The following is a 70763-nucleotide window of genomic DNA, read 5'->3' as shown; positions in this document are numbered from 1 at the left end:
AGAGGTCAAGGGGATCTGCCGTCAGTTTAATTCCTAGGTATGTCAATGAATCCACCTGCCATTTGAAGGGGAGAGAGGCTTTGAGCTGAGTCACCAGCATTGGAGGAAGAGATATATTCAGTATTTCGGATTTATGAGTATTTATTTTAAAATTACTCAGAGATCCGAACCTCCGCAATTCAGCCATTATGTTGGGTAGACTAATGAGTGGAGAGGTAACGTACAGGAGCAGATCATCTGCGAATAAAGCTAATTTATGGTCCTGTTTGTGAAATGTAACCCCTTTAATTGATATATTGCTCCTCAATGCCACCGCCAGATGTTCCATGGTCAGAATATATAATAATGGGGAAAGGGGGCACCCTTGTCTTGTTCCATTACATATTGTAAAGGAATCTGAGAGGGAGCCATTTATTTTGATTTGTGCTGTGGGCGAAGAGTAGAGTGCTGTAACTCTGTTCATCATGTGCTCTCCCAACCCTATGTTTTTAAGGACCTGAAACATGAAACCCCAGTGCACCCTGTCAAACGCCTTCTCTGCATCTACCGACAGGATGCACATGGGGATCCTGTGACGTCTTGCGCCGTCAATCAGGGAGATGGTCCTCAGGGTGTTGTCCCTGGCTTCTCTTCTGAGCACGAAACCCACCTGGTCTGGATTTACCAGTCTGGGAAGAAGGTCTCGTAACCTATTTGATATCATTTTAGAATAAAGCTTGATATCTAGATTTATGAGCGAGATCGGTCTATAGTTGCAGCAAAGAGATGCGTCCTTCCCTGGTTTTGGTATAACTGTGATGTGGGCCATCAACGCCTGGGGAGGGAACGCACCCCCTGCAGATATATATCTACAGACCGATAGGAACAGAGGATTTAGAAGTTCTGAAAATTGTTTATAGAAACCCGCTGAGAACCCGTCTGGACCTGGGCTTTTCCCTGACTTCAAATCTGAGACTACCGCATTGACCTCCTCCAGGGAGAAGTCCTCTTCCAGCTCCAGTAAGGTATCATTTGAGATGGAAGGGAGATTATGGGATTCCAGGTAAGCTTTAACATCATCTTGAGTCCCATATGTCGCTATGTGTCCCGATTGTCCCCTAATATCATAAAGCGCCTTGTAGTATGTGCGGAAGCCTGCTAAAATGTCCTGGTTGCTATGCAAATGACCATCACTTCCTGGGTCTTTTATGAAAGGGATGTAAGTATTCATGGAGCGGGGATGGAGGGCCCTTGCAAGAAGCTTCCCACTTCTATTTCCCAGTTGATAAAAGCGGCTTTTGAGACGTTCTCTTAAGCCCCTGGATTTCTGGTCTAATACCTCTAGTAATTTATGTCTGGTTGTAGAGAGTTGTGCGTAGGTTGTAGGAGATGAGTCCCGTTTGTGTTTGCTTTCTAGTGAGGCAATCTGGTTAGATAACTGCGTTATTTCAATGGCGCTTTCTTTTTTCAGGCGGGTACCATGTGAGATCAAAATGCCCCTTAATACACATTTCAGTGATTCCCACTGGATTGCAGGAGAAGTGGTATCACATTCATGATCTCTAATAAAGTTATGAATTGACTGGGTAAGGTCCGCTTTGCATAACTGATCCTGTAATAGGTTTTCATTCAGTCGCCAGGTGAAATTTGATTTGACACGAGGCCCTAACTGAATCGATAAGTAAATGGGAGCGTGGTCTGACCATATTATATTACCTATGGTCGCTTCTACTGTCATGTCTAGGAGGGCATGAGAAATGTGGAAGGAGTCAATTCTGCTATAGACAGAATGGACCGAGGAATAGAAGCTGTAATCTTTGGTGTCCGGATGAAGAATCCTCCATATGTCCACCAATCTCAGACCATGCATGTGCTTTTTGATCCTTTGTATGACTGAGGCCGGATAGGACGACTTACCCGAGGACACATCGAGGGCCGGGTTCATTGGTAGATTAAAATCGCCTCCTAATATCACCGGAGAGGAGTCCGCAAAATCTTCCAGAATTTTCCTCCCGTCTGCACAGAATCTGTCCTGCCCCTGGTTAGGAAAGTACATGTTAGCAATAACAAAGATATTGGTTTTCCAAGAAAGCTTTAAGAAAATATATCTTCCCTTGGGGTCGATACAGGAGTCTAACACCTCTGGTATGAAGGACCTATGAAATGCCACGGAAACCCCCTTAGACTTAGCATCAGGATTCGAGCTATGGTGCCAAATCGGGTAGTAAGCCGAGGAACACTTAGGAATTGCATCTGACCTAAAGTGAGTTTCCTGAAGCATCAAGATGGCCACCCGTTGCTTATGACAGGAATATGCTATCTGTTTTCTTTTTTCAGTGACATTCAAACCTTTAACGTTGAAGGAGCAAAACTTGACACTATCCATAATGCAGGTCAGCTGGAAGCATGATGTGGTATCTGGGGGCTGGTCCAGTCAGGTGAGAGGGAAGGATAGAGAAGAAAGAAAGACAGAGAAAAGAAAGAGCAAGGTTTAGGTCAAAGGACCTAAAAGGTGGGTAAGGAACCCTAGTATTAAGTGGTGCAAAATTTCCATGGCAATGGATTGCCATTTGCACTAAGGGGGGTTAGAGGAAGCCAAGAACGGCAGCGAGTCCGTTCCTTACCCCCCGCCTCTAATACAATATGATATATCATTATAAAGCGCACTAACTATATGCTCCCGCTAAAACTTTATCATCTAAAGAAAAGTAAACATCATAACAGGCTATTATTCTAGGCATTGACCCCAATCAGCATTCCCGGTAGGTAAGCAAAGTGTTCAGATCAGGGACAAGATTCTAGTAATTGTAAAAAACAAGAAAATCACATGGGTCTCCCGGGCTTATTTCTCAAAAGGCCCAAATATTCGCCTCTAGACGGTCCAGCCCCACAGGGTCCAGTCAGTAAAGACTAGGGGAAGACACTCCAAACCAGGTCCACCAGGTGGAGGGTCCAAGTGGATGTATAACACAAACAGTTTACTGCTTCCTCCTATGATGTTTAAGTAATACTTGACCCAATGTCAGAACCTCTGATAACACCTGTGAAATAACACAATGCTAGTCTGGAAAGAAGCAATATTAGGTGACAGGAGAAAGACTTTCAACAAATCACAGTAACTTGCAACGATGCCTTTGATGCAGTTTCATGGTAAGGCCCTCCCCTGTGGCTCCAGGGATAATTGGCTATCATGCCGGAAGGGCCCATGAAGGTTATCCCCAGTAGGAAACAGGGGTGCTACACAGGACCGCTACCCTGTCGGATTGCTCTTGTCAGGACCTCTTTGTCTCCCATGGCGACGGACTGGCTGCCATACTGGGGGTTCCACAGGGAGTTGGGGGCCTGAGGGCCAATCCGGCAGTGCTACCATAGGAAGCTCGAAAGTCCCCAAGAACTTAGCCAGATCTCCGAGTTTGCGAAAGATTGCTGATTTCCCATCCTTATGCGCTGTCAGCTGGAAGGGGAAACCCCATCTATATGGAATGTTTCTGTCCTGGAGGTGTTGGAGCAGGGGTTTTAATGCTCTTCGCAGCTGCAGAGTGCGTCTAGCCAGATCCGGTAATATCTGGACCTGGGACCCCTGGTAGTTGATGGATCCTGCCTGCCGCACCGCGGACATGATGGAGTCCTTTACCTTATAAAAGTGGACTCTACATATGTCCCTTGGACGTGAATCTGGAGGGGATTTGGGACCCAGGGCCCTATGTATGCGGTCTAACTCAATCGGCCCAGAGCTTTGTTCTCCCAGAATTTGAGCAAAGAGCTTCTGTGCCATGGCCTCCAGTTCAGGCGTGCCAATACTTTCAGGGATGCCACGGATACGGACATTATTTCGCCGATTGCGGTTCTCTAAGTCCTCTTGCCCTGAAGTGAGCTCATCAATCTTTGCTGAGTGGCTAAGTAATATTTTCCTTTGTAGGGACAACTCAGCAGTGATGGCTTCCCGGGACTTCTCCACTTCCTCTACCCTGTATGTGAATTCAGACTTCAGTGCCTGCAGCTCTTTCTTATAAGTATTCTCAAGCCTGCTAGCAAATCTGTCCAAATCTTTTTTTGTAGGCAAAGCCTTGATAGATTTACTTATCTCATGTAGATTAGGCAGATCTCCCTCATTGTCCTCCTCGCTGGAGAAGTCCTGCTGTGATTTCCCCAGCTCCTGCTGTGTCTGTGTTTGACTTTCCCGGGGCTGTGAGTTTTCCATGAGGGAGGCAGACGCCATCATTGATCTAGTGTTCCTGACGGCTGCTGAGGTGCTCTGGCTGAGGAAACGATCCATGCTGCTCACTGTCTCCTTTATCTCACCTCGGTGTCTGGTGACTTTCCTGGATCTGCCCATAAGCAGGGAGATGTTAATGTGCTCTAATAGAGGCTAATGGGGGAAGTTCAGGACAGAGCTCCCAGCAAGTGCAGCTCACTCGGCCATCAGCAAGCCACGCCCCCTCTAGAACAGTTTTATTAAAATAAGTATATCAATTTAAAAAAAAAAAAAGAGAAATATATTTATAGAGAACATTTATTCCATGCTGTACATGGGAACGGGTCACACCCAAAATACAGATATAAATTACAGTGAATAAACCAATCCTGACAGACGGGTACAGAGGGGAGCGGACCCTGCCCTCAGGGGCTTACAGTCTACAGGGTAAAGGGGAGGAGACAGAAGGTCGGGGATACAAATATATAACACTGACAGACTGGTACAGAGGGGCGCAGACCCTGCTCTCGGGGGCTTACAGTCTACAGGGTAATTAGGGAGGGGGAGACAGTAGGTCGGGGATACAAATATATACTGTAACAATCAACTTTACAAATCAATACGTAGAATAAAGCCATGTTGGACATTGGCAACAATGAAAGAAAAAAAATCTTTTGTATCGGAGTCCCGTGCGTTTTAGGTGTAAAAATTGTATTTCTCCATTTACCATAAAAATCCTCTTGTTGAATACATTGGAGGACACAGGAGGTGTGATGTGCATTAGACCACACTGTTCTCTCAGTCTCTAAGGTGGGACGACGGGGGGCAATTACACCCAGATGCCAGTAGTCACAAACTGTGTTAGAAAAACAAAGGGAGAAGATTAATAGCACACCTCCCACAAAGTGCAACACGGCCCCCTGCCCAGCACGAGCCCCCCACGTGCAGCCTCTCTCCCCCTGCAAGCTCGGCCCCAACGTGCAGCCTCTTTCCCCCTGCAAGCTCCCCCCCAACGTGCAGCCTCTCTCCCCCTGCAAGCTCCCCCCCCCCAACGTGCAGCCTCTCTCCCCCCCAACGTGCAGCCTCTTTCCCCCTGCAAGCTCCCCCCCCAACGTGCAGCCTCTCTCCCCCCCAACGTGCAGCCTCTTTCCCCCTGCAAGCTCCCCCCCAACGTGCAGCCTCTCTCCCCCTGCAAGCTCCACCCCCCCGTGCAGCCTCTTTCCCCCTGCAAGCTCCACCCCCAACGTGCAGCCTCCCCCCCAACGTGCAGCCTCTCTCCCCCCCAACGTGCAGCCTCTCTCTCCCCCCAAAGTGCAGCCTCTCTCCCCCCAAAGTGCAGCCTCCCTCCCCCTGCAAGCTCGGCCCCCACGTGCAGCCTCTTTCCCCCTGCAAGCTCCCCCCCCAACGTGCAGCCTCTTCCCCCCTGAAAGCTCCCCCCCCCAACGTGCAGCCTCTTCCCCCCTGCAAGCTCCCCCCCCCCAACGTGCAGCCTCTCTCCCCCTGCATCCCCCCCCCAACGTGCAGCCTCTCTCCCCCTGCATCCTCCCCCCCCACAACATGCAGCGTCTCTCCCCCTGCAAGCTCCCCCCACCCAACGTGCAGCCCCCTCCCAACGTGCAGCCTCTCTCCCTGTGAGCCCCACCCAACACACACACACACCCCACACACACCCACACACACACACGACGCCCACACACACACACGACGCCCACACACACACACGCACGGCCCCCACACACACACACACGCACGGCCCCCACACACACACACACGCACGGCCCCCACACACACACACGCAAGGCCCCCACACACACACACACGCAAGGCCCCCACACACACACACGCAAGGCCCCCACACACACACACGCAAGGCCCCCACACACACACACACGCAAGGCCCCCACACACACACACGCAAGGCCCCCACACACACACACGCAAGGCCCCCACACACACACACACGCAAGGCCCCCACACACACACACGCAAGGCCCCCCCACACACACGCAAGGCCCCCACACACACACGCAAGGCCCCCACACACACACACGCAATGCCCCCACACACACACACGCAAGGCCTCCACACACACACACACACACACGCAAGGCCCCCACACACACACACACACGCAAGGCCCCCACACACAGACACACACACGCAAGGCCCCCCCCCCACACACACACACGCAAGGCCCCCCCACACACACACACGCAAGGCCCCCCCACACACACACGCAAGGCCCCCACACACACACACGCAAGGCCCCCCCACACACACACACGCAAGGCCCCCCCACACACACACACGCAAGGCCCCCCCACACACACACACGCAAGGCCCCCCCACACACACGCAAGGCCCCCCCACACACACACACGCAAGGCCCCCCCACACACACACACGCAAGGCCCCCCCACACACACGCAAGGCCCCCCCACACACACACACGCAAGGCCCCCCCACACACACACACGCAAGGCCCCCCCACACACACACACACGCAAGGCCCCCCCACACACACACACGCAAGGCCCCCCCACACACACACACGCAAGGCCCCCCCACACACACACACGCAAGGCCCCCCCACACACACACACACGCAAGGCCCCCCCACACACACACACGCAAGGCCCCCCCACACACACACACGCAAGGCCCCCACACTCACACAAGGCCCCCCACACTCACACAAGGCCCCCCTTCGCCCCCTGCCCAGTGCGAGCCCCCACCAAACGTGAAGCGTCGCCCCCTGCCCAGTGCCAGCCCCCCCCCCCCAAACGTGCAGTGTCGCCCCCTGCCAGCCCCCCAAACGTGCAGCGTCACCCAGTGCCAACCCCCCCAGTGCCAGCCCTTCCAAACGTGCAGCGTCGCCCAGTGCCAGCCCCCCCAAACGTGCAGCGTCGCTCACTGCCCAGTGCCAGCCCCCCCAAACGTGCAGCGTCGCCCAGTGCCAGCCCCCCCAAACGTGCAGCGTCGCCCAGTGCCAGCCCCCCCAAACGTGCAGCGTCGCTCACTGCCCAGTGCCAGCCCCCCCCAAACGTGCAGCGTCGCTCACTGCCCAGTGCCAGCCCCCCCAAACGTGCAGCGTCGCTCACTGCCCAGTGCCAGCCCCCCCAAACGTGCAGCGTCGCTCACTGCCCAGTGCCAGCCCCCCCAAACGTGCAGCGTCGCTCACTGCCCAGTGCCAGCCCCCCCAAACGTGCAGCGTCGCTCACTGCCCAGTGCCAGCCCCCCCAAACGTGCAGCGTCGCTCACTGCCCAGTGCCAGCCCCCCCAAACGTGCAGCGTCGCTCACTGCCCAGTGCCAGCCCCCCCAAACGTGCAGCGTCGCTCACTGCCCAGTGCCAGCCCCCCCAAACGTGCAGCGTCGCTCACTGCCCAGTGCCAGCCCCCCCAAACGTGCAGCGTCGCTCACTGCCCAGTGCCAGCCCCCCCAAACGTGCAGCGTCGCTCACTGCCCAGTGCCAGCCCCCCCAAACGTGCAGCGTCGCTCACTGCCCAGTGCCAGCCCCCCCAAACGTGCAGCGTCGCTCACTGCCCAGTGCCAGCCCCCCCAAACGTGCAGCGTCGCTCACTGCCCAGTGCCAGCCCCCCCAAACGTGCAGCGTCGCTCACTGCCCAGTGCCAGCCCCCCCAAACGTGCAGCGTCGCTCACTGCCCAGTGCCAGCCCCCCCAAACGTGCAGCGTCGCTCACTGCCCAGTGCCAGCCCCCCCAAACGTGCAGCGTCGCTCACTGCCCAGTGCCAGCCCCCCCAAACGTGCAGCGTCGCTCACTGCCCAGTGCCAGCCCCCCCAAACGTGCAGCGTCGCTCACTGCCCAGTGCCAGCCCCCCCAAACGTGCAGCGTCGCTCACTGCCCAGTGCCAGCCCCCCCAAACGTGCAGCGTCGCTCACTGCCCAGTGCCAGCCCCCCCAAACGTGCAGCGTCGCTCACTGCCCAGTGCCAGCCCCCCCAAACGTGCAGCGTCGCTCACTGCCCAGTGCCAGCCCCCCCAAACGTGCAGCGTCGCTCACTGCCCAGTGCCAGCCCCCCCAAACGTGCAGCGTCGCTCACTGCCCAGTGCCAGCCCCCCCAAACGTGCAGCGTCGCTCACTGCCCAGTGCCAGCCCCCCCAAACGTGCAGCGTCGCTCACTGCCCAGTGCCAGCCCCCCCAAACGTGCAGCGTCGCTCACTGCCCAGTGCCAGCCCCCCCAAACGTGCAGCGTCGCTCACTGCCCAGTGCCAGCCCCCCCAAACGTGCAGCGTCGCTCACTGCCCAGTGCCAGCCCCCCCAAACGTGCAGCGTCGCTCACTGCCCAGTGCCAGCCCCCCCAAACGTGCAGCGTCGCTCACTGCCCAGTGCCAGCCCCCCCAAACGTGCAGCGTCGCTCACTGCCCAGTGCCAGCCCCCCCAAACGTGCAGCGTCGCTCACTGCCCAGTGCCAGCCCCCCCAAACGTGCAGCGTCGCTCACTGCCCAGTGCCAGCCCCCCCAAACGTGCAGCGTCGCTCACTGCCCAGTGCCAGCCCCCCCAAACGTGCAGCGTCGCTCACTGCCCAGTGCCAGCCCCCCCAAACGTGCAGCGTCGCTCACTGCCCAGTGCCAGCCCCCCCAAACGTGCAGCGTCGCTCACTGCCCAGTGCCAGCCCCCCCAAACGTGCAGCGTCGCTCACTGCCCAGTGCCAGCCCCCCCAAACGTGCAGCGTCGCTCACTGCCCAGTGCCAGCCCCCCCAAACGTGCAGCGTCGCTCACTGCCCAGTGCCAGCCCCCCCAAACGTGCAGCGTCGCTCACTGCCCAGTGCCAGCCCCCCCAAACGTGCAGCGTCGCTCACTGCCCAGTGCCAGCCCCCCCAAACGTGCAGCGTCGCTCACTGCCCAGTGCCAGCCCCCCCAAACGTGCAGCGTCGCTCACTGCCCAGTGCCAGCCCCCCCAAACGTGCAGCGTCGCTCACTGCCCAGTGCCAGCCCCCCCAAACGTGCAGCGTCGCTCACTGCCCAGTGCCAGCCCCCCCAAACGTGCAGCGTCGCTCACTGCCCAGTGCCAGCCCCCCCAAACGTGCAGCGTCGCTCACTGCCCAGTGCCAGCCCCCCCAAACGTGCAGCGTCGCTCACTGCCCAGTGCCAGCCCCCCCAAACGTGCAGCGTCGCTCACTGCCCAGTGCCAGCCCCCCCAAACGTGCAGCGTCGCTCACTGCCCAGTGCCAGCCCCCCCAAACGTGCAGCGTCGCTCACTGCCCAGTGCCAGCCCCCCCAAACGTGCAGCGTCGCTCACTGCCCAGTGCCAGCCCCCCCAAACGTGCAGCGTCGCTCACTGCCCAGTGCCAGCCCCCCCAAACGTGCAGCGTCGCTCACTGCCCAGTGCCAGCCCCCCCAAACGTGCAGCGTCGCTCACTGCCCAGTGCCAGCCCCCCCAAACGTGCAGCGTCGCTCACTGCCCAGTGCCAGCCCCCCCAAACGTGCAGCGTCGCTCACTGCCCAGTGCCAGCCCCCCCAAACGTGCAGCATCGCTCACTGCCCAGTGCCAACCCCCCCCCAAACGTGCAGCATCGCTCACTGCCCAGTGCCAGCCCCCCCAAACGTGCAGCGTCACCCCCTGGCCAGTGCGAGTCCCCCAAACATGCAGCGTCGCCCCCTGCAAGCCCCCCCCAAACATGCAGCGTCCCCCCCTGGCCAGTGCGAGTCCCCCAAACATGCAGTGTCGCCCCCTGCAAGTCCCCCCCCCCAACGTGCAGCGTCGCCCCCTGGCCAGTGCAAGCCCCCCAAACATGCAGTGTCGCCCCCTGCAAACCCCCCCCCCAACATGCAGCGTCGCCCCCTGGCCAGTGCGAGTCCCCCAAACATGCAGTGTCGCCCCCTGCAAGCCCCCCCCCAAAACGTGCAGCATCGCCCCCTGCAAGCCCCCCCCAAACGTGCAGCGTCGCTCACTACCCAGTTCCAGCCCCCCCAAACGTGAAGCTTCACCCCCTGTCCAGTGCGAGTCCACCCCAAACATGCAGTCGCTCCGTGGCAAGTGCGAGCCGCCCTAAACGTTCCACATTGCCTCCTGCAAGCCCCCCAAACATGCAGCGTCGCCTCCTGCCTAGAATAACCCCCACATTCCTTATGAAACCTCCACAGCATCACCCCCTGCCCGGTGTAACCCCCCTTCATAAGACACTTACCTTATGGAAGCCTCCACAGCACGGTGCTGCAGCTTCAGTACATGCCCTGAGATATACACGAGCTGCAGCCCCCAGTGGTGACAGGAGACACTGCTCTGTGCCCCCAACATCCAGGCTGAGACCCCAGAGCTATAACTAATGAGGAAAAGCTGAATATTCCCCACCTCAGGGTCAGGATCCGTCCGCTCTGCACAGAGGAGCCCAAGCACTGCCGCTTCCCGCCCACAGATCTGCACGGCACTGAGGAGGCCCCGCCCCTTCCGGTGACATCATGATTTCATGAAATCACTCCTCCCCCTCAAAAAATCAACTCCGATCTAGCCTCTACCCACATGTATACTGTGCGGCTGTTTCGCTAGATACGGGGGTTGGGAAGCACCAAGCGAACAGCAAAAAGTAAGGTAAGGAAAATCCTGTGTCTAGGGAAGGGGAAGATGGTGACCCCTGACCAAACCTACCGCTGGTCCCTGGGTCCTCACCACCATAGATAGGTTCCTCACTTTTGCGCCGAGCTGGATACCTGACCCTAGCTATAACTACTGCGGGGCCCTAAATAGGGAATGGGTGGCATGATCTCTTCATCAACCCCACTAAAGACACAAGGAGGACACAGGGAAATGCATGAACTACTTATCTACAGGTGACACAGGTAGAAGATCAACTGCTATACCACAGAGGAGTACAAGCCTCCTGCTTGCAACCAAGGCTTGAATGAGCTAAAAATATCACCAGCATCAGTCCAAGGAAGTATCTGGTATTTCAGCACCCAGATAATGCTCATGATCAGGTGTAAGATGAGCTCCTGCTGGGTCCAAAAGGGGGAGAGAGAAATCCAGCAGGAAATGAATACTGACAGCAGGAGCAATGGAAAGTCAGGGAGCATTCTGCACAGCCAGATGCTGTGACCTTCTATAGCCAGAAACCACATAACTGTCACCCATGACAGCGGCTCTGCAGGTGGAGGTGTGTGGAAATTCCCCATTATTGGTCACAGGCGGCATTAACCCCTTCAGCGCTGAGACTTTCTTGGTGTTTTTCTCTTGCTGATTTCTATGAATCATGAAGCTTTTGTTCTTTTGTCTCTGATAGATTCAGTCGACCCAACTATGAGATTGTATAGAAAATAGTTCAAAAAATGTGAGAGAGGAATATAATGCTTCAAAGGATTTTATTTTACTTGTGCATAGACAAAAAAAGTCCAACGTTTTAACCATCAATTTTGTTTTTTGTCCAGGACAAGAGGATCTAATGTAATAAAAACATAACAGATTCTTTTAGATGATGTACAGTCACTAACATACATTATAAAGCTTTATACAAACATCACTAATGAAAAGAATGCATCAAACTGACGCTATAAGACAATAAAGGAGCAATAATGCGATGATTGCACAAATACATGAAAAGAGCTGAATGATTGAGTTTATACAATTTATGAATTAATATTAATTATTCTCATTTAAATGGAACAAATACAAGACTGGTCAGAATGATGCCAAGATTCCGAAATATAATAAATAGTGTCCACACAGCTAAGAAAAAAAGTGACAAAAGGTTCCTCAAGCTCCAAACTGTGGCTTCTCGCTGGGGATATGAGGATACGAGGATATGGGGATATGAGGATATGAGGATATGGGGTGAACAGCCTAAGATGAGTAAGCAGGAAAATAACATACAAATGTAAGAGTACAATATAAAAGACACAGTGATACACTTATATTGGGGTACACATCAGAGACCTCCGGAGTACAGAATAGAAGGGATATACCGGGGGGCGTGTCCGGAACTCCATGAGGCAAGACGCCTGAGTCCTGAGCTCCTTCACCCGGGACTATAAATAGCACTTTTACATAAGCCCGGAGGATCCGAAATGGGGAAGAAGAAGCCCCCAAAGATGTCTAAAGACCCTGGGACCCCAGCTGCATTCACCCTGGACTCCTACCTAACGAGGGAGCCGCCCGGCGAGCAGGAGCAGGAGGAGGCCCGAGCCGGGGAGGCGATTCGGCATCTCTCCCCTCGCCCGACAGCAGCTGCGGAGGAGACCGCACAGGGACTGCCGGTACGTGCTGCAGGGGGCAGAGGGAATGAGGAGCGGGGACCCGCGAGCGCCGGCGAGATGGAGGCTTCCCTTGCGGTCAAGATGGCGGCGGTGGAGAAGACGCGCGGGGACTCACCTGTGGCCCAGCAGGAGTGTGGAGGCGGCGAGCTGGAGAACCCGGAGTACTCCCGATCTCCCAGGCCAGGTGAGCGACAGCCGCTCTCCCTAGAAGCGAGCCCCGGGAATCAAGTGAGGACGGCGGTGATGATGCCGCCCCTCCCCCCTCTGGAGGTGCTGGAGCGTAGCGGAGGCTGGAGCCCTGCGGCCCACGTGGACACCACACTGAGAACAGTGAGTGGCACAGAGTGGGACGTAGGGGAGCAGGGGCTGGAGAGCAGAAGCTGTGGGGGAATGGAGGACATGACAGGAGGCAGCGGGGAGGCTTTGGGGGGCACTTATGAGGCCCTGCAGAGTGCCGGATTCCCGGGCCCCCATGGGACAGTGATACAGTGCCGGGGCAGTGACTCCCTGTCTTCTCCACTGGAACCACCAATGCTACATAATGAGACCCTCACCCCTGGGCCCCAGAGACCCCACAACTTAATAAAGGGCCCAGGACTTCGGAGCCCCGAGTCCCCCTCCGATCCTCCAGGTGTAGATGACACCAGGCAGAGGGCCCCGGAGAGGGCAGGGGCCAGCCTTTCCATCACGCAACCTATGAGCCTACCTGCTGAATGGTGGGAGCATGTCCAACAGCTCCCTACCAAGAAGGATTTTCAAACACTCATTTCTGAGGTTAAACATGCCTGTAGATCTGAAATAGCGGCAGTCCGGCAGGATGTCATCTCCTTTTCTAAAAGAATAAACCAGCTGGAAAACGACCATACGGAAGCTAGAACAGTCATCCGTCACCTCCAGTCCCAAACCTCCTCTCAGGCTGACGTCATAAGAGAGCTACAGCGTCATATTGAGGATCTGGATAACAGAGGCAGACGCCATAATATAAGAGTCAGAGGCGTACCCGAGTCCCAAGCAAAGGAGGACGTCATAACAATTTTGCAGACTATATTCAACTCACTTCTGCAGCAACCTCCTGACCACCCAATTCCCATAGATAGAGCGCATAGGGCCTTACGCCCTAAAAATCTGAAAGGGAATCCAAGGGATATTATCTGCCATATCACTGACTTTCAACTTAAAGAAGAATTAATGTTTAAAGCACGACCACCAAAACAAGTGATGTACCGAGGTACCAAAATCCAGTTATTCCAAGATCTCTCGTGGTTAACACCCCAGCAGAGGAAGGCCCTTCGCCCACTACTGTCGTCTTTGAAGGATAACAACATTCTCTACAGATGGGGGTTTCCGTTTAGCCTCACTGCACGGCGAGGATAGACGCAGGCCTGCCTTCGGGCCCCCGCTGATCTTGAGCCTTTCTGCCGGGCCTTTGACCTCCCTGTTCCAGATTTACCAGATTGGAGTATGCCCCAGCAGATGCCGCCACTTCCTCAGACCTGGCAACCGGCTACTACGTCGCGCAAACGGCGCCCCAAGAGTTCGAGGGAAGAAGAACCTACTTGATCAAGCTCTCACGTGAACTTATGGTTACCTGTAGAAGTTACTTTGTCCTAATGGGTCTACCTATTTAGTTCCCCATATCTTTGTGATTTCTCCGTTTTAGAAAATCCCGGGGGGGGGGGGGGGGGGGGTTGGTTGGGGCCAGTGTGTCAGATTTGTGGAGTTTTGCCACCTACCCACTGGCAGAGTCGTACTAAATTTTTTCGCACTCTAGTTTATAGTGCAGGTTATATCCAGTGTAATACTCTCTACTCTGAGTAAATATAAGTCGGCTCTGGTATTGGGATAGTGGGCGGTTAGTTTCGACTGCCGTATACTTATCTCATAACTGAAAATTCCTATTTTATAGTTGAACATAGTTATGTTTGAGTTTGTTATTTTAGGTCTTGGTAAGATCCACAGTTATGCAACTTATCAAAATATATCTGCTATATCACAGAGGGGTTCAGGGGGATTGTCTGCCACGCACACTAAACGAAAGTCTCAGATATTAGCCTCCACACGAGCACACCTAGAGGTCACGGGATGGCGAAGATAATGAGCCTTAATGTTAAGGGGTTGAATTCTGATGTGAAGAGGAGGCTGGTCCTCCAGGAAATGCGGAAGTCAAGGGCGGCAGTAGTGTTCCTGCAAGAAACACACTTTACAAACAAAGGGTCTTTTAGCTTTGCCCGCCATTGGTTTCCTCAATCCTTTTCAGCCACAAACTCAAGGAAGAAAGCAGGGGTGGCCATATTGATTTCCCACACTTGCCCATTTCAAGTGAGTAAGTGTGAGGCAGATCCGTTGGGTCGTTATCTGATTGTCAAGGGAACTCTGAACGGGAAACGGCTAATCCTCTGTAACCTATATGCTCCTAACGTCAATCAGCTTAAATTTGTTTCATCTGTCTTGGCGCGTCTCTCAGCAGATCGAGGGGCCATACACATTATAGGAGGGGATTTTAATATGGTATTTTCGGAGAACGCTGATAAATTACATGCACCCTCACATACCGTAAGTCAACAGAGATCATCACAATTGTCTGTTGGTTTCCGCAGGCTGATCCGTAAACACCAATTGTATGACCTCTGGAAAATAGACAACCCAACAGCAAGACAATACACCTTCTTCTCACACCCACATAATTCACATAGTCGGATAGACTATTTCTTTGGCAATATCCCCACACTTAGAGCACTTCAGCAGGCACAGATTAGTAGCATCACCTGGTCGGACCATGCTCCCGTATCGATATTTCTGAACCTGACGACTGCCCCCCTAAAGAGAACCCACTGGAGACTTAATGAATCTTTATTAACTAACATTTCCTCTCGAGAATCCCTCCGACAGGCCATACAGAATTATTTTACGGAAAACTCTCAGTCACCTCCATCCTTCCCGCTGATATGGGAAGCCTACAAGGCAGTCATTAGGGGGGAGTGCATAGCCCTCTCCTCTAGGATCAAAAAGGATTCTCAACAGCTCTATCGCCAATATGAAAAGGATTTACGTTCAGCAGAGGAACAGCTCTGTACCCGTCCCTCTAAGATTCGCTTGAAAAAAGTGATAGACTTGAGATCTAAATTAAAAGAGATTACGCAGGGTCACGTAGAAAAACTCCTCCGGTACTCCCGCCAGAAATATTACGAATATGGGAACAAACCGCACACGTTGTTAGCCAGAAAGCTTAGAGACCAAACGATAACTACTGCCCCTTGCGCGATAAAAGACACTTCGGGTACCCCTCAATATGACCCCACAAAAATGGCCCAATTGTTTCAAGCTTATTACACATCATTATACTCTATCCCCTCGCCATTTCCAATGTCCCAACCAGACAGAGCAAAAATAGTGAATGATTACTTGGCCACCTGTCACCTCCCAAAGTTGTCCGAAGAGGCGGTGGAGGAACTCAATCGGAACATATCCCCAGATGAGATACAACAAGTGATCAAAGACCTGCCAGGTCATAAAGCCCCGGGTCCCGATGGGTTCACTTACCTATACTATAAGACTTTTGTAGAGGAGTTGTCTCCTCATCTAACACACCTCTTCAATCTGTTCATGGAGGGCGTAGACATTCCAAATACATTCCTACATTCCTATATAACTATTATACCCAAAGCCGGTAAGGACCCGATGGAATGTGCGAGTTACCACCCGATTAGCCTCTTAAATTCGGACCTCAAGATATTCACTAAACTTTTAGCTGAACGTCTAAATAATTGGCTCCCGTACTTGGTCCATAAAGACTGTACCGTCAGGCGGGAGATAACACACGTAGGATCCTGGACTTGGTGGAGGTGGTGAACAGGGAGGGAGTGGAGGCTCTGCTTCTAAGCTTGGACGCAGAGAAGGCCTTTGACAGGCTGGACTGGTCCTTCATGTTTTCTGTGTTGGGCCATTTCGGACTGTCGGGGCCATTTGTCTCGGCATTAAGAGGCTTATACTCATGCCCGGCGGCGACAATTCGCCTTCCTCATGCTCACTCAGAATCCCTCCCTATCAGAAATGGAACGAGGCAGGGATGCCCACTGTCCCCTCTTTTATACGTTCTTAGCATTGAACCGCTGGCAGCTCAAATTCGGTTTAACCCAGATATTATGGGGGTCAAGGTTCGGGAAAAATCCTTTAAGGTGGCTTTATTTGCGGACGATGTTTTGTTGTCCCTAACTAACCCTGTTGTCTCCCTGCCAAACCTGCATGCAGTCTTAGCCCAGTATGCTAGGTTCTCGGGATATAAACTTAATTCAGATAAAACGGAGGCATTACCCATTAACATCCCGGAAGTTAAAGTGCGGTCCCTAAAGCAAAACTTTAAGTATTCCTGGCGCTCGGACTCCCTGCAATACTTAGGTGTTAAAATAACCCCCAGCTACAAAACAATATACCAGACAAATTTCCCACCCTTGATTCGAGACGTTGAAAATAGCCTAAAGAAATGGTCATCCCTGCAGATCTCTTTTTTGGGCAAAATAGCAGCAATAAAAATGTCAATAATCCCGAAATTTCTGTACCTATTTGAAAAACTTCCGGTACGAGTCCCTATGGGGGTGTTGAAAAGAGTCCAGTCAATGTTAATGCAATTTATTTGGCACTCGGGGAGGCACCGCATCCCAGACTCAGTCCTGTGCGCACTGCGTTCAAGAGGGGGTCTGTCGTGCCCGAGTGTAATACTCTATTATTATGCCTCTCATTTACGTACACTGGCCTCTTGGACAACCCTGCCAGCATATAATAAATGGACGGAGATTGAGATGCTCTGGATGGCACCTTTCCACCCAAGCTCTCTAATCTGGGACCGCCCTAGTGAAACTCATTCGAGAGACCTTTTAGGCCCAATGGCATTTATAAGAGAGCTGTGGCGGCAGTGCAGGATAAAGTTCCAACTGGCAACGCAGTCTTCTCTACTGACTCCCTTCCTGTTCACTCCACACTTGACAGAGGGCATGAGCCCGGGGGTGGTGGGGCAATGGGCAAAGGCGGGCCTGTACTGTTTCCGTGATATTGTTAACCCGGTCACCTTAAAACTAAAGCCATTCTCAGACCTACGACACCAGTACAAATTACCTCTCGGCCTCCATTTCTCATACCAACAGATAGCGCATTTCTTCTCGACCATCAGAGGGCAGATGGCGTCAAGTCGTCCCTCAACTTTTGAGGCCCTCTGCTCGGGGCGCACTTCAACTAAGGGTTTGATTTCAGCCATCTACAACATATTGTCAAGAGGGAACTCCTCAGAGATAGTGAAGCACACATATATGAAGAGATGGGAGGGCTGGATCGGTCGATCTATATCAGAAGCACTCTGGTCGGTGATATGGACTAGGACATTTCGGTCCTCAGTCAGCACTCTCTATAAGGAGAACCAAGTCAAAGTCCTTATGACATGGTATCACACTCCAGAGCTTCTGCATAAGTTCAACCGCTCATATCCAGATGAATGTTGGAGATGTGGACTTGGGGGAGCTTCTTTATATCATATATTTTGGACATGCCCAGCTATCAGTGGTTTCTGGGAGGAGGTGGAGTCCTGATGGGTAGATTAGTAGGTAGAAATCTGAGTAGGGATCCGGTGGTATATTTACTAAACGCTCTCCCTTCGTCTTTAAGCAAGTCTGAATTAAAGCTTCTCCTACATATTCTCACCGCTGCCAAATGTCTAATATCACTATTCTGGAAGAGGGTAGCACCGCCGTCAATCTCGGATCTTTATGCTAGGATAAAAGATGTGAGAAATATGGAGAGGTTGACGGCCCAGCTCCACAATACAATGGACGGATTTATAAAGACATGGTCTCTGTGGGATGATTTTGGGAATACGTTCCAGATTTGAAGCCCGAATAAGTGGGGTTGATTTCTTTCTCCTTTTCAGGGCCGAAGTGTGCGGGGGGATACCCCCCCTTTTTTCTACCTGACATTACATCTGTGTGTTGCATAATGTATCTAACAGCATACCTGGGAAATGTTTCCTTTACATGTCTATCTGTTTCTGTAAAACTTGTTTAAAATTTTTTGTCAAAAATAAAAGTTGACTAAAAGAAGGTATATACCTTTTGCACTTGTGTAGAAAAAATAAGGACATAATCGTGTTACAGTTTGGGGTTCTGTTGTGCCTCGAACCGGCCTAGTCCCGTCATTGATTCCCACATTGGGGGTCGGTTAACTCTGCAGCGCCACCTGGCTGTCACTTGAGGCGTCAGGTGGCTAGAGTTTTATACCATCCTGAGCCTAAGTGCTCATGGAGCCACACTGAGCATGTGCGTGATGTAATTGATAACAAGGCGGCCACTGATTGGTCATCAGTGACATCAGCGATGAAGTGGCAGCCGCTGATTGGTCATCAAGACTTCAGCAATGACGTGGAAGCCCCTGTATGGCTGCAGCCGACGCCATTAACACATGCCATGTGGCTTGGGCCAGGGTGGCGGCTATAAAAGGTGTGTAGCTCCGCCCATCGGGGCGCGAGCGTCATTTTGTATGCTGACAGCGAAGGCTGCTTTCCCTGCTGTCAGGAGTGAGTGGGTTCCAGCGCCAATGTAAGTCTGCAGTGCCTGTGGCAGACTCTTGTATATGTGCAGTGTGATTCTGACTTTAGGGCAGGCGCCGGTACCAGGTACTCATATCTGCGTACAAACTGTGTCTCGGCACAGTGAGGGATTAGAGTCCTTCCAGACAAGACGTGCCCCCTACGCACACTCCCTGTCTGCAGTGGCAGACTTGTGTGTATGTGTGTGCCAGCTTTAGGTACCCAGTGACGCTAACTGGGTGACCTTCACGGTCTGACGTGCCCCTGTACACATGTGACCGGCCCCGTGTTTATGTTCCAGGTTGCCAGTGACGCTAACTGGGTGACCTTCACGGCCTGACGTGCCCCTGTACACATGTGACCGGCCCCGTGTTTATGTTCCAGGTTGCCAGTGACGCTAACTGGGTGACCTTCACGGTCTGACGTGCCCCTGCACGCACGTGACCGGCCCCGTGTTTATGTTCCAGGTTGCCAGTGAAACTAACTGGGTAGCCTTCACGGTCTGACGTGCCCCTGCACGCACATGACCGGCCCCGTGTTTATGTTCCAGGTTGCCAGTGAAACTAACTGGGTGACCTTCACGGTCTGACGTGCCCCTGTACACATGTGACCAGCCCCGTGTTTATGTTCCAGGTTGCCAGTGATGCTAACTGGGTTACCTTTCGGTTTCGACATGTTCCTACACATGTAAGGGGTGGGCAGACCCCTTACAAAGAGGTTACAGTTATCCCGGAATGTTAATGTCATTTAATAAAAATGTTTTATTGATTATACACTGTGCTTAGTAGGTGGTTCCCCTAGTGGCCGGGTGGGACGGCTGTCACCACAGAAACAGAGCAGAAAGGGGAGGGAGGAGAAAAGTTGTTAGAAAAAGGTGGGGGCCAGGGAGAGGAGTTGTGTCTGGGACAGGAGAGAAGAAACAGCCAGGGGCAGAGTGTGGAGCTGAGTGGGCAGAAAGAAAGAAAGAAAGAAGGGAGCTGGAAGAACAGGGAAGCCGGAGAGAAAAGGAGCGGGCGGAACCTCATAGTGCGAAGCAGTCCCGGTGTGGGTCCGGGCTGTGGGTAGCCATAAGTGGGAGCCAGGTGAAGTAGAGTAGCCGGGCACATCCCCACTGGAGGAGACGTCAGGGCAGGCTTTCCCCAGCTAAGAAAAGAACGTGAAGTCATCTGTAACTGCCGGTTTTTGGAAAGAGTTGTGAAATAAAGAATGTCTTTTATTTGCATTGAACCATGCCTGGAGAGTGTTTATACGTCGGACGACATCTGCACCACCACACTCTGCCCCACCAAGACATCTCCCGTCCCGATAGTGACGGCGGAGCCAGGGGTAAGCCTGACAGAAGGGGCCACGACTACAAGCCCAGAGGCGCCCCTGACACCCCGTTACATGTGGCGTAGTCGGCAGGATGCGAATTCCATGCCTGGGACCCAAGAAGCCGGAGATCAAGTGGTGCCTAGGGCACAGGATCCGGATCATTGGAGAAGATTCCCAGTCCCATGGTGGGAAGAAGAAACAGTGCCTGCAGCGTTGGACCGGGCACAAAATGGCGGCAAGATGGCCGTCGTCTTCGAGGACGTAGAAAGCGCGGGAAGAATTGGCGCCAAAAGAAGAGCCTGGGGCTGGCCGGTGCCGAAAAAGAAGTTCGGAGTACTCCGCCCAAAGAGGGGAGGTGCTGGTCCCAGGGCGAAAAAGAAGAAGATATGTGAAGTGGGCGGTGTTTTGACGAAAAAGAAGAACCGCCGCGGAGGGGTCGATCTGATGTGTGAGACTGGGGGTGGAGTATACCCAAGAGCGGGAAAAGTAGGCCCGCCTCCACTTCCTCCAGCATCTCCACTGACCCCGTCGCCATTATCAGAGACGCTGACTGAAGACGAGATGGAGAACTCGAGAAAACAGCATGCTACAGGGGGCGCGCTGGTAGAAATCAGCCGGGGGAGAGGACGGCCGAAGCAGACTGCGGCCGCAGAAGGACTTACCCTTACTCTACCGGCTGTGCCAGGAGGACCGGAGCGGCCCACGAAAGTAACCTGGGTCACTACCTGGGATGCCGCGACCGGTGAGACCTCGACCGAAGTCCGAGCCACCTACAAGGCACAGCTGCCGTCGGGAGACAGACCCCTGGGTACCCCATACCCGTGCCCGGAGATACCCCCGCCAGCCGCGGTGGGATCTTCAACCCACGTACCAGTTCCGGCCCCGGAAGAACCATACGCCCGGGAGCTAGAAAAGGACGAGTGGGGTTTCTTTTGGGACCCAGTGCAGCCGTCGCCTCAGCTTCAACGGAAGTCTCCATCACCAGAACCTGACCCGGTACAGGAGAGGTTGCTGCCCGAGACCGTGGCCCGCGAAATGATGGCTGGTCCCCGGAGCGAGGCATTCGAATGGCAGCGTGCCTATCACCCTGAGTGAACTGTCGAGACCGGGAAAAGAGTGGACCTGTTTATGTTGAATACCGGCATTGTTCAGAGCCGGAAAAGTTTTCCTGTTTGCAACCGGTTCAAGATGCTAAGCCCGGAAGGAGCCTGATGCTGGACTGAGCCAGAGGTTCCCTCCGTGTGGTTACAAGAAACTTTGTTAGTTTGTGCTTCTGCCGTCTAAGACCGGGAGTGCTGCAAAAGCCTCCGGGCAGAAAATCTACAAAGACCGGGAGTGCTTACTGTAAGCCTCCGGGCACGTTACCGACTAAGACCGGGAGCTCCCAGGAGGGACTCCGGGCGCTGGACTGGTGTGCCCCTTGCGGGTGCCCTAAGGTGAACATGTTTGACGTTTTATTAAAATGACTTTGTTTGTTTTAAATGGGGTTTTAGATTTATGCCTTGCCGGGAGGCTTAGGCTTAAAGAGGGGAGGTATGTAAGGGGTGGGCAGACCCCTTACAAAGAGGTTACAGTTATCCCGGAATGTTAATGTCATTTAATAAAAATGTTTTATTGATTATACACTGTGCTTAGTAGGTGGTTCCCCTAGTGGCCGGGTGGGACGGCTGTCACCACAGAAACAGAGCAGAAAGGGGAGGGAGGAGAAAAGTTGTTAGAAAAAGGTGGGGGCCAGGGAGAGGAGTTGTGTCTGGGACAGGAGAGAAGAAACAGCCAGGGGCAGAGTGTGGAGCTGAGTGGGCAGAAAGAAAGAAAGAAAGAAGGGAGCTGGAAGAACAGGGAAGCCGGAGAGAAAAGGAGCGGGCGGAACCTCATAGTGCGAAGCAGTCCCGGTGTGGGTCCGGGCTGTGGGTAGCCATAAGTGGGAGCCAGGTGAAGTAGAGTAGCCGGGCACATCCCCACTGGAGGAGACGTCAGGGCAGGCTTTCCCCAGCTAAGAAAAGAACGTGAAGTCATCTGTAACTGCCGGTTTTTGGAAAGAGTTGTGAAATAAAGAATGTCTTTTATTTGCATCGAACCATGCCTGGAGAGTGTTTATACGTCGGACGACATCTGCACCACCACACTCTGCCCCACCAAGACATCTCCCGTCCCGATAGTGACGGCGGAGCCAGGGGTAAGCCTGACAGAAGGGGCCACGACTACAAGCCCAGAGGCGCCCCTGACACCCCGTTACACACACGTGACCGTTCTCATCTGCGTTTTCCTTTGGTTTAGACGTGTCCTTACACACGTGACCAAACATCTCCTTCGTTTCTGTCTTTGTCTCCTGAGTTGCTGTACTCCGTTCTTTTGTCCTTAGTGGCTTTAACACCTGCCTGGCGGACGTGGGGCGACGATTGATATTCTATTATTTTTTATTTCAATCGTCCCCTGCGTAACAAATCGTTCTTAAAGGAAGTGTTTTTTGTGGCTTTCTTTTTTCAGCAGCGATATGGCATAAGAGCAATATCTGAGGAAATAGACAAAGTATATAGTGTTATTATCAATATATAATGGATTGAAGCATAATTGATATAAGCTGCATCCACAGGACCTATTCCAGGGTAAAGCCTGTGACCGGCTGCAGGTAACTAATCTGCTGTGTGAAGGCAGATTTCTCCCGGCTCCACAAGTGACCTTCAGAGAAACCAATGTAAATTCAAGAAAAATTGAGGGGTGCGCACTAGTGACCTGAATGACGTGGGGAGAAAATAGTGACTTATTGGAATCAGAGTAACAGTGGGCATATTTCTGAAGTGCTGTGCATATGCAGAAAATGAGATTAGTGACAACGATTTCTAGATCTCTGGCTCTATAAAGCACCTAGGAGTCATAGTGTTAAAAGGAAAAGAATTAGTCATGGGAATAAGCTTAATGTCATGTAATATACCCGATTACTGCAGGGGGATACTACATAAGACTCTACTATCAGAGGTTATTGTAATCTAATATATGCCATACTGAGATATAAGGCTGGATTAAGAAAGGTGCAACCTGTGTATTATTTAGGATGATCCAGTATCTGAGAGTAGCTGCAGTAGTGGCTATATACATTGTATGTAAATAATGCCCCTGTGGCCAAGATCCAATTGTGTGAAACTGACCTCTCGTATGAGTACATACCTTCAGTGGTGATTCAGGGAGTGATTCTAGTGGAGGGGAGTGTAGCCGTGCCGGCGGTGACCTGCCTTTATATATGATTCTCTGAGCTGCGTCCATTATTCATTTCCTGGACATGGAACGCACGCCGCGCATGCACCGCACACACCACTGAGTGGCGCATGCGCGAAGAAAGGGCATGAAAACTAAGCGGTGTTCACAGTGCGCTGGATGCGCATGCGCAGTGGTAATTTCTTTATTTCTTGTGTCAACAGAATACAGGAGATGTGCTGGATGATGGAATACAGGAGATGTTCTGGATGATGGAATACAGGAGATGTGCTGGATGATGGAATACAGGAGATGTGCTGGATGATGGAATACAGGAGATGTGCTGGATGATGGAATACAGGAGATGTGCTGGATGATGGAATACAGGAGATGTGCTGGATGATGGAATACAGGAGATGTGCTGGATGATGGAATACAGGAGATGTGCTGGATGATGGAATACAGGAGATGTGCTGGATGATGGAATACAGGAGATGCGCTGGATGATGGAATACAGGAGATGCGCTGGATGATGGAATACAGGAGATGCGCTGGATGATGGAATAAAGGAGATGTGCTGGATGATGGAATACGGGAGATGTGCTGGATGATGGAATACGGGAGATGTGCTGGATGATGGAATACGGGAGATGTGCTGGATGATGGAATACGGGAGGTGTGCTGGATGATGGAATACGGGAGGTGTGCTGGATGATGGAATACGGGAGGTGTGCTGGATGATGGAATACGGGAGATGTGCTGGATGATGGAATACGGGAGATGTGCTGGATGATGGAATACGGGAGATGTGCTGGATGATGGAATACGGGAGATGTGCTGGATGATGGAATACGGGAGATGTGCTGGATGATGGAATACGGGAGATGTGCTGGATGATGGAATACGGGAGATGTGCTGGATGATGGAATACGGGAGATGTGCTGGATGAAGGAATACGGGAGATGTGCTGGATGATGGAATACGGGAGATGTGCTGGATGATGGAATACGGGAGATGTGCTGGATGATGGAATACGGGAGATGTGCTGGATGATGGAATACGGGAGATGCGCTGGATGATGGAATACGGGAGATGCGCTGGATGATGGAATACAGGAGATGTGCTGGATGATGGAATACAGGAGATGCGCTGGATGATGGAATACAGGAGATGCGCTGGATGATGGAATACAGGAGATGTGCTGGATGATGGAATACAGGAGATGTGCTGGATGACGGAATACAGGAGATGTGCTGGATGACGGAATACAGGAGATGTGCTGGATGATGGAATACAGGAGATGTGCTGGATGACGGAATACAGGAGATGTGCTGGATGACGGAATACAGGAGATGTCCTGGATGACGGAATACAGGAGATGTGCTGGATGACGGAATACAGGAGATGTGCTGGATGACGGAATACAGGAGATGTGCTGGATGACGGAATACAGGAGATGTGCTGGATGACGGAATACAGGAGATGTGCTGGATGACGGAATACAGGAGATGTGCTGGATGATGGAATACAGGAGATGTGCTGGATGATGGAATACAGGAGATGCGCTGGATGATGGAATACAGGAGATGCGCTGGATGACGGAATACAGGAGATGCGCTGGATGACGGAATACAGGAGATGCGCTGGATGATGGAATACAGGAGATGTGCTGGATGATGGAATACAGGAGATGAGCTGGATGATGGAATACAGGAGATGAGCTGGATGATGGAATACAGGAGATGCGCTGGATGATGGAATACAGGAGATGCGCTGGATGATGGAATACAGGAGATGCGCTGGATGATGGAATACAGGAGATGCGCTGGATGATGGAATACAGGAGATGCGCTGGATGATGGAATACAGGAGATGCGCTGGATGATGGAATACAGGAGATGCGCTGGATGATGGAATACAGGAGATGTGCTGGATGATGGAATACAGGAGATGTGCTGGATGATGGAATACAGGAGATGTGCTGGATGATGGAATACAGGAGATGTGCTGGATGATGGAATACAGGAGATGTGCTGGATGATGGAATACAGGAGATGTCCTGGATGACGGAATACAGGAGATGTGCTGGATGATGGAATACAGGAGATGTGCTGGATGATGGAATACAGGAGATGTGCTGGATGATGGAATACAGGAGATGTGCTGGATGATGGAATACAGGAGATGTGCTGGATGATGGAATACAGGAGATGTGCTGGATGATGGAATACAGGAGATGAGCTGGATGATGGAATACAGGAGATGAGCTGGATGATGGAATACAGGAGATGCGCTGGATGATGGAATACAGGAGATGCGCTGGATGATGGAATACAGGAGATGCGCTGGATGATGGAATACAGGAGATGTGCTGGATGATGGAATACAGGAGATGCGCTGGATGATGGAATACAGGAGATGCGCTGGATGATGCAATACAGGAGATGTGCTGGATGATGGAATACAGGAGATGTGCTGGATGATGGAATACAGGAGATGTGCTGGATGATGGAATACAGGAGATGAGCTGGATGATAGAATACAGGAGATGAGCTGGATGATAGAATACAGGAGATGTGCTGGATGATGGAATACAGGAGATGTGCTGGATGATGGAATACAGGAGATGTGCTGGATGATGGAATACAGGAGATGTGCTGGATGATGGAATACAGGAGATGTGCTGGATGATGGAATACAGGAGATGTGCTGGATGATGGAATACGGGAGATGTGCTGGATGATGGAATACGGGAGATGTGCTGGATGATGGAATACGGGAGATGTGCTGGATGATGGAATACGGGAGATGCGCTGGATGATGGAATACGGGAGATGCGCTGGATGATGGAATACGGGAGATGCGCTGGATGATGGAATACAGGAGATGTGCTGGATGATGGAATACAGGAGTTGTGCTGGATGATGGAATACAGGAGTTGTGCTGGATGATGGAATACAGGAGTTGTGCTGGATGATGGAATACAGGAGATGTGCTGGATGATGGAATACAGGAGATGTGCTGGATGATGGAATACAGGAGATGTGCTGGATGATGGAATACAGGAGATGTGCTGGATGATGGAATACAGGAGATGTGCTGGATGATGGAATACAGGAGATGCGCTGGATGATGGAATACAGGAGATGTGCTGGATGATGGAATACAGGAGATGTGCTGGATGATGGAATACAGGAGATGCGCTGGATGACGGAATACAGGAGATGCGCTGGATGACGGAATACAGGAGATGCGCTGGATGACGGAATACAGGAGATGCGCTGGATGACGGAATACAGGAGATGCGCTGGATGATGGAATACAGGAGATGCGCTGGATGACGGAATACAGGAGATGCGCTGGATGATGGAATACAGGAGATGTGCTGGATGATGGAATACAGGAGATGTGCTGGATGATGGAATACAGGAGATGTGCTGGATGATGGAATACAGGAGATGTGCTGGATGATGGAATACAGGAGATGCGCTGGATGATAAGGTGCCGTAGTGATAGTGACAGGCTAATCGTGCTTATAGAGGGGGCCTGATTCAGGTGACAAGGGGAGCCTGGAAGGAGAAAAGGGAGAACATTTATAATACAAGTCTATTTACTTAAGTGACAAAACACGTGTTAATAGATATTTAGATCTATACATACAAAGGAACCTCATCCACGGCCATATAGAATATATAGTAATATAGGAATATAAGTCAGTATATTATTAGGTTACTCAATCAGTTGAAATAATATGTAAATAACATGCTCAACATTGATATGATAGTAAAACAGATCTGTAAGGATAAATGCCCTTTATAATCTCTACATCAGTGAACAAAACGGCATATGAGAAAATAATTAAGTGAAAACCTCATATTCTCTATTAAGACCCCTTGGTTCCAGGGTCTTAAGTGTGTGTATCCAATATGCCTCCTCCTCTTTGAGGATACGTACCCTGTTGCCACCCCTTCTCATCGGGGGCACATGTTCGATCACCTGATATTTGAGTTGTGCGATCGTATGGCCGTGTGTTATGCAATGATGAGGTACGGGAAGAAGAGTTGTTTGCATCTGATGGATGATTTGTGTTTGCTAATTCTGTCTCGGATATGTTGGGTTGTTTCCCCAACATATCCGAGACCACAAGGACATTTAATCAGGTAAACTACGAATGAAGAATCACATGTGAAAAACCCGTGAATAGGGAATACACGACCTGAAAAAGGATGGGTAAATGTATCGCCCCTAGTGAGATTATTGCATTGTATACAGTGATGACAAGGAAAATTACCTTTCCTAGGAATGCCTAGGAAGGTTTGACGAGGAGCAGTCTTTTGAGGGCCTATGTCGGTTCTAACTAGACTGTCCTTAAGATTTTTGGGTCTCTTGTTGCAAAATAGTGGGGGCTCTGAGAATTCACGTATTATCGGATAAGCCGTTTTTAGGAGTGGCCAATGTTTGAAAATGATATTTTTTTTCAAAGGTGAAAAGGGATGATATGTATTTATACAGGGTATTCCAGATGAATTTTGTATGGTGTGTGGCCTTTGAGTCATTTTTATGTTAGCAATATCTTCGGGATAACCTCTTGCTATGAATTTTTTGGCTCATTTCAGTAGCTCTAACATTCCGTTGTATACAATCAGATACGATTCTTTCTACGCTCTTGTGTTGAGAGATCGGTAACCCATGTTTAGTGTGTTTTGGATGGCAGCTTGTATAATGAAGTAGGTTATTTCTGTCTGTGGGTTTCACATACAAATCTGTTTTTAATCTTCCATCGTTAGAGAGAATTACCAGGGTATCAAGAAAATTGATATTGTCAGAGTCCAAGTGGTTAGTGAATGTGAGACCAGGTCTATATGTATTAATTTCTTGATGAAACTTAATTAAAGAGTCCATATCCCCCCGCCAAATAGTGAAGATATCATCTATGTACCTTTTTCAGGTAATAGCATGCTTAATCCACAGAGGGTGATTATAAATGTGATTTTCCTCAAAGCATGCCATGTAAATATTGGCATAAGGGGGCGCTAAATTTGACCCCATCGCAGTGCCCCAGTAGAAAAAACTGGTCTTGAAAAAGAAAAATATTATTCTCGAGGACCAGTTGGAGAAGGTCCTTACAGAAAGTTCCTACGAAGTACTCAAAACTCTATGTCTTTCAAGAAACCAATCAACCGCTACCAGACCATCATGATGTTCTATAAAGACTATTTACATCAAGTGTAACTAAAAGACTGCCCGGTGGAATTGACTCAAACTGATGTAGATAAAAAATCAGAAGTGTCCTTCAAATATGATGTTATCTTTGGGACAAGCGGTGTTAAAATCTTCTTTACTGTGATGGCCAGGGGAGAAAGGACAGACTCAGTTGAAGCCACTATGGAACGACCCGGAGGTTGTTGAAGATTTTTGTGAATTTTCGGGCGGGTATAAATTACTGGTGTACTGGGATGTGTTTTAATGAGGTACTCCGCCAATTTAGCATCTATTGTTTTATTGTCTAAATATGAATCTGCATGTTCTTAATGAGTGACTGTATATGGGATGTAGGATCTCTTGAAATAGGTAAGTATGTATTTCTGTCTTCTAGTTGGCCATGTAACTCTTCAATATAATAGACTCTGTCCATTACCACTATTGCCCCTCCTTTGTCAGCAGGTTTTATGATGATTTTATGATTATTCTTAAGGCTTTGAATCGCCCTGTTTTTTTCCGCCGAACTATTATGTCTGACCTTAAATTTGCACCTTCTACTGATTTTAACGTGTTGTCAATGTCATTAGTTACCAGAGAAATGTAGGTTTCTACTGGATGATATATCTTGGGGGGGGTTGAATGAACTCGGAATTCTGAGATTTAACTGTCTCAATTGCAATGTGTTACCTTGCTCTATTTCAGTTGTGTGAGTCTGAGTCCCACTTTCAGTCCCAAAATGTACCTTAAGCCTTAAAGGGGTGGTTCACCCATTTTTTTTATTTCTGTCGAAGTTCTACTTACAATTCTAGGTATTTTCTCCATTGGCTTGTATTTCCATTTCTGGCACTGAGCGGCGCTATGCTGCACGCTCAGTGCCTGTCACATGACCCCCTGGAGCTGTGGCCGCCGGCATCCTCTGACGTCCCGGCATTTCCGGGGCTCTCAAACAAGACGGGTACGTCACAGGATGCCGGCGCCACTCAGATTGAGTGACAGGGCTGTGGGCGGTGACTACCGCACGTCACAGCTCAGCAACGAGGGGAGGATCCGGAGGACGTCAGTGTGGAGCCGGCATCCTGCAGATGGTGAGACACGGGGCGCCAGTGTGCAGTGCAGGGGGGGTGTTCTTCAGCTGAATCCCCCCCCTGCACGTAAGGTATGTGATCACACTGTCCACCCGCCCCGCTCTGCTGCGATGTCAGGAGAGCGGCCGGTGTCGGGCAGTGTGATCATCTGCTCCTCCCAGCAGCAAGGACACTGACAGGCATGTCACCGCTGTGCTCTGCCATCTGTCCTGCTGCATGGGACCAACTGTCTGCACTCTGTCACCTGCACCACAAGTCACAGAGTGGAGACAGTGGTGACAGAGCACCTCTGCCCCCCCCCTCTTCTTTCCCCACTCTCTTCTCCCCCCCTCTCTCTCTCTTCTCCCCCCCCTCCCTCTCTCCCCCCCTCCCTCTCTCTCCCCCCTCTCTCTCTTCTCCCCCCCTCCCTCTCTCCCCCCTCCCTCTCTTCTCCCCCCCCTCTCTCTCTTCTCCCCCCCTCTCTCTCTTCTCTCTCCCCCCTCTCTCTCTTCTCCCCCCCCTCTCTCTCTTCTCCCCCACTCTCTCTCTCTTCTCCCCCCCTCTCTCTCTCTTCTCCCCCCCCCCTCCCTCTCTTCCCCCTCCCCTCCCTCTCTTCTCCCCCCCTCTCTCCCCCCCTCCCTCTCTCCCCCCCTCTCTCTCTTCTCCCCCCTCTCTCTCTCTTCTCCCCCCTCTCTCTCTCTTTCTCCCCCCCTCTCTCTCTCTTCTCCCGCCCCTCTCTCTCTTCTTCTCCCCCCCTCTCTCTCTCTCTCCCCCCCTCTCTCTCTTCTCCCCCCCTCTCTCTTCTCCCCCCCTCTCTCTTCTCCCCCCCTCCCTCTCTCCCTCTCTCCCCCCCCTCCCTCTCTCTCCCCCCCCCTCTCTCTCCCCCCCCTCCCTCTCTCTCCCCCCCCCTCCCTCTCTCCCCCCGCTCCCTCTCTCTCCTCCCCCTCTCTCTCTCCCCCCCTCTCTCTCTTCTCCCCCTCTCTCTCTTCTCCCCCTCTCTCTCTTCTCCCCCCCTCTCTCTCTTCTCCCCCCCCCTCTCTCTCTCTTCTCCCCCCCCTCTCTCTCTTCTCCCCCCTCTCTCTCTTCTCCCCCCCCTCTCTCTCTTCTCTCCCCCCCTCTCTCTCTTCTCTCCCCCCCTCTCTCTCTTCTCTCCCCCCCTCTCTCTCTTCTCCCTCACTCGCTCTCTTCTCCCCCCCCCGCTCGCTCTCTTTTCCTCGCTCTCTCCTGGCATGGTCAGTACAGAAATCTCTCCATTGTGGAGGGTGAGAGGGAGTAATAAACATGGAGTCCCTACTGTGTCTGTGTATTTATTTCTAATAAAGTATTTTTCTCTGTGTGATGTCTTTTTTTTTTTTTTTAAACCCTTTGTTGGAGATTCTTAATGGCCAGGTTAAACTTGGCCTGACATTAAGAATCTCGGGCTTTATACCAGCTGGTAAAACATAGCTGGTATTAACCCCTTATTACCCAGCGTGCCACCTGCCACCAGGGCCACTGGAGGAGTTCGATACAGCGCCTGAAGATGGCGCTTCTATGAAAGCGCCATTTTCTGGGGCAGCTGTGGACTGCAATTCGCAGTGGGGGGCCCAGAAAGTTTGGGCACCCTGCACTGTGGATTCCAATCCCCAGCTGCCTAGTTGTACCTGGCTGGACTCAAAAATTTGGTGAAGCCCACATCATTTTATTTTTTTTTTTAATTATTTCATGAAATTCATGAAAAAAAGGGCTTCTCTATATTTTTGGTTCCCAGCCGGGTACAACTAGGCAGCTGGGGGTTGGGGGCAGCCCGTAGCTGCCTGCTGTACCTGGCTAGCATACAAAAATATGGCGAAGCCCACGTCATTTTCTTAAAAACGTTTTCAGGGAAAAACCTTTATAAAAAAAAAAAATGCTTCCCTGCATTTCTATTGCCAGTGAAAGTAACACCAAGCAGCGGGGGCTAGCAGCCAGTAGCTGCTTTGGTTACCCTTAGCAATAGAAAATGCAGCGGGAGCCCACAAAAAGTGATTTTTTTTTGTTTTTTTATTTTTAATGAATTTTTTTAAAAAAAAAATCGGCATGGGCTTCGCCCATCGAGCACCAGAGCATTTTACTGCTCAATTCATCCCAAGTAATCAGATGACTCCAGTGTCGGCCGATTACTTGTTCTGTGTCCCCCTGCATCCATCGCAGCGTGTACGGGCTGTGAGGTCAGCGGAGTGGAGACAGTGACATGCTCTGCTCTGACACATAGTGTGCTGCATGTCACTATCTTTCACCACTCTGGGACTTGTTGTGCAGGTGACCGGATGATACATGTCACTAACTGCCCCACTCTGAGACTTGTTCAGGTGAGAGTGTATACAGTTGGAACAATGCAGCAGAAGTCACAGAGTGGAGCAAGTTAGTGACATGTATCATCCGGTCACCTGCACAACAAGTCCCAGAGTGGATACAGTGACATGCAGCACACTATGTGTCAGAGCAGAACATGTCACCAACTTGCTCTGCTCTGTCACCTGCGGTGCTGCATGTCACGTTTTTGCCGCGATTTGGTGCCTTTTTTGCTGCGTTTTTGCTCACTGCGTTTTTAATCAGTGCACAATGCCATTAAAGATTGTTGATGAAAAAAAAAAAAAAGGGTCTGATGTCATTTCCTTCTTCAAAATGTTCATTGTATGCAGGAGAGCAGACAGCAGCTGCAGAACTACAAGGCTCAGCATCCTCCATTCACTAGTGTATGCAGGAGAGCAGACAGCAGCTGCAGAACTACAAGGCTCAGCATCCTCCATCCAGGGCTGTATGCAGTTTTTTACCCAAAAAGAAAAAAAAATGACATGGGCTTCGCCATATTTTTGTATGCTAGCCGGGTACAGCAGGCAGGTACGGGCTGCCCCCAAACCCCAGCTGCCTATTTGTACCCGGCTGGGAACCAAAAATATAGAGAAGCCCTTTTTTTTTTTTAATTATTTCATGAATTTCATGAAATAATTTTAAAAAAAAAATGACGTAAGCTTCGCCTAATTTTAGTGTCCAGCCGGGTACAACTAGGCAGCTGGGGATTGGAATCCACAGTGAAGGATGCCCAAGCTTTCTGGGCACCCCCACTGCGAATTGCAGTCCGCAGCCACCCCAGAAAATGGCGCTTTCATAGAAGCGCCATCTTCTGGCGCTGTATCCAACTCTTCCAGCTGCCCTGATGCCGGGTGGCTAGCTAGGTAATAATGGAGTTATGGCTAGCTGTATATTATCAGCTGGCCCTAAGCCCGAAATTCATGGTGTCACGCCAATATTAGACATGGCCACCATGAATTTCTAGTAATGATAAAAAAAAAAACACGACACACAGAAAAATATTTTTATTAGAAATAAAACACAACACAATTAGTGACTCCATCTTTATTGAAATAAACCCCCCTCCGCAGTAATCCTGGGTTAGGGTCCCGCGCCGTCCAATCTGGATCCAATATCATCTGATCGGTTTGCTGGAAGGCAAAGCTATCAGATGATGTGTCAGGTTAAACTACGTGAATCACATCACACTTCAGCTGATTGTATAAAAGCCGATTATACAATCAGCTGATGCATCAGTGCAAAAAAAAATAAATAAATACATACTCACTTATGTGCTGATTACCGGCAGCTCCTGCAGCGGAGTCTGATCCTGGCCCATCACTGCAGGAGCGGCCGGTAATCAGCTGATGAAGTCCCCTGACGGCAGGATCAGCTGATAGCCGGCCGGGCGCGAAAAAGCCGGCGACAGCACGAGAATCGATCAGCTGATGCGTCAGGTGACTGCATCAGGTGATCCACCGCCAGGTCCTGCAAGCTTCGTACGTGCCCCGGGGAGACTGCACACAGCCAGAGCGGCGCTACCGAGACAGGGGCTGGAAGCAGGCATGGCACCGGGACCCTGCAGACAGGTGAGTATGACATACACACACACATACACACTCACACACACACTGTATATATACGCACACACACTGTATATACACACACACACTGTATATACGCGCACACACACACTGTATATACGCGCACACACACTTTCTTCCCCTGGCTGTGTAGAGCTGTTGCTGTCTCAGTATGATTGATCTCAGTGCATCCACTGGGAAGAGGCAGGGAGAAGGGTTTGGGTTGGAGCAGAGTGGGTGTATTAGACACAATGGGTGTGTTAGATAAGCCAGACACCGCCCTAGAGCCACAAAGAATTCTGGGACTTGTAGGAACTGAACACAGGAAGTCAGAGGAGAGATTAACCCCATCAGAGCTGGAGCCAGCAATGAGCATGTGCTGCTAGTGCACAATAAAAGGTAATTTTGCTGAAAAAACATAATAGATGTGTTGAGGGGCACATATTAGCAAGATTTATCAGAAAAAAAAAAATCAGTTTTGGTAACTGGACAACTTTTTTAACAATCTAAAAAATCTTCTCATCTCTTGATCAAGCTGAAATGTATTAAAAGCTGGAGTTGGACAAAAAGATAACCCTTTCTGAAGAACCTGTGACTCAATGAATGACAAATTGTGAGATAATATATTTTACACTAAATTTGTCGTACCTGTGAGTGTGTATGTGGTATGTCGATGTTCCTGTGCCTCCTCTTGCTATGCCTCGTTTTCCTCGTTTTTGTCTTGGTCCTAAAAAACGAGTTTGGCGAGTAGTGTACTGGTCACCTTCTGAACTGGATGAAGAAGGATAACGACTGTAAGTTGTAGATTGTCTTGGAGCCTCGTCGGAGAACCACCATTGATACACCTGATCTTTGGAATAATCTTCCTGGTCCCGAACAAATTTAGATCTCTTTTTCTCCTGTAGGGTTTTTCTAAATTCTGTAATGGTTTCTTTAGGGGTACTTCTCACAATAGCGAGATCGCTGCTGAGTCACGGCTTTTGTGACGCAGCAGTGACCTCATTAGCGATCTCGCTGTGTGTGACACTGAGCAGCGATCTGGCCCCTGCTGTGAAATCGCTGCTCGATACACACAGTGCTGGTTCATTTTTTAGACGTTGCTCTCCCGCTGTGAAGCACACATCGCTGTGTGCGACAGCGAGAGAGCAAAGATCTGAATGTGCAGGGAGCAGGGAGCCGGCGTCTGGCAGCCTGCGGTAAGCTTGTAACCAAGGTAAATATCGGGTAACCAGGGGAAGCCCTTTCCTTGGTTACCCGATATTTAACTTAGTTACTAGCGTCCGCCGCTCTCACGCTGCCAGTGCCGGCTCCCTGCTCCCTGCACATGTAGCCGGAGTACATATCAGGTAATTAACCCGATGTGTACTCTGGCTAGGAGTGCAGGGAGCCAGCGCTAAGCGGTGTGCGCTGGTAACCAAGGTATATATCGGGTAACAAGCGCTTGGTTACCCGATGTTTACCGTGGTTACCAGTGTCCGCAGCTTCCAGACGCCGGCTCCCTGCAAGCGCAGCATCGCTTCCACGTCGCTGCTGGCTGGGGACTGGTTGCTGGTGAGATCTGCCTGATTGACAGCTCACCAGCGACCATGTAGCGACGCAGCAGCGATCCTGACCAGGTCAGATCGCTGGTGGGATCGCTGCTGCGTTGCTAAAGCGTGACGGTACCTTTAGTCTTAGATTTAATCTTCTCCCATTCGGTGTTAGGGATAGTGTTTGTTAACTGCTCTTTTATGGAATGGAATTAAGACCCAATGTTTCAATTTCTTTTTGTAAATATTCAATGGTTAAAATAATGATGTTCATTGAACATTTGTTGATGATGCTCTCAAACTTCGAACAGTATTCTGGATTGTCCGAAAACAAAGTGAGTCTCAAGGGTTCTCTCAATCCCCTGGGAATCCTTTGTACTCTATGGTATTCGGCCAGAGTGGCGCAATGAAGTTCCAGTGCTGTCTGTCTCCTCAGTTCCTTCTCGTAATCCCGAGAGCGTACCTCCTCAGTGGGAACTGATAAAAATGCATTTGGAATGTTGACCTTGGATAATATATTCGTTACTTCTTTGGCATTATCTGAAAAGGTAGTAAAAGACACGAGGATTGTCAAATAATGAGACAAAGGAGCTCAGGGAAAAAATATATACCGTAATCAAAATACAGGATAAACCTGGCTTCACTGTGAGAAAAAAAGGTGCACGGAAAAATAGAACTAATTGTATAGAAAATAGTTCTGGCACACTTCAATAAAATGCGAGAGAGGAATATAATGCTTCAAAGTATTTTATTTTACTTGTGCATAGGCAAAAAAAAATAAATCATCGGTGTGTACCCAAATATAAGTGTAGCACTGTTTCTTTTATATTGTACTCTTACATTTTTACATTTTTATTTTATTTTTCTGCTTACTCATCTTAGGCTGTTCACCCCATATCCTCATATCCTCATATACCCATCGAGAAGCCACAGTTTGTAGATTGAGAAACCTTTTGTCACTCATTTTTTTTCTTAGCTGTGTGGACACTATTTATTATATTTCGGAATCTTGGCATAATTTTGACCAGTCTGGCATTTGTTCCATTTAAATGAGAATAATTAATATTAATTCATAAATTGTATAAACTCAATCATTCAACTTTTTTCATGTATTTGTGCAAATCATCACATTATTGTTCCTTTATTGTCTTATAGCGTCAGTTTGATGCATTCTTTACATTAGTGATGTTTTGTATAAAGCTTTGTAATGTATGTTATTGACTGTTCATCATCTAAAAGAATCTGTTATGTTTTTGTTACATTAGATCCTCTTGTCCTTGACAAAAAACAAAATTGATGGTCGAAACGTTGGACATTTTTTTTGCCTATGCACAAGTAAAATAAAATACTTTGAAGCATTATATTGCTCTCTTGCATTTTTTGAAGTGTGCCGGAACTATTTTCTATACAATTAGTTGTAATTGTAATTAGTCGGCCCCTTTCTGCCCTCTGTCCTCGGCCCCTTTCTGCCCTCGGCCCTTAGCCCCTTTCTGCCCTTGGGCCCTCTCTGCTCTTGGTCCTCGGCCCCTCTCTGCCCTCTGTCCTCAGCCCCTCTCTGCCCTCTGTCCTCAGCCCCTCTCTGCCCTCAGTTCTCGGCCCCTTTCTGCCCTCAGTTCTCGGCTCTATTCTGCCCTCGGTCCTCGGCTCTATTCTGCCCTCGGTCCTCGGCTCCTTTCTGCCCTCGGCTCCTTTCGGTCCTCGGTTCCTTTCTGCCCTCGGTCCTCGGCTCCTTTCTGCCCTCGGTCCTTGGCCCCTTTCTGTCCCCACACAATATAATATTTCCCCAGAATGTTCTCATTATATGTTTCCCCTTATTATCTCCAGTAATTGTATTATTACAGCGGATTCTCTATGATGTTACATCGTCATCTTCTCCCCATTCAGGTCCCTACAATATCGGATCCTCTCAGTGGAGATCTTCTATATAAGAGAATTCTCCTGATTGCCCCGTGAAGGATGGATATGGACAGGGACAAGATGGCGGAGAGGATATTACACCTCATCCTAGAGATCCTCTTCCGGCTTACTGGAGAGGTGAGAGATTCTGATGAGGTCACATTACATCATTCTTATCTATGGGAATAACAGATGGACAGAACTGGAGAGGTGAGGACTCTGGAAATGTCTGGAGTGAGATTTATTACTGTGTCTCTCCATAACCAGGATTACACAGTAGTGAAGAAGACCTCTAGTGAGCGCTGTCAGGCCCCTGTGTCTGAGGGATGGGGAAGACCCCTGAGCCCAATCACGGGGCCTCCACCTCACCCCCCGATACATGAGGACATCAATGACCAGAAGATCCTAGAACTCACCTACAAGATGATTGAGCTGCTGACTGGAGAGGTGACACTGCTGGGAATGCTGGGACATTATTATACAGTAACGCTATGAAGGGATCGGGGGTGACGGTATCATTGTATGTGTCAGGTTCCTATAAGGTGTCAGGACGTCACCGTCTATTTCTCCATGGAGGAGTGGGAGTATTTAGGAGGACACAAAGATCTGTACAAGGACGTCATGATGGAGGTTCCCCAGCCCCTCACATCACCAGGTAATAGACAGGACTAAATACACACGGCCTATAATTATCTGTATGTAAGGAATGAATTCAGTCCCTGTATGTGTCTCCTCCAGCTCTATCCAGTAAGAGGACAACACCAGAGAGATGTCCCCGTCCTCTTCTCCCACAGGACTGTAAACAAGAAGATCCCGATGTTCCTCAGGATCCTCAGGTAGATGGAGAGAAGGGGCCATGAAATCTCCCTATGATGTGTAGACGGCTGTGAAGGTCTTGTGCTCAGTCTTGTTTTATCCTCCAGTATTATATGTGTTATACTTGTGTAATGAGAGCGGTGGAGATGGCAGGATTAGGAGAGATTAGACCTTTGATGATTCCTTTTAGTCCTCGTTCACACTACTTTATTTTCAGTGCTGTCCATAAAATAACACAACGTCTCGCCCTCAGACCATTGTTATTGGATGTGGCAGTGCAGATGAGGATTTTCTTTCTCACTGACTGAATCTGCGTGTGAGAATAATCCCAGCATCCTCTAGTGCCTTCTGTAAATCGGAGGAGACTCATCCATTCAGGTCTATGTCTGCACAAACCATCAGATTCCCACCAGCTCCACCATACAGCAGACATTGTGTTACGGGTACATTGCAGTTCTGTAATGGAGGAAGCTGTAAATGGTTTTGTAAATTATTAATAGCGGCTGTAAATACCGGATTGTATATGGACGACAAATAAGAAAAGACTTGCCCTAGTTTTCTGGATGAAGCTGTGATGATTCTTTATCCGGCCGTGTGATCCCGGCATTAGAGGCCGTTACATCCCGGGAAGAGAGGATTTATCTAGAAAGTGTAAAATCTTTCCCTTCTCTGAATATTTCTGCCTCCGGTCACATCCTGTCTGCCGGTATAACGGGCTCCGCACCACAAAACTTACATCCAACTCATCAATTCTGTTGGGTTTTGTCTAAGTCACTTTTTTTTTGTCTTCTCTTTATTAATTTTTTGTTTCAAATTCTTCAAAATGGTGCAAGAAAAACTATTCACACCCGGTGAACTTTTCCACATTTTTTCACATTACAGCCATAAAAAACGGATTTTATTGGGGTTTTATGTGATAAAAACACAAAATATCCAACATTTGTGAAGTACAGTTAGGTCCAGAAATATTTGGACAGTGACACAATTTTCGCGAGTTGGGCTCTGCATGCCACCACATTGGATTTGAAATGAAATCTCTACAACAGAATTCAAGTGCAGATTGTAACGTTTAATTTGAAGGTTTGAACAAAAATATCTGATAGAAATTGTAGGAATTGTCACATTTCTTTACAAACACTCCACATTTTAGGAGGTCAAAAGTAATTGGACAAATAAACCAAACCCAAACAAAATATTTTTATTTTCAATATTTTGTTGCGAATCCTTTGGAGGCAATCACTGCCTTAAGTCTGGAACCCATGGACATCACCAAACGCTGGGTTTCCTCCTTCTTAATGCTTTGCCAGGCCTTTACAGCCGCAGCCTTCAGGTCTTGCTTGTTTGTGGGTCTTTCCGTCTTAAGTCTGGATTTGAGCAAGTGAAATGCATGCTCAATTGGGTTAAGATCTGGTGATTGACTTGGCCATTGCAGAATGTTCCACTTTTTTGCACTCATGAACTCCTGGGTAGCTTTGGCTGTATGCTTGGGGTCATTGTCCATCTGTACTATGAAGCGCCGTCCGATCAACTTTGCGGCATTTGGCTGAATCTGGGCTGAAAGTATATCCCGGTACACTTCAGAATTCATCCAGCTACTCTTGTCTGCTGTTATGTCATCAATAAACACAAGTGACCCAGTGCCATTGAAAGCCATGTATGCTCATGCCATCATGTTGCCTCCACCATGTTTTACAGAGGATGTGGTGTGCCTTGGATCATGTGCCGTTCCCTTTCTTCTTCAAACTTTTTTCTTCCCATCATTCTGGTATAGGTTGATCTTTGTCTCATCTGTCCATAGAATACTTTTCCAGAACTGAGCTGGCTTCATGAGGTGTTTTTCAGCAAATGTAACTCTGGCCTGTCTATTTTTGGAATTGATGAATGGTTTGCATCTAGATGTGAACCCTTTGTATTTACTTTCATGGAGTCTTCTCTTTACTGTTGACTTAGAGACAGATACACCTACTTCACTGAGAGTGTTCTGGACTTCAGTTGATGTTGTGAACGGGTTCTTCTTCACCAAAGAAAGTATGCGGCGATCATCCACCACTGTTGTCATCCGTGGACGCCCAGGCCTTTTTGAGTTCCCAAGCTCACCAGTCAATTCCTTTTTTCTCAGAATGTACCCGACTATTGATTTTGCTACTCCAAGCATGTCTGCTATCTCTCTGATGGATTTTTTCTTTTTTTTCAGCCTCAGGATGTTCTGCTTCACCTCAATTGAGAGTTCCTTAGACCGCATGTTGTCTGGTCACAGCAACAGCTTCCAAATGCAAAACCACACACCTGTAATCAACCCCAGACCTTTTAACTACTTCATTGATTACAGGTTAACGAGGGAGACGCCTTCAGAGTTAATTGCAGCCCTTAGAGTCCCTTGTCCAATTACTTTTGGTCCCTTGAAAAAGAGGAGGCTATGCATTACAGAGCTATGATTCCTAAACCCTTTCTCCGATTTGGATGTGAAAACTCTCATATTGCAGCTGGGAGTGTGCACTTTCAGCCCATATTATATATATAATTGTATTTCTGAACTTGTTTTTGTAAACAGCTAAAATAACAAAACTTGTGTCACTGTCCAAATATTTCTGGACCTAACTGTATAAAGGAAATTTTACATGAATTTCTAAATATGTTAAAAAATTTAACTCTGAAAATTGGGATGTGCATTAGTATTCAGCCCCCTGAGTGAATACTTTGCTGGACCTCCTTTCACTGGAATTACTGTTGCCAGTCTCTTGGGGGACGTGTCTACCTGCTTTACACATCTAGAGGTGACATTATTGCCCCTTCTACTTTATAAAACAGCTCTATCTCAGGTAAGTTGGATGAAGACGTCTGTGAAGCAATTTTCAATTCTTATTCTTTTGCTTTTAAAAAATATCCATTATTCTATAAAGACCAATTTTGTGGAGTGTGTGACTTATAGTTGTCCTGTGGACAGAGTCTCCCCTTGAGCTCTGGATCTCTCCTGCTTTTCCTCTGACCATAGGCCTCTTGGCTGCTTCTCTATAATTACTGCTCTTTTTGCTTGGAATCTCAGTTTAAGTGAACGGCCATGTCTTTGTCGTTTTGCAGTTGTGCTATATCTGACAACTAAGCATCTGGAGATTTGTGTGAGGGGTGAACTGTTCTTAATTAGGGCAGACCCTTTGTTTCTTTGATTGCCAAATCAAGAGACGTTAGCCATTGTTTAATGTCAGACTAACCGGAGCCCTATTGCCTGTTAAATATGGATTGCCTCAGCCTCTTTGACTATGTCAATTAGAGGAATATTATGCAGTTGAATTGAACTGAACCAATGAGAGAACAGCCATCTCCCACCAATCCTGTAAGATACAATACTCTGAAATGAGAACTGAGTGATATAAAAAGAGCTTTGCTCCTGTTTCCACATTCATTATGCAGGACTTCAGCCTAAAATCCACATTTTTAACTAGAAGATCACAGATCTGCTACACTGCTCAATGCTGAGACCACAAGTGTGCCTGGAGAACCCAGGTGAGGACAATTCAGTAACCTAGCTACATATCTTGCTGTGCGGAGTCATCTTTCTAAGCTTGCCGCTATCTCCTCTCAGCGGGTGCTCATCAAAAGCGAGGTGCTGCTGACTGGGATAGTTAGCCCAGGAAGCCCCGAAGTCACAAAGATTCTAATCCCTCGCGAGCCAACAGATGGGAGAGACTCTGTTGCTTGTACCATCTTGCGTTCTTGCTGGAAATGTACAATATGATTTTTCCTGTTGCTGAACCAGTAATGTCCTCCCAAGGTGTGGTTCCCTCACCCTGTGTTGTCTGAGTAGTGTTCTGCCCACAAGGAACGAGTACAGGCGTTCAGTGAGATGAGCCCTGGTCCGAGCAGTCTTTCTGAAGACAGCCAGGCCAGCGGACGACCGTAGCCACTGACCCTCATGTCTCCACATTATACTCCTGCTATTTTTTGATGATGGATTGAATAGTACTTAGTGAGATGTTCAGAGCTTTGGCTATTTTTTTTTTTATAACTGAACCCTGCTTTACTCTTCTCCACAATTTTATTCCTGATCTGTCTGGTGGGTTCCTTGGTTTTCAAGATGCTGTTTGATCCCTAATGTTCTGAAATAAAACTCGTGAAATCTTCACAAAACAGCTGTAGTTATACTGAGAATAAATGATACAGGTGACTCAATTTACTAATTATGTGACTTCTGGAGGCAATTGGTCACTCAGGGACATCATACTACAAGGGGCTTAATACAAATACACGTCACAACGTACAGATTTATAGTTTTAAATATTTAAAAAAACATCTATCATTTCCTTTACACTTCACAAATACTTGTTACTTAATGCTGGTATATCACATAAAATCACAATAAAATACATTTATGTTTGTGGGTGCAACGTAAAAATAAGCGGAAACGTTCTGGGGGTATGAATACCTATACAAGGGGCAAAATTCCTCCATGACTAAAAATATCAGACTAGTTCCCTGGATCGATGTCCCATCACAAAATCTAGTACTGACAACCTGCAATAATATACTTTTTACGGAAGGCATCCAAGCCCACCTTGAATTTTTGTAGTCTATCAAGAATTATCACATCATGTGCCAGAGAGTTCCATATTCTCACTGCTCCTACAGTAGAGAATCCCCATCTGTGATTATGATTGAACCTCCTTGTCATCATTGCAGGCCTCAGTTGTAAAAAGCTCATTAGAAATATCTCAGTAATTCCCCTGATATACTTGTACATTGTGTGAGGCAGTGACAGGGGTAATATTTGAAGACTGCTATGTGTCCCCCAGAATGTGTCTGGAAACCCTCTGAGTTTGCTATAGCTATTACTGGGAGTATAGCACAAAGGGTAACAGGGAGACAGATCCCTCCTCCCAGTCCAGGTTTTGTAGCAATCCTCATGTCCAGCATTTTCATTTAAACTCATGCAGAGCACATCAGGGTGTGTCTCAGTTGAGAGCCAGGCTTGGTGAAGCTAACACATGCGGTGTGAGCTAGGCTGGCTCTGTGTGGAGTGAACACAGGCCAAGAGTGTCAGCCTAGGAGAACCTTATACAGATCCCTGCGGTTATCGGGGTCCTAAGGTAACAAGACTTTTTGATGCAAAGAATTTGTCTATATGCACCGGCTGTGATCCGGAAGAGACTTTGACTGTGGGAAATTGAATCTATTTATGCTGCAACAATAAATAGACTGTTGGTGTGAACACGCTGCTGCCTCACTGCCTCACGTTTTTGCCCAAACAACACTGCTACCTCACAATTGTAATAAAATCGCCTCATAGCCTTTGTGTTTCTAAAATAAATAACCCCAAGCTTGCTAACCTATGCTCCTATTGCAGACCTTCCATTCCTGTAATGGTCGCTCTTCTCTGCACCCGCTCTAGTTCAGTTATGTCCTCCTCATTCACTGGAGCCCAAAAATGTGAGAATTTTGTAAGTGTGGCCGCACTAGTGACTTGTTTAGAGGCAAAACTGTTCTTGTCCGGAGCATCTGTGCCTCGTTCACTGCATACTATTATTTTATCTGCCTTGGCAGCAGCTTCCTGGCCCTGATTGGTTTTCTCGTCCTCCCGCACACCCACGTCTTTTTCAGGGTCACTTTTCCACAGTAACTATTTAAAAAAATTGTCTTTTAACAATCAGCCGAAATAATCTGGAAATCTAAACGCCTGCAAACAGAGAAAGAACAAAAACCCAACAGATTAATATTATAAAATAGTCACGTGCCATACATGTGGAAGAGAAGCCACTTCGTAATATTATTGGATCGAGGTTCTTCATTCGGTTAGTGCAGCCCCAAAACCAGGAATTGTCTTCTTCTTCATGTCATACATGTTAGCGTTATTTCTGCAGCCAGTGATCGGATATAAAATCTCTAGTAATTATATTACTGTACAGGATTCTTATTATGTTACATCATCATCTTCTCCCCATTCAGGTCCCTACAATATCGGATCTTCTCAGTGGAGATCCTCTATATAAGAGAATTCTCCTGATTGCCCCATCAAAGATGGATATGGACAGGGACAAGATGGCGGAGAGGATATTACCCCTCACCCTAGAGATCCTCTTCCGGCTTACTGGAGAGGTGAGAGATTCTGATGATGTCACATTACATCATTCTTATCTATGGGAATAACAGATGGACAGAACTGGAGAGGTGAGGACTCTGGAAATGTCTGGAGTGAGATTTATTACTAAGAAGATAAGGGAGAGTCCAGCTCACCAAGGACTGACCTGCTGTTTGCAATCAGGGATCCTGCGCAAGGAATGAGGCTCGGTAACCATCCAATTGAAAATAGAAAAAGAAGTTTCCAGCGCCAGGAATAGATTAAAAATCCTTTTTTATTGAAAATAAGGTAATAAAAATCCAGCAGATACCATAATAGATGTCAGAAAGATGGCAGAACAACGCGTTTCGACGCTTCAGGTCTTAGTCATGTTCCTAAGACCTGAACAAGACTAAGACCTGAAGCGTCGAAACGCGTTGTTCTGCCATCTTTCTGACATCTATTATGGTATCTGCTGGATTTTTATTACCTTATTTTCAATAAAAAAGGATTTTTAATCTATTCCTGGCGCTGGAAACTTCTTTTTCTATTTTGAGATTTATTACTGTGTCTCTTCATAACCAGGATTACACAGTAGGGAAGAAGACCTCTAGTGAGCGCTGTCAGGCCCCTGTGTCTGAGGGATGGGGAAGACTCCTGAGCCCAATCACGGGGCCTCCACCTCACCACCTGATACATGAGGACATCAATGACCAGAAGATCCTAGAACTCACCTACAAGATGATTGAGCTGCTGACTGGAGAGGTGACACTGCTGGGAATGCTGGGACATTATACAGTAACGCTATGAAGGGATCGGGGGATGACGGTATCATTGTATGTGTCAGGTTCCTATAAGGTGTCAGGACGTCACCGTCTATTTCTCCATGGAGGAGTGGGAGTATTTAGGAGGACACAAAGATCTGTACAAGGACGTCATGATGGAGGTTCCCCAGCCCCTCACATCACCAGGTAATAGACAGGACTAAATACACACGGCCTATAATTATCTGTATGTAAGGAATGAATTCAGTCCCTGTATGTGTCTCCTCCAGTTCTATCCAGTAAGAGGACAACACCAGAGAGATGTCCCCGTCCTCTTCTCCCACAGGACTGTAAACAAGAAGACCCCGAAGTTTCTCAGGATCATCAGGTAGATGGAGATAAGGTGCCATGAAATCTCCCTATGATGTGTAGACGGCTGTGAAGGTCTTGTGCTCAGTCTTGTTTTATCCTCCAGTATTATATGTGTTATACTTGTGTAATGAGAGCGGTGGAGATGGCAGGATTAGAGCTGATCATAGATGGGACTTCTCCATCTGTCTGTGACTTTTACAATATTTGTTTCAGGGGGAAGATCTGCCCCATATTAATACTACAGAGACATATGTGAGGGGTGATGAGTGGAGTAAAGAGGAGATTCCTACAGATAACCGCCCAGGTGAGTAGTGACCACTAAATGCAGAGAAGTCACAGATTCTTCTCAGTCCCTGGCTGTGGCTGCTTTATCGGTGGTGTAGTTCGGCCATATCACAATCAAGTGATCCCTATTCTACCACTAAACCAATGCATTGAATGTGTCTCAATTACTATGGGCATTGGAGTCCTTCTGTTGGAGTTAGGGGTCGTGTGCTCACAGCTGCCCAGATCTGTAAACTAGAAATCTAAATAACAGCGTACGTAGAATGTGCGGACAAGTTAGAAAATCACTTGTAGAATGATATTATGATGGGCTGTAGGAGATATCGGAGGGTGATGATGCTGTTTCTTCCCTAGAATCCTGCCATTACTGTACTATTGTAGATGCTTCCTTCTCGCTATGCACTAATCCCTTCATCCCACAGATTCCCCTTTTAATGATGACATGACACCCGCTTGGATAATTTGGCCAAATCGGCCTTTATTATACAAACATGACATTAAATAAATATCTTTCTCTAAAGCGAGGAGGGTTCTTGGAGCTCCAAAACCTGGCGGACGTTCCCATAAAATTGATAAACCATCCGGAGTTGTCCCCAGCCGCAAACGACCACAAGCTCGGGGACACCATGACTGGAAAACCATTTCCCTAACACCGACTCCCAGGGGACCCCACCCTGGAGAGCCCCAAAGTCTGCCAGGTAATTACCATTCCAAATAAAAGAAGGGGGGTTACCATCCACCTGATGTACAACCCCCCACCACCATTTTACCACCAACTCCAAGAACCCCACCTCACTACCGCAACATGACAGAAAATAAATAAAATACCTGGCCGAAATGACGCCGACACATTACTAAAATATACAAAACTTTCTCCTGATGAAAACCCACACACCCAGCATAACACAGGGCGGGAGGGCGGGACCTTTTCTGCTGGCTTCACATGCTGTTCTGATAGTACCCACCCCTTCTACTGATTCTATATTCCCAACTGACCACCCCTAGCACTTAAACCCAGCCCCCTAAACTTCTGACCCCCCACAGCCCGCGCTTTCTTTCCCTGCAACCAGAGTTAACCCCTCGTTGCCCTTCAAAGTCAGTCATGAGTCACTTTGCCCATGGCTCCGCTGTGGGCTCCGTTCAGCCTTGACTGTACTATTGTAGATGCTTCCTTCTCGCTATGCACTAATCCCTTCATCCCACAGATTCCCCTTTTAATGATGACATGACACCCGCTTGGATAATTTGGCCAAATCGGCCTTTATTATACAAACATGACATTAAATAAATATCTTTCTCTAAAGCGAGGAGGGTTCTTGGAGCTCCAAAACCTGGCGGACGTTCCCATAAAATTGATAAACCATCCGGAGTTGTCCCCAGCCGCAAACGACCACAAGCTCGGGGACACCATGACCGGAAAACCATTTCCCTAACACCGACTCCCAGGGGACCCCACCCTGGAGAGCCCCAAAGTCTGCCAGGTAATTACCATTCCAAATAAAAGAAGGGGGGTTACCATCCACCTGATGTACAACCCCCCACCACCATTTTACCACCAACTCCAAGAACCCCACCTCACTACCGCCACCACGAGCATTACCTGAGACCTCATAATGCGAGTCACCCCACCAACAAAGCACTCGCTCCACCTTCCTGAACACCTGCTAACCACAGGTGCATCCACCGCGCCAACCTGTCCGTTCCAAGCCAAGAAACTCCCCACTTCCCTATCCACCTTAATTTCAGTCCTGTCGATCCCCTCTATCGACCGAACCACCAGTAAGGTTTTGTAGGCACAATATCCGACCGCATCATCTTCACCTCTCGGGGAGGCGGAGCATAGCTGCAGTAAACCTTGCCAAATAACTCCAAGTTAATCCCCCATAGGGGGATATCCCCACATCATTTTCACCCGTGTGCAACACCAGCACATCAGGGGCAGGATCCAACCTTAAAATGGTGAAAATCCAGTGTTACCGTAGACCACTCATACCTGGAACCAGATCCAAAGCACTAGAACGTGATCTCTCAACCAACCCAGCTGGCACTCATCCCTCCCCTCATCTGCCATCAGCCCCCCCCGAATTCAGGGCAGTGAACCAATTATCCAACCAGTGGTGCACCGCCTAGTAGAACGTAGAAAAAACGGGGGGGGAACATTTTTCCTTTTTTTTTTTTTTTTTTTTTAAATTATACTTTTGCAGGAAGTCCCCCACTTTTCCACCTTGGTTGAGGCCCAAGGCCACCAATGGGTCTGAACGATCACCCCCCCAACAAAAATAAATACCCCCTGCAACACTCTACCGACCGCCTTATCAACCTCTTTACTGCTCACAACCTGACCCCCCCATTTTTTAATATTTATTTAAGATGTATTCAGTTTGACCATTCCAACCAAACATTCCATGGGGTAGGTTAACCCCACAACAACCTGACTCAACATGCCACCTCCACTTGACGATGTAGCCACCAATTCCCCTAATTCCCCAAAGAGCAACTAAGAACAACTAGCCGAAAACCACTTCACCTCAAATGGGGGAATTACTCCCTGGTCTTGGCAGTGCCCACTGTTCCAAGCAATTAACCAGTCCAGTTACATAGTTACATAGTTACTTAGGTTGAAAAAAGACCTAGGTCCATCTAGTTCAACCTTCCTCCACCAGTTAAAGGACTCATCCCGCAAATCCCTCAAAAATTGCACTAAACAGTTTAATGACATCAACCAGACATTGAAACTTACAACCAGTATTGGTCCTGAGCCATAAATTATTAACCTCAGACCTTCCTTCAGCCGACACCCTACGTAACGAACACAGCAGTGCCCCTACCAAATCCTCCTCAGACTCCCCCGTGCCGAATTCCTGACTCCGATCCCCCGTTGCCTCACCAATCCGCCTCATATGCTAACCTAGTACCCCCAGCAAAGGATACTGTAATGCATAATAAGCCTAGTGCCCAAATACCACCTCACAAAGCTCCTCCGGCCACTTGCAGCTGGTGGACTCTGCCTCTAGTGCCAGGCACCAAAAGCTATCCCACTATCATTGAAAAAGAGCATTAACGCTAATTTCCAAACACCTGGTGCCTGCGCTGCCACTATCTTTGTACTTCTTTGTACTAAAGCAAAAAAGGCGCCGTAACCCAAAATGCCTCCATAGCCCTATTAACGGAGGAGAAACACCAAAAATTAGTTGCCAAAACAGCTGTTGACGCAACGAAAACTGATGTTTTTATTGCTGAAGTAGACCCCCCAATTGGAACTAGCCACTACCAAGAAAAACTCGAACAAAATCCGATTTTTGGTAAAATACTGCCTCCACCCAAGATTGTGGCTCTATGTCCATCCCCCATTTGCCCTGCTGAAAGCTCTGTCAACTAACCCAACCTGCCGCTACAGTAAAAGTTCACAATCAAAATAGACCACAAGCTTCAAAACCCTAACGACCATCCATTATAACTACCAAGGAAAATATATCCTGGCCCCCACTGCCAGGTCGTTGAAGAATTCCTCCAGCAACCGTATACAAAGCGTGGGGGCCTTGCCCCCGCCATAGCCACCTTCTCACTACCCGAAAAAATTCCGGCTATGGGCACATGCAAAAGCAAATTAAAGCATGCCCAGCAACATCCAAAGGTCTGCCACTGCATTTGATTTTTCTTATTTATTTATTTATTTTTTTTTTTTTAAATATATAACCCGCTTTGCGCACTTCAGTGAGGAAAGACACACTTCCTTGTCCCGTAACCTGTACTCAATCCCCCCCTGCTCTCCATCCTCCTAGAATCAATGGAGATTCCCAAGATGTTCAGACAATTGCCAGGGCCCTTCTTCCTCTCCTGGCAAACAGCTGAACTATCCATGCCCTAGCCCTTAGCAAAGATGGCAAAAAATGGGGAGCTGACCGCCCCATGTACAGAAAGTTGTTGTCTTATTTTTTTTTTTTTTTTTTATTTATTTTTTTTTTTTTTTGAGGTAAGACATCATCAGCAACCCAGCCATACTGCAACCCCCCATTCTAGAAATGAACCAAACCCTTCCAATAGGCACAAGAAAATAGGGCAAACCATAAGTAAACACCAGATCACAAAATATGAACCATCCCCAAAACAACCTAACAAAATGCATGCTGTCAGGACGCCCTGGCAACGAATGGCATGTCAGAAACGATAACTCACAAGTGACCCGGAATTTATTCGGCTCCTTCTTCTGCACTACCCCTAACACAGAAAAACCACCAGAACCAGAAATGGCAGAGATAAAACTGAACCGCCCAATACCTGCACGATACCTCGCACCAAAATTATTATTATATTTTATATACATTTATTATTATTATTATTATTATGATTCTAGAACCCACCGCAGCCTGAACCCTGGTATCTCAACGAGCCGTAAGGCCCCATCACAACACAAGGACAAATCCCCGGCAGATCCGCGGCCACAGCGAAACCCCGGACACACCGCTCCATCTGTACACAGCCACAAATCTGGCACTGATTGTCCGCAACTTCACCGTGACCACCGATCCGCCGCAGATCCATCCCCGCGCGCGACAAGACCCCCAAGGATTCATGCAGTGTCACCCATCCTTCCACTGCCTGAACTGCCCATCATTCCAACACCGGGTGTGATCGCCACAAAACCAATGAACCTTCCTTGTAGCAGAACACCCCTGAACAATTCTCAGGCCCCCCCCCCCTTTTTTTTTTTTTTTTTTTTTTTTTTGTGTGTGTGTGTGCCTGGATGCTTGCAGAATGGCAAACACCTGAAGCCAGTTAACAAAATCGAAAGTTTAACCACTCACCCTTCTCTATCTGCCCTGACACCGCGACCCCCACCACAAGATGTGGCCTAACTTGATGACCAACCGGCGACCTGCCTCAATGCCCGACCCCCAAAACGGAAACGGGGGACCCCATTGACCCGACCTTTGCCTCCTCCACGCGTTCCGGCAACTCCTTGCCAAACCCTAACATGCTGCAGACCCTACTAACTGACCCCACAGAGGCCCCCCAACATGCTAAAACTAAGACCGCCGCCATTCCCCCTGGGCCTAATAAAACACCTACCCAGGAAAATCGCACTAGATGAACACACAGAACATATAATTAAACTCACCAGGCTGCGTGGGGGCATGGGACCCACCAGCCGGAACACCCGATTCCAGCCGATGACTCTCCTCAGGATGTTGAGGCACTCAAGCCGCTTAAGCAGCTTGCTTAGGGAGACCCCAGCAAGCCGCCGCGCTCAAACCTAGCGGAACCACCAGGGAGCAGACTACCTGTTGAACGATCTCCCAGGACGTGGATCATCCCCTCCTAGATGACGACCTCTTCCTCGACACGGACCTCATCCGCGAAGACAAGCCCCTCCGTGCTGCGGACCTCCAACATAAAGGTGACCTCCACTGTGATGACGACAGCCTCCTCCTCAATGCTGACCTCCTTCCAGATGCCGATCCCTGCGCCGACCTCCTTACCAATAACCATTACCGAGCTGAAAATGACCTCCACATTGACCTCCAGCCAGATGATGACCTCCGCACTGACCCCCACACTGAAAACGACCTCCACGCTGACCTCCAGCCAGATGATGACCTCCGCGCTGACCCCCTCACTGAAAACAACCTCCATGCTGACCGCCAGCCATATGATGACCTCCGTGCTGACCACCTCACTGAAAACAACCTCCCTGCTGCCCGCCAGCCAGATGATGACCTCCGCGCTGACCACCTCACTGAAAACAACCTCCATGCTGACCGCCAGCCAGATGATGACCTCCGCGCTGACCTCTGTCCCCGATGTCGACCTCTGCGCTGACCTCTGTCCCCGATGACGACCTCCGCGCTGACCTCTGTCCCCGATGACGACCTCCGCGCTGACCTCTGTCCCCGATGACGACCTCCGCGCTGACCTCTGTCCCCGATGACGACCTCCACGCCGACCTCTGTCCCCGATGACTACCTCCGCGCCGACCTCTGTCCCCGATGACTACCTCCACGCCGACCTCTGTCCCCGATGACGACCTCCGCGCTGACCCCTGTCTCCGATGACGACCTCCGCGCTGACCCCTGTCTCCGATGACGACCTCCGCGCTGACCCCTGTCCCCGATGACGACCTCTGCGCTGACCTCTGTCCCCGATGACGACCTCTGCGCTGCCCTCTGCCCCGATGACCTCTGTCTCTGAGTGTTTCTCCGGATGTCCAGTTGCTGCCACCACAAGCAGTCCCCCCACAGGTATATCACTGGGAAGGACCGCCGCCATCTTGTTGAAGCCCTGATCACTAGAGGCTTGAGGCAGAGCCTCGGTCACATGATACACCGAGGCCCCGCCCACCTCCGCAGGTCCCGGCTGCCTTGTAAGATTCCTCCCCTGTTCCATCTAGAAGCACAGGATGGAGAGATGGACAGGGAGGGTCCCCGGGGAGGGGGCTCTTGCGGCACCACTGAGACCTCAGGAGCTGCTCCTGGTGGCAGACTGTCAGGCACACTCGCCCTGCGTGCCCACTGGGGAAGTGGATCTTCTGCAGCATCCCCCACAGCCGAACCTCCCAATATCTCCAGCACCTGTGCTCTGATGCAGCTCCATCCACGCTGCTGGCAGCCCCCTGCAGCTGCTCCAGAAGTTTTAAATCACCATGATTACAGTCACAGCAGGAGACGAGGTGAAGGGGGCTCAGCACCTTTTCTGCTGGCTTCACATGCTGTTCTGATAGTACCCACCCCTTCTACTGATTCTATATTCCCAACTGACCACCCCTAGCACTTAAACCCAGCCCCCTAAACTTCTGACCCCCCACAGCCCGCGCTTTCTTTCCCTGCAACCAGAGTTAACCCCTCGTTGCCCTTCAAAGTCAGTCATGAGTCACTTTGCCCATGGCTCCGCTGTGGGCTCCGTTCAGCCTTCATATAAGATGAATCTTCCTGCTCTGTATTTTGTGCCGCTGAATGTGATCATTTGGTCCCTACAACACCAGGTCCAGTCTTTTTGATCAAACTTTGCTTTTATGATGGAGAACATTAAATGTCCAGTGAGATCCAAGTGTGAAATTCTCTACAATAGTTTCCCTTTATTTTGACTTCAATTTTCTTTAAAACTGACTAACTTCAACAGAATTGCAATAAACTGCAAAAAAAAGATCCTTCCCCGGCTGCCGTGATCTATCCCTCAGCTGTGCGTGGCTGATGGCTCTAATCTACAGATAAGAGCCACCGAGCCGCATTCTCTAAAGGTCCAGTCACACTAAGCAACTTACCAGCGATCCCAACAACGATAGGGATCGCTGGTAAGTTGCTAGGAGGTTGCTGGTGAGATGTCACACTGCGACGCTCCAGCGATCCCACCAGCAACCTGACCTGGCAGGGATCGCTGGAGCGTCGCTACACAAGTTGCTGGTGAGCTCACCAGCAACCAGTGACCAGCCCCCAGCGCCGCGTGGAAGATGCTGCGCTTGGTAACTAAGGTAAATATCGGGTAACCAACCCGATATTTACCTTGGTTACCACCGCACGGAGCTACACGTGCAGAGAGCAGGGAGCAGCGCACACTGAGCGCTGGCTCCTTGCTCTCCTAGTTACAGCACACATCGGGTTAATTACCCGATGTGTGCTGCAGCTAAATGTGCACAGAGCAGGGAGCAGCGCACAATGCTTAGCGCTGGCTCCTTGCTCTCCTAGTTACAGCACACATCGGGTTAATTAACCCGATGTGTGCTGCAGCTAAATGTGCACAGAGCAAGGAGCAGCGCACAATGCTTAGCGCTGGCTCCTTGCTCTCCTAGTTACAGCACACATCGGGTTAATTAACCCGATGTGTGCTGCAGCTACATGTGCACAGAGCAGGAGCCGACACTGACAGTGAGAGCGGAGGAGGCTGGTAACAAAGGTAAATATCGGGTAACCAAGGACAGGGCTTCTTGGTTACCCGATGTTTACATTGGTTACCAGCCTCCGCAGAAGCCGGCTCCTGCTGCCTGCACATTTAGTTGTTGCTGTCTCGCTGTCACACACAGCGATCTGTGCTTCACAGCGGGACAGCAACAACTAAAAAATGGCCCAGGACATTCAGCAACAACCAACGACCTCACAGCAGGGGCCAGGTTGTTGCTGGATGTCACACACAGCAAGTTGTTCGTTAGCAACGATGTTGCTAGCGATGTTGCTTAGTGTGACGGGGCCTTAATTACCCAGAGATGTGTCACCGCTCGTTACTAATTATTTTATTGATGAAGACTTATGAGTTTGATCATTTCAGTAGATTTATTATTGTCTATACTCAGTTATTCACTACAGTAGTTAGCGCCCAAAACAATCTGATTTCACCACCTCCCGCACCCAGTTTTTCCGTTCCTAACGAGGTGATCACTTTGGAGCCTTTTTTTATTCCACTGATTCTGAGATATTTTTTCTGTGACACATTGTACTTTATGTTTCTGGCAATTTTAGGTTGTAATTTTCAAACTTTAAAGTTTTATGCTCTTAAGATAGAAACCACACAAAATAGTTACATAACATTTGCCTTATTTTTTTCTTAGGGCGGCAGCATTTTTCAAACTTTCCCTTAATTTTTTTCAACATCCTTTTATTTTTTAGATGCTAGGAGGCTTAAAAGTTTAGAAACAAGTGTTTATATGTTCAATTAAATTGACAAAACATTTTCCAGGTCGTTCCTCATGACAGCACCATAGGAGGTTGCTCCTTATATCCTCTATAGGGACAGGAAACACACAATAGGTTAAAAGCCTCTCCCACTCTCACCCTTTCAGTGTTTTTCCTGTCCCTGTACAGGGCAGATGCAGGAGGTAGTGCAGCAGCGGGAGGCACCTACTTGGAGACGGACTCGGGAGGATCGGTGGGTTCACCTTTCTCCTTCCTCCTGTTAAGTGGTCTGAGGCCTACACCTCTTCCAGGGAGGTCCCTAAGCCTGCCCCACTAGAGTGGGACAATGCTCCTGGCGCCAGCTGCTTCCTTCGCATGAGGGCTGTTGGCGTCCTGCCATGATGGACGTGACTGCGCTTCTGGTCATGCGCAGTGCGTGCCTTGCACTCCAGAACACACTTCGGGTGCTGTCATGATGGACTCCTTGAAATACAATTACCAGTAGGTGTAATTCCTGTTTTTGGATAACAATTCACTTTTAAAATTACTTTCAGGGTCCTAGACTTTAGAAAATTGCTCTCTTCATAGTATCAAACACCACATTCAGGAATTAACACAAAGTGGAATAAAGAAAAAATGTAGTTTTTTCAATATAATTTTGGTTTAATCACAATTTTTTCATTTTCACAAAGAGTAACAGGAAACAAGAAGAACTTACTAATTATTTTCCAATTTCTCCTGAATCTGACAATACCCTATATTCGGCTGTACTGGGCACATGACATGGTTCGGCTATTCTGGGCACATGACCGAGATCAGAAAGGAAAGAGTCCATTTTTTTTTTTTTAACGCATATCTTGCAGTCAAAAACTAGTTTACAGGTAGAAAGTTACGGGGGGAGTGTTTGTGGTCACCTGGCAGCTCAACACATGGCAACCATGAACAGACTTGGGACTATCTACTCGGCTTTCCAGATCCCAGGGACTGCTTTGAACATCACTCTTTAACTCCTATTCATGGATCTGGACTTACACAGGGACCCGTAGTCTGGGGCCACAGAGTTAGCGGCTGTTCAGGTGCGAGATGGCAAGAAAAATAGTCAGGTAGCCGGGTCAGAACCAGGAGACAGAGAAAATAGAAAATCAAGAGTAGTCAGTAAACAGGTCAGGAAGAAAACAGGAAACAGAGGATGTGAGCACAGAGGCCTGAACCAGAGGAGAACAAGGCTGTATCTGGCAGCTTCCAGCAATATACTTCCACCTTTAGTAGGGTGTGGTTCTTTCCAATTGGCTGAAGCAGAGAGCTGATTACCTCAGCTGGACTGCACACACACCCATACTGCCAGACTGGACTGTACTACACATGCCAGCCACCCTAATCATAGTGACCGGACAGAGCTTGCACCGCCTGTAGCTTCAGGTTCTAACATCTCCATCATCAGCTCCACTGGCAGAATGAGTAAGGCCGTGCCTGGTGACAGAAGCTGATGTCACTGGAGCAGATCCCAGAGGAGATGTGACACAGCATTGGCATAAGCCATAATGTGACAGGACTCCATTTTGGAAATTTTAGCCCTCAGTGAATTTCTCCATAGTTGTAGTGACTATTTGACTGCACAGGCATTTTCCAAGAATTAGCGCGCAGTGGATGTTGGAGAATGAAAATTGCAATACAGTATATCACAAAAGTGAGTACACCCCTCATATTTTCGTAAATATTTTATTATATATTTTCATGGGACAACACTGAAGGTATGACAATGATAAAATGTACAGTAGTCAGTGTACAGCTTGTATAAGAGTGTAAATATGGTGTGTCCTTTAAATAACTCAACACACAGCCATTAATGTCAAAACTGCTGGCAACAAACATGAGTACAGTGGAACCTTGGTTTACGAGAACAATCCATTCTGGGACTGTGCTTGTAAACCAAGTTACTCATCTAGCAAAGCAAAATTTCCCATAGGAAATAATGCAAGTTCAGACAATTCATTCCACAACTTGTTCAATGTCTCATCCTGGTCCCCTATTGTGCCATTCCACACATGTGCGTGCACACACACACACACACACACACACACACACACACACACACACACACACACACACTATGCTCACCTTACCTTCCGTTTGGGTAACCATCGCGACCGATACCCCGGAGCTTCCACTGCCAGAGCGCTGACGTCAAAGGTAGGAGCCGCTTGCCTCTGATTGGCCAGCATGCTGCTTTTTAGTAGCGGCTGACAGAGGAAGTTCCTCCGTCGTCGCGGTGATTACTCGAAACACATTCTGTACCAGCGAACTACAAGAACCATGAAGGCAGCGATGGAACGGAAGGTAAGGTGAACATAATATGTGTGTGTGCGTGTTTCTGTGGACTGCAAGAGCGGGTCAGAACGCAGTTAAAGTACGGAACCGGAAGTGTGTGCTGTGAGTATTTGCTCGTACGGCAAAGCTTGCTTGTAAACTGAGTTACAAATTTACAGAAAGCTTTGCTCGTATAGTGAAATGCTTGCAAACCGAGTTACTCATAAACAGAGGTTCCACTGTGCACCCTTAAGTGAAATGGCCAAATTGTGCTCAAAATTACAATATTTTGTGTGGTCACCATTACTTTCTAGCACTGCCTTAATTCTCTAGGGCATGGAACTTCACAGGAGCTGCTGTATCCTCTTCCATGATGATATCACAGAGCTGGTAAATGTTAGAGACCTTTCGCTCCTCCACCTTCCATTTGAGGAGACCCCACAGATGCTCAATAGGGTTTAGGTCTGGAGACGCTTGACCAGTCCAGCACCTTTACCCTCAGTTTGTTTAGCAATGCAGTGGTCGTCTTGGAGGTGTGTTTGGGGTCGTTATCATGTTGGAATACTCTGTTTTTCCATTGACAGATGATGGAACTGAGTGGGGGCTTGTTTTTGTTGGAGAGGAAGAAGTTTATATTGGTATCATATAAATCTACATAACATTTTAGGTGGCGTACCATACTCTACTGGTTCATGCCATGAGATCTTCTATTATTGTCTTAGTGAATGATTCTATTTTACTACATAACTTGCTGTTTCTATGGACATTTTAAGTAGAAATGTTTAAAAATATTAATTTTAAGCATATTTTATGAAAAAGATAACAGGTTTTATTCTTCGCAGATGACTGTACCATGAGACCAGTGGGACAACGGACATCTTCAATTTATAAATCAGATGACTTTGAGATCACACAGGATTCAACTAAAGTGAATGCCATTATTTCAGATATCCCATCTTTCTTTCACAGCAAAGATCTATCATCTGATCCTATGAAACGGGTCCTCTCTTCAGAATCATTACAGACTACTAAAATAAATAAAAGTCACAAAAGAGGCATTAGAAAACTAACTGCTCTTAAAGGAAACAAGCCAATTTCACAGTCAATAAATGGAAATAGTTTTCCTCTTGAAACATCATTTGTTAAACATCAAAAAATTCACACAGAGGAGAATAGATTTTCTTGTTCCAATTGTAAGAAATATTTTAAACGTAAATCAAACCTTGTAAAACGTCAGAGAACTCACACAGGGGAGAAGCCATATTTATGTTCTGAATGTGGGAAATGTTTTAACCAGAAATCACATCTTGTTACACATAAAAGTACTCATACAGGGGAGAAGCCATATTCATGTTCAGAATGTGGGAAATGTTTTACCCGAAAATCAGAACTTGTTATACATCAAAGAACTCATACGGGGGAGAAGCCTTTTTCATGTTCAGAATGTGGGAGATGCTTTAACACCAAATCAGATCTTATTAGACATCAGAGAACTCACACAGGTGAGAAGCCTTTTTCATGTTCAGAATGCGGGAAAAGTTTTAGCCAGAAATTAAGTCTTGTTAACCATGAGATAATTCATACTGGGGAGAAGTCATATTCATGTTCAGAATGTGGAAAATGTTTTAACCGGAAATCATATCTTGTTAAACATCATAGTACTCATACTGGAGAGAAGTCATATTCATGTTCAGAATGTGGAAAGTGTTTTATCTGGAAATCAAATCTTGTTACACATCAAAGAACTCATACGGGGGAGAAGCCTTTTTCATGTTCAGAATGTGGGAGATGTTTTAACACCAAATCAGATCTTATTAGACATCACAGAACTCACACAGGTGAGAAGCCTTTTTTATGTTCAGAATGCGGGAAAAGTTTTAGCCAGAAATTAAGTCTTATTCACCATGAGTTAATTCATACTGGGGAGAAGTCATATTCATGTTCAGAATGTGGAAAATGTTTTAACCGGAAATCAAATCTTGTTACACATTATAGTACTCATACAGGGGAGAAGTCATTTTCATGTTCAGAATGTGGAAAATATTTTAACACCAAATCAAATCTTATTAGACATCAAAGAACTCACATAGGGGAGAAGCTGTTTTCATGTGTAGAATGTGGGAAATGTTTTGCACGTAGATCAACTCTTCTTTATCACCAGAGCAGTCATAGAGAGTAGAAGTATTTTTCATGTTCAGAATGTGGGAAATGTTTTCCCCAGAAATTGCATTCTATTGGATACCAAATAACTCACACAGGGGAGAAGCCTTTTTCATGTTCAGAATGTTTTAAACACAAGTGGAACTTTCTTAAACATCAAAAATCCCACACAGGGAGAAGCCATTATCATACCTAGAATGTGAAAAAGGAATAACAAGAAAATAATATTTTGTTGACCATCAATAATAAGTCACATGGGGACAAAATAAATATTTGATTGACAGATTGTACAAAATTCACATAACGGATAGTCATATAATTAAATGAGGAAGGGAAATTACTTTGGAACTTATCATATTTTCTGGACTATAAAGACGCACTTCTAACAAAAAAATAATCTTTCTAATAAGTGAGTGCCTCTTATAGTTTGGAGGCAGCTTTCTGTTATAGAGAACGTGGAGACGGTGTCTTTCCCAATCACAGAGAGAACTGCTTTCTCCTCCTGCCCCACACTGATCGATGTGATAGGTGCAGAGCAGGAGAGGAAGCTGTCGGCACCTGCACAGAAGCTGCACATCCTGAGTGAGCGGCTGAAGAACCTTCCACCCCACAAGCTCCAGGACTTTTCAGGTCATAGGATCAATTACACACCCAGTAAGGGACTGTAAAATGGGGTGATGTGTACACAGTGTGTATATAAATATATATACAGTGAAGATCACAATTTCCTAAATGTTGCGGTCATTGTGTCGTCCTATGTGATTATATCCTAACATGACGAAACTCGCAGGATTTTAGGCTTATTTCATAAATTGAATCTTTTAAAAGGCACATAATAAAAATGTAAATGAGATAAATGTAAAAGAACACTGATCAAAATTAGAGAACACTTTCAGATTCCTTCAAGTTATTGGTGAATCTGGCACCTGGTGCTAATTTCCTTAATTATCTGACAAACCCTACGTAACTGGCAGCCTAACTTTACAGTTTGCACTGACTTTGCAAAAATGGTGTGCCATTCCAAAGTGACTGAAACACTCCGGCAGCAGGTTATCCAGATGAAGGCCAAAGGGGTAATCCTAACAGCCTAGCAAGAGACGTTGCTTGTTCCAAGTCTGTGATTTCGAGACTATTGCATCTTTATCACATCACAAACTCTTTCAATTCCCCAAAGAAAACTGGTCGCTTTCGCAAGAGAGGACAGGATAATGTGGAGAATATCCATGGGTAACTGTTTAAGCACTGTAACTGGAATTGCTCACCAGGTCAGCACCGAACAGGGTAAGGATCTGTCTTGTCATACAATGTCACAATGTTTAAGAGCATTTGGACTGAAAGCCCACTATGCAAATACTAAACCTCTCATTAGCAGAAAGAATCAAAAGGCTGAACTCACCTTTGGTGAGGAGCATGTTGTGTGGACAGAGAAGAAGTGCTTTATAGATAGCGATGAAAGCAAGTTTAATTTATTTGGGTCTGATGGGAAACATTATGTTCGTCAATGAACTGGGGAAAGACTAAACCCAAAGTGTGTTAAGAAGTTAGTGAATGGTGGTGGAGAATGTGTAATGGTTTGGGGAATATTTTCTGCAGCAGGATTTGGACCTCTCATACAGCTACATGGCAGAGTGAATGGATCAGAACCTTCTTCAACAACACGTAGTTCCTTCCTTGCCTTCATCAATCAGTCAGCAATTTTCATGCAGGACAATGTCCCCTGTGAAACAACAAAATGGGTAAAGCAGTTCCTTGAAACAAGACATTGAAACAATGAAATCGCCGCCCAGTGTCCTGATCTAAACTCAATAGAAAACCTCTGGAACATCCTTGGTCACAAAGTTATTACATTGTTTCTGAAAAAAGCAAGTGATCAGACATTATTCTCTAATTTTGATCTCCATTGTATTTAGCAGAACTGTATGTAAATGTGCTTATGTAGCAGAGCTGAGCGTGTGTATACTGTCCATGCAGCAGTGTTGTGTGTAAATAAATTTACAACTTTTATTTTCTATATATAATGAAATATGAATTGCTTTTGCTTATTAACCCCTTTACGTCCAAGGGCGTACCGGTACGTCTTTGGTCGCCTATCTCCGGTTACTGCGGGCTCTGGTGGTGAGCTCGAGGAAATCTTTGTACAGGTCTGCTGATCTGATCAGCAGACATGTGTGGCTATCAGGCTCAGGTGTATCGGAGATCCACCCGCACCTGTTAAACCTTTAGATCGCGCTGTAAAACACTGACAGCACGACTTAAATGGCCGCGGTGGGGATTGTGCCGTTTCCCACCACCATGGGCTGTCCCGTGACACAATCACGGTGCGCCAATGTGTTTCCATGGTAGCGTGGGGTCAGCTGATGACCCCTAACACTGCTATGGTGAACTTCCTGGGAGATCCGAGAGATCACCAGCACTCACAGGAAAGCAGTATTTATGAAATGTTTAGGAAATCGGACTATGCAGTGATAACGTTCCCTAGGGGACTAGTAAAATAAATAACAAATGTTAATAAAAAGTTTTAAAAAAATAGGTAAAAAATAACAAAAAACCCCTAAAAATTAAAATTACCCTCCTTTTGCCCCCCTGAAAATAAAACAGTTAAAAAAAATTAAATAAATACACATTTGGTATCAAGAAAAAAGAGAACAAGAGTTTCTATAGTGCAAAAATTGTACAAAAAAATGTATTATAAAGAAGGTGAACATCCATTTATTTAGTCTAAAAACATATTAAAACACCAGGACCATGCCCCGAAATAGACACCACTTAGGGATTCATGAAACAAATTACATGTTATGAGGGTACAGATGGCACAATCATCATAATATCAGAATATAGTATCTCCATAGTGGAGTATAACTACGGACAACATGAAGTCAGATCCCCTCAAAAAGTCTAAAGCATACCGAGATGTAATACTGGAGTAGGGCATGCAAAAGTGGCAGTGGTAAAGCTGAATTCGGTAACAGGTCACAGGAAATGGAACCTCAATACTCCCAACGCTTGTTTCGATACATCGGTTTTCAATCTTCATCGGGGAGAGGCGCCTCTAATCCCTTAGTGGTGTCTATCTATCTCGGGTCATGGTCCTGGTGTTTCAATATGTTTTTAGACTAAGTGGATGTTCACCTTCTTTATAATAAATTTTTTTGCACAATTTTTGCACTATAAAACTCTTGTTCTCTTTTCTCTTAATACCGTGGTTTTGAGTTTGTGCTGTATGTGGGGATTTGGCAGAATCCATACCCACATCCAAATTTGTAAGCTGTTGTGGAGTTTTTTGCTCACATATTTGGTATCGCTGCTTTCAGAAATGCCTGATCAATCAAACTATAAAATCAGTTAACCTGATCGGTACACGGCGTGGCAAGAAAAATATTCCAAACGCCAAAAATTGTGGTTTTCTTTATTTCCACAAACAGGCGATCAAAACATAGCATGTGCACAAAAATGATATAATTAAAAACTCCAACTCAAGACGCAAAAAAAGCCCATCACAGCCCCAGATCCCAAAAAATGAGAATGCTACGGGGCTCGGAAAATGGCGACCAAAGCGCAACTTCTGAATTTTTTTAGCCCCTTAGATAAAACTAAGGCTATGTGTAGATGTAGCAGAATGTTTTCAGGACAAAGAGCATGTTTTGGCAGAAAAGCTGCTGGAAAAAGCCTGTTTTATGCCTCTTTTCATGCTTTATCTATTCTTTTTTAATCTATTGAGATAGGGAAATCGCAGGAAGAAAATCAGAAAGATTTGACATGCTGCCTCTTTATTCTGCAACTAAATCTGCAAGGAGAAAAGCCCCGAGTGCACAGCACTTCAGGAGTCTCATAGACTTTGCTGGGAAGCTTATATCCTTTTTGTATTGATTAAAATCTGCAAGAAAAAAGCAACGTGTGCACAGAGCCCAAAAGTATACATGTTTGGTGTCTACGAACTCGTACCCACCTGAGGCCTCACATCGACACATCAGTTTTACCATATAGTGAACACTGTGGAAAAAGACCCCAAAGCCAATAGGGCAGTTGCACTTTTTTTGCAATTTCACTGCCCTTGGATTTTTTCCCCTCATTTTCCATTACGCTATATGGTAAAAGTAACAATTTACCAAACTACAACTCGTCCTGTAAAACACAAGCCCACATATGGCAAGATTGACGGAAAAATAGCAAAGGTATGGCTCTTGGAAGAAGGGGAGGAAAAAATGTAAATGAAAAACAAGAAAATGACCGGAGGTGAAGGGATTATTCACTAAGGTAATGATGACAAAACAGCTTACATTGTAACTGAAGACCACGGAGCGACGACACTAGAGAATGATATCAGGCTCCAGGAGCGGCTCTAGCAGTTTACAATTCAGTGCTGTATTCAGCATCTTCCTAGGTTCATGTCCCAGAGCATCGGTCACCAGTATTATGTAGTAAGACCCTCAGTGGAGAATCATAAGGGTAAGTTCACACTGTGCGTTTTTCGCTGTATTTTTGCGGGGGTTTTTTCGGGTGTGTTTTTGCTCAGAAAACTGCATGACTTTGCTTCCCCAGCAAAGTCTATGAGTTTTCATTTTTGCTGTCTGCACACAGCGTTTTTTTTTAGCTGCGTTTTTGTGGTGCCCACAAAAACGCAGCATGTCAATTATTTTTGTGTTTTTCACTGCGTTTTCCACCCATTGAGTCCAATGAGATGTTCAAAAGCGCAATGAAAAACGCAAATTGCAAATATAGTTGCATTTTAGTGTGTTTCTATGACTAAAAACGCAGCGATAAATACAAGGGGTGGGTAGTAAAGTGACATGTACAGGAAGAGGATTCCTTCTGTTAGTAAACACAGAAGCTTGAATCCTCCCGGTACTGCCACTGCTGCATCCACCTCCCGCCCGGCGCCATGTCCGCTCCCGTCCTGCTCCATGTTCGGACGGGAGGTGGAAGCAGCTGCGAAATCAAAACGTGAACAGTAGAAAAAAAAAAAGTCATACCTGTCTGCAGACTCCCGGTGCCATGTCCGCTCCCAGCTCCTCTTCCAGGTACCACCACCCCTGCTCCGGCTGTGTTCAGACTCCCGGGCAGCACGTACGATAGTTGCAGGACCTGGCACCTGATCGTAAGTCTCGCGGTGCCTCTGGCGTTTTACCTCCCGGCCGGCTTAAACTATCAGCTGATGCCGTCAGGAGACTTCATCAGCTGATTACCGCCGGGTCCTGCAGCGATCGGACAGGAGTCTGCACAGAAGTATTTTTTTTTTTTTGCAATGATGCATCAGCTGATTGTATAAACGCCATTTATACAATCAGCTGATGTGTGATGTGATTCACGTCCTTGAACCTGACACATCATCTGATCGCTTTGCCTTCCAGCAAACCGATCAGATGATATTGGATCCGGATTGGACGGCGCGGGACCCTTGACCCAGGATTACTGCAGCGGGGGGAGGGTTCTTTATTTCAATAAAGATGGAGTCACTAATTGTGTTGTGTTTTATTTCTAATAAAAATATTTTTCTGTGTGTTGTGTTTTTTTTTCATCTTAACTAGAAATTTATGGTGGCCATGTTTAATATTGGCATGACACCATGAATTTCGGGCTTAGGGCCAGCTGATAATATAGAGCTAGCCCCAACCCCATCATTACCCAGTGAGCCACCTGGCATCAGGGCAGCTGGAAGAGTTGCATACAGCGCCAGAAGATGGCGCTTCTATGAAAGTGCCATTTTCTGGGGTGGATGCGGACTGCAATTCGCATCCGGGGTGCCCAGAAATCTTGGGTACTCAGCCCTGCGGATTCCAATCCCCAGCTGCCTAGTTGTACCTGGCTGGACTCAAAAATTGGGCGAAACCCACGTCATTTTTTTTTTTTTTAATTATTTCATGAAATTCATGAAATAATTAAAAAAAATAGGGCTTCCCTATATTTTTGGTTCCCAGCCGGGTACAAATAGGCAGCTGGGGGTTGGGGGCAGCCCGTACCTGCCTGCTGTACCTGGCTAGCATACAAAAATATGGCGAAAAAACTCCTGCATAACAGTCCTGGATGGAGGATGCTGAGCCTTGTAGTTCTGCAGCTGATGTCTGCTCTCCTGCATACACTATTGGATGGAGGATGCTGAGACTTGTAGTTCTGCTCCCCTGCCTCTCCCTTCAGCATACAGTCCTGGATGGAGGATGCTGAGCCTTGTAGTTCTACAGCTGCCATCTGCTCTCCTGTATACACTAGTGGATGGCGTATGCTGAGCCTTGTAGTTCTGCTCCCCCTGCCTCTCCCTCCAGCATACAGTCCTGGATTGAGCATGCTGAGCCTTATAGTTCTGCAGCTGTCTGCTCTCCTGCATACACTAGTGGAGAATGAAGAACATATTGAAGAACACAGTGAAAAACGCTATTTGACATGCTGCGTTTTTGTGCGCACTACAAAAACGCAGCTAAAAAAACACTGTGTACAAACAGCAAAAATGAAAACTCAAAGACTTTGCTGGGGAACCAAAGTCATGCAGTTTTCTGAGCAAAAACGCACCCGAAAAACGCGCAAAAACGCGCCTGTGTGAACTTACCCTTACATCACCTATACTGTGAGGCCAGTGATGGACTGCAGCGGTCACTTGTTGTATATGGCACATTATGGCTGCAGTCAGGTACAGAAGGCCAGAGATCAGAAGCAGCAGGGGCTGTGACTGGTGAGTAATGTGTCTCTTATTTATTTTTTCCAGAATCACATACTTCCCCCGACCCGGTGAAAAGAAATTCTGCCCCAACTTCTCTAAAAAGTCAAATTAATCGAATGCCCCATTAAGTCAAATTTGGAAGCAGAGTAAGACATTAATGACCCCTGTAGCAGACCACAGGCCCAGCTCTAAGAAAAGTAAATCCACTAAGTGCATCCATAGTAAGTTCTGCTAAGGGAATATTGACAGAAGGTAAAATAATAGGTGACATCCCGGCCTCCTGATCAATGCTGAGGGACGTCATGTAGGGGATCAATTGTGGTATTTAGGCATTTTCTAAATTTATCTGTAAATTGTCACTTTCCAATAATCTTTAGACAATGTTCCCATGGAGCAGACTTGCTGAGGACCTCCGGCAGTGGAGGACCCGCATGATACCGGACTGGTAAATCCCGCTGCAGATATCATTGTGATAAATGTGCGGGGAAGCTGCATATGTCACCTTTGTGAGTGAGGCTCGCACCTATATCAGCAGCATAAATTACATACTGGGGTCACAATCCTGCAGCTATCGCCAGTTTACACTGCGGATATGAGATTTCTGAAAATACGTAAAATGCAGAGGATTTCACGGATAACACTAATTATAGCAAAAGCAATTGAAATACCCCAAATGACAAATACATATAATAGCTGGGTAATATTAAAATATAACTTTTAATAATAAATATTTAAAATAATTAGGGGGAAACAGATAAGGACACACAACGAATATGTATAAAAATGCCTCTTATAAATGAAGGGAGCCAATCCCCTGATGATAATTATTGGGCAACAATAAATCATAGACTGAGGCAGGAGAAAAATATATCAGTCCCTAATGTCCCTAATTACTAAAAGTGTAACGATTGTAAGGTCAATATTAACACCAACATCAATCAGCATAAACTATAGCACGGGAGGGGAAAACCCCAGAGAAGTGAGAACCCCCTATAAATAATAATGGTGTATAGGCCAAACTGTCACTATGTTAATTAGCGCCTCTATATAAACCTGAGGAAATGAAAGTACGATGTCTGTATGTAACATACATAGTGAAAGATGCATGAAAAAGCGTCAGTCGCAAAAATAGATATCGAACGGTCTCACCGGTGTTGAGGTTGAAGTCCGGTGAAGTTTGTCATGAAATAATTGCTGGATCTACAAGGGGGAGCCATAGTAAATAGCTGCACCATACCCCTTAATGATGACCGGCAAAGGGTGTGCTCATAGGTTCCCTACGCGTTTCGTGTAAGACTCATCATGGAGCTTCACTAAGGTAGAGCACATAAAACACCTTCTAACAGAGGTAGACGCCAAACCAGAATGAGGGAATCACCGCATATAAATAGAGGCAGGATTCAAAAATTCTAATTCTAATTGGATGTCTAAAGATCACGTGAGATCCGCCACAGGTTGTCACAACAGGTGTAATGATTATCTTAAACAACCGCGAATTAGCAGAATGGGTACCGTCACTATTATGACCGCCTATAGATACACTAATATGCCGTTATACGGAAGTCCCAAGGGACGCATGTGTCGCGGACAGGTGCCGCCTCCGCTGCGGCAAACAGGCTGCTCGAGGGCACTCGGATCCGGGATCGTGTCTGGGGCTCGAGTGGTGACCGGACCCGGGGCACATGCAACCGCCCGTCCTCGCAACAATGAAAGAGGGTATTTACAGGGAAGATAGTTTGTCTGTGATGCCACCCGTGCGTTGCGGTGATGGGATGGTGGCACCGCCGCTGCCTCTTGGGGCCAGGGTCCGGGACCGATGGTGTTGGGCAGCAAGGTGGTATCCCCTCCACGGGTAGGGGAGGTGTAGTCCCTGGGACGCTGTCGGCAGGTTGAACCGGGTGACAGCCGTGTACTCACGATTAGGAATAATCCACACAGAGTTTGTACTGTAAACCAAGGTCGGATGCCGGTTGCCGTTGGAGAGGTGTGCTGGTCCCGCACACGGGTTAGCAAGGTAGGAACCCTTCCTCCTGCACTTGTGTCTTGCTGTGTGTTTATTTAACCCGCTTGGAATGGGAGAAATCACCTCCCCTGCAGCTGTGTACACAGAGGCAGCCGTTGCCCGCAAACTCTGACCCGTGGGATTTTAATGGGTTCTTGGCAGACACTCTATCCCCCGCGTTGGGCTGCTGGTTTGCTCTCTCTGGGCTTCTCTCTTCTGAAACAAGGCCTCATACCTTGTCCCACTGGTCAATTAACAAGGGACTACAGCATCTTATATTAAGATATCTTTATTGAAAAATATAAAATACAAGATAAAAGCATGCACAGAAAAATGACGACATATGCGGAAATAAATAGAATTGCAAGGTATATAATAGACATTCATATAAGTATGTGAATTTTGGGCTTGAAAAACACCAATGCGGTTTTTAACATAACGAAATATTCATTTCCGCATATGTGGAGCGCATATGCGTTCCACCTGGCTCCCATATGTGTGACAAACCTTTTGTGCATTTCCGGGTAGTGGAACGTTTCGTCCATGCTCTGGCAGGGAAGAATACTTGTGATGCACGTTATTGCGATTCTGCATTTCCTGTTTCCGGATGCCGATTTGCACATTGCAGTATCATTTGTGTAATTTCCTATATGTGGAACCTTTGATGCGACCATGCTGGGGAGGATGTTTTGGGCTGCTCCACACATGCGCAATGTGAAACTATCACACTTCCGGACGCCAGTGGAATATTATTTCATTAAGTAAGTACTTGATTTAATTATACCAATGAACTTGGCATTTTTCAAAATCACCGGTAAGTTTTTTTCTTGAAACATCCAATTTGGAAAGGAGTCTTATTGAGTTGCTTTTACAACTCTTAGAATTTGTTTTGAAACATAATTTGTTTTTCTACAAGGATGTATTCTACCTGCAGCTCCAGGGAACAGCAATGGGGGCGGCTTGTGCGCCCTCATATGCTAATCTTTTCCTGGGGCTGTGGGAGAGAAACATCTTCTTGACAGACCCCCTTCCATTCTCTGACAGAGTGCAAATGTGGTCAAGATTTATTGACAATGTCATTTTTATATGGCAGGGCAATAAGGAAGAACTGGAACTATTCATGAACTCTGTCAATCTTAATGATATTAATTTGAAACTCACCTATAATATCAGAACTGACTCTATTGATTTTTTGAATGTGAAATTTCCTGGGGATGCAAGCGGAGTGATACACTCGGATCTCTCCAGAAAATCCACTGCAGTTAACTCTCTATTGCATGCGAAATCAGCTCATCCAAAGCATGTTATTAAGAATATTCCAAAGGGTCAATTTCTAAGGATCAAGAGGATCTGTTCGGATGACGCATCTTTTGAGAAGCAAGCTGCTGATCTTACTGAAAGATTTCTTGCTAGAGGATACCATCCGAGAGATGTTAACCGTGGATATCAAGCAGCTAAACATACAGAACGGAGGGCTCTTCTCAACAATGCCAAGAAAATTAAACCTCATGATGATATTGTGAGATTTATTTCTACATTTAATTCGCATTCTGAGGAGGTACGTGCCATTCTTAAAAAGCATTGGGGTATACTCAAAATGGATGATGCTTTAAGACATTATGTACCATCAGATCCGAACATCACTTTTCGAAGATCTAGGAGCCTCAAGGATATTCTTGTACACAGTCACCACAGAGGTCAGGTAGGAAAAACTTTTTTGGACTCCTCTAAGATCCCATGGGGTTGTAAACCATGTGGTGACTGTGTGGCATGTCCCAATGTTGAAAGAGCAAAAACTTTTTTTAGCTCTGACGACAAAAGGGAATTTAAAATCACACATGCCATTAACTGTAGTACAAAAGGGGTAATCTATTTGGCTTCTTGTCCTTGCAACCTTAGGTATGTCGGCCTTACCACCAGACAATTTAGAAGAAGAGCAAGGGAGCATGTCCTAGCCATTTCCGCAGCAAGGGATGAAGAGGATGTATCCAAACTCACTACTATCCCTCGTCACTTCAGGCAGTTCCACCAATGCAATCCCTCTCTCTTATGGATTTGCACTATTGATAGAATTATGGTGAGTCAAAGAGGGGGAAAGTGGAAAAAGGCTTTGGCTCAAAAAGAATCACGTTGGATCTTCACTTTGAATACGTTAGTACCTCATGGGTTAAATGAGAATATTAGTTATTAACCATTTCTTTAGAGAGTGAACCAAGTTCTTGTTTTGCATAATTTTATATCTTCCTACTGGTATCAACAGTGATCTGTGCACTCTTTTAGCTCGTTTTAATTTAATTCATTTTTTAATACATTTTTTAATTTTTATATTTCAGGTTAGGCCCTTTGTATCGATATTGGAATGGATATTTATTCTGCTGTGTAAAATTATGAGACCATCTGATGGGCATCTTCAACCAGCTTTCAGCACTCTTAGCACTTTTCATCATTGATAACAAAAAATTTCAAAAAATGTGCTTAATAAAATATATTTATTATACTGTATTTATCACCTGTGTCACTTTCGCACTGCGCACTTTTTGCACTTTTGTTTTCACTTTTTAATAATTATTTATGATTATATTATGGAATCAGTGTGGATTCTGCCTACATGCATGTATTTACATGCATGTATGTAATTTTTACATTGTATTTTTTACACTGTTTTCTACACTTTGAGTATTTTTATACATGTATTTATGTGTCTATATATGTACTTATTTTGCCCCTCATGAATATTTTGACATTTTAGAGGATTTTCCATATATATATGTTTATACAAAGAGAGGACCACGGGGGAACACTATTCTCCTTAAGGAGACTTTGCAAGCCAGTCTGGCTGCCAGGTAAGGGGACTTATAGCTGCAATGCCCCTCTGGGAACTATTCAAATTGTCTCTCCAGTAAAGGAGACAAACTCTAGCACAGCGCCACCTATTGGAAGTAGCGATCCTAAAAGTCACAAGTGGATTTTCAACAATCCTTTGCAATATGACTCAGGATATATAAGCCAAATCAGAATCCCAATTTGCAGACACGGTGTTTCGGGGTGCTTGCCCCTCGTCAGTGCAAAGTATGGGGGTATCTGATCTGGCTCATGAGAAAGCTATGTGGGGACCACGGGGGAACACTATTCTCCTTAAGGAGACTTTGCAAGCCAGTCTGGCTGCCAGGTAAGGGGACTTATAGCTGCAATGCCCCTCTGGGAAATATTCAAATTGTCTCTCCAGTAAAGGAGACAAACTCTAGCACAGCGCCACCTATTGGAAGTAGCGATCCTAGTTTGTCTCCTTTACTGGAGAGACAATTTATACAAAGAGAAGAATTTATTTATTTTTTATCTATTTTTCTGTGCATGCATGGGTATTGTGCAATATATAGCCTTTCGTTATGTTAAAAAACGCATTGGTGTTTTTCAAGCCCAAAATTCACATACTTATATGAATGTCTATTATATACCTTGCGATTTTATTCATTTCCGCATATGTGGAGCGCATATGCGTTCCACCTGGCTCCCATATGTGTGACAAACCTTTTGTGCATTTCCGGGTAGTGGAACGTTTCTCCCGTGCTCTGGCGGGGAAGAATACTTGTGATGCACCTTATTGCGATTCTGCATTTCCGGTTTCCGGATGCCGATTTGCACGGTGCAGTATCATTTGTGTAATTTCCTATAAGTGGAACCTTTGATGCGACCATGCTGGGGAGGACGTTTTAGG

General features: G+C 47.6%; 1 protein-coding gene across 1 annotated transcript; it reads left to right on the top strand.

Annotated features, from left to right (window-relative positions):
- The first annotated feature begins 10640 nt into the window (after positions 1 to 10640).
- LOC142262556 (uncharacterized) lies at positions 10641 to 60362 on the top strand. Its single transcript, XM_075332174.1, has 10 exons — positions 10641 to 10725; positions 37033 to 37182; positions 37312 to 37491; positions 37576 to 37699; positions 40534 to 40679; positions 44495 to 44674; positions 44757 to 44880; positions 44964 to 45061; positions 45259 to 45349; positions 57080 to 60362. Exons 2-10 carry the CDS (start codon positions 37105 to 37107, stop codon positions 58414 to 58416), a joined length of 2358 nt encoding a protein of 785 aa, XP_075188289.1. The 5' UTR covers positions 10641 to 10725; positions 37033 to 37104; the 3' UTR covers positions 58417 to 60362.
- Positions 60363 to 70763: the final 10401 nt, after the last annotated feature.

The sequence above is a fragment of the Anomaloglossus baeobatrachus genome, unplaced genomic scaffold (genome assembly GCF_048569485.1).
Source record: "Anomaloglossus baeobatrachus isolate aAnoBae1 unplaced genomic scaffold, aAnoBae1.hap1 Scaffold_2473, whole genome shotgun sequence".
In the NCBI taxonomy this organism is placed as follows: domain Eukaryota; kingdom Metazoa; phylum Chordata; class Amphibia; order Anura; family Aromobatidae; genus Anomaloglossus; species Anomaloglossus baeobatrachus.
The sequence above is the reverse complement of the archived record's forward strand: the minus strand, read 5'-3'. Positions and strand labels throughout refer to the sequence as shown.

Excerpts from the sequence above, each read along its gene's own strand:
- LOC142262556 (XM_075332174.1), top strand. The coding sequence starts at position 37,105 with ATGGATATGGACAGGGACAAGATGGCGGAGAGGATATTACACCTCATC. Across the intron at positions 37,492-37,575 it reads TTGAGCTGCTGACTGGAGAG|GTTCCTATAAGGTGTCAGGA; the intron begins GTGACACTGCTG and ends TGTATGTGTCAG. Across the intron at positions 44,881-44,963 it reads CCAGCCCCTCACATCACCAG|TTCTATCCAGTAAGAGGACA; the intron begins GTAATAGACAGG and ends TGTCTCCTCCAG.